A 60,948-nucleotide genomic window follows, 5' to 3' on the forward strand; every position below is an offset into this window, starting at 1 on the left:
GGCGAAACCCCATCTCCACTAAAAATACAAAAATTAGCCGGGCGAGGTGGTGGGAGCCTGTAGTCCCAGCTACTTGGGAGGCTGAGACATGAGAATCACTGGAACCCGGGAGGCGGAGGTTGCAGTAAGTCAAGGATACACCACTGCACTACAGCCTGAGTGACAGAGTGAGACTCCATCTCAAAGAAAAAAACAACAAACTAAAGATTGTAACGAGTGACAAGCTAGAAATCAACATATGCAATATACCATAATGAGTGTATGGAAGGTGGGTCTTTGCTTTCAAAAGTGGGTCAGGGAAGGCCTGGAGGATAACATGTTGAAGCTGAGAATTAGACAGTGAAGTATCCAGCCACGGGAACCGCAAGGGGAGTGACACCCAGGCAGAAGGCACAGCACATGCAAAGGCCCTGGGGCAGGAGGAGGCCCGGCACGGCTAGTTCTAAGAATGGACACAAACCAGCGTGGCAGGTGCAAAGTGAGCCGGCCAGAGCACAGGAGAAGGGAGGTGCTGAGGCCGGATCCTGCGGAACTTTGCAAGTCTCGATCGGAAGTTTGAATTTTTTTTTTTTTTTTTTTTTTTTGAGACGGAGTTTCGCTCTTGTTACCCAGGCTGGAGTGCAATGGCGCGATCTCGGCTCACCGCAACCTCTGCCTCCTGGGTTCAGGCACTTCTCCTGCCTCAGCCTCCTGAGTAGCTGGGACTACAGGTACGCGCCACCATGCCCAGCTAATGTTTTGTAATTTTAGTAGAGACGGGGTTTCACCATGTTGACCAGGATGGTCTCGATCTCCCGACCTCGTGATCCACCCGCCTCGGCCTCCCAAAGTGCTGGGATTACAGGCATGAGCCACCGCGCCCGGCTGATTTTTTTTTTTTTTTTTTTTGAGACAGAGTCTTACTCTGTTGCGCAGGCTGGAGTGAGGTAGGGTAACCTCGGCTCACTGCAACCTCCGCCTCCCGGGTTCAGGTGATTTTCCTGCCTCAGACTCCAGAGTAGCTGGGATCACAGGAGCGTGCCACCATGTCCAGCTAGTTTTTGTATTTTTAGTCAAGACGCGGGTTTCTCCGTGTTGCTCAGGCTGGTCTTGAACTCCTGAGCTCAGGTGATCCGCCCGCCTCGGCCTCACGTAGTGCTGGGATTACAAGCGTGAGCCACCGCGTCCAGCCTAGAAGTTTGCATTTTTATCCAAATGGAAAAGAAAGTGCAATGTGGAAAATGCCTTTCTAACACCGATAAGGGAGATAAGCAAATGAGGAAGCCCTCCCTATCTTGCGGCTTTGCACGCCTCACATTTCAGCGCTCTTGTGGTCCTTGAACCAAAAATGAGTAGGCCGTGAGTAATTGTTAGGCTGATATTGTGAGATTCTGTGCAGTTCCCATGCTCTGTGCACAGATCTCACGAGGATTGTGTCACGTCTGGGAAGGGCAGCGGGAGGGGCGGGGCCGGGAACGGGGTGGGTCCTCAGCCTCGCTGGCACCCTGTGGTGTGACTCAGGTTTCTCACCTAGATGATCACAACGGGGTGTCCTAAACCATCTCCCTGCTTCTACCTTCATGTACCGCCTTGACCATCTGCTTTCCACGTAGCAGACAGAGGGATTCTTCTAAAATAGAATTGCTAGACTTGGTAAATTAAAATACAGGATGCCCAGTTAAATTAAAATTTTAGATAAACAAAAAAACCTTGAATGTAAGTTCATCTCATGCCGTTTTGGGGCTGCACTTAGACTTTGTAGTCATTGCTTGTCTGAGATTTGAAACCAACTGGGCATCCTGCATGGAGTCTGGCAACCCTAGTTTAGCTTATTTACTTGTTTATTTATTGAGACAGAGTCTCACTTTGTCGCCCAGGCTGGAGTGCAGTGGCACGGTCTCGGCTCACCGCAACCTCCGCCTCCTGGGTTCAAGCGATTCTCCTGCCTCAGCCTCCTGAGTAGCTGGGACTATGGGTGCCCGCCACCACGCCCAGCTGATTTTTGTATTTTTAGTAGAGACGGGGTTTCACCATGTTGGCCAGGCTGCTCTTGAACTTCAGACCTTGTATCCGCCCGCCTCTGCCTCCCAAAGTGCTGGGATCACAGATGTGATTTTTATTTTATTTTTTGGGGGCAGGGTCTGTTGCCCAGCCTGTAATTCGGGGGCATGATCATGGCTCACTGCAGCCTCCAGGCTCAAGTCATCCTCCCACCTCAGCCTCACGAGTAGCTGGGACTACAGGTGTGCGCCACAATCCCTGTCTAAACTACAATGAGATATCTCTCCTCTCACCCAGTTAAAATGGCTTATAACCAAAAGACAGGCCAGGCACTGTGGCTTGCATCTGTAATCCCAGCACTTTGGGAGGCTAAGGTGGGCAGATCACCTGAGGTCAGGAGTCCAAGACCAGCCTGGCAAACATGGCGAAACCCAGTCTCTACTAAAAACACAAAAATTATTTTTAATTTTGTAATTAAAATTATTTTTAATTTTTTATTTTAACTGGACATGGTGGTGGGCGCCTGTAAAACTCCACTTTAAGGGTTCAAGTGATTCTCCTGCCTTAGACTCCGGAGTAGCTGGGACTACAGGCGCACACCATCGTGACCAGCTAGTTTTTTGTATTTTTAGTAGAGACGGGGTTTCACCATGTTGTCCAGGATGGTCTCGATCTCTTGACCTCGTGATCCACCCGCCTCGGCCTCCCAAAGTGCTGGGATTACAGGCGTGAGCCACCGCACCCGGCCAGACTCATCCTATTCTTTTTTTTTTTTTTTTTGAGACGGAGTTTCGCTCTTGTTACCCAGGCTGGAGTGCAATGGCACAATCTCGGCTCACCACAACCTCTGCCTCCTGGGTTCAGGCACTTCTCCTGCCTCAGCCTCCTGAGTAGCTGGGATTACAGGCACGCGCCACCGTGCCAGCTAATTTTTTGTATTTTTAGTAGAGACGGGGTTTCACCATGTTGTCCAGGATGCTCTCAATCTCTTGACCTCGTGATCCACCCGCCTCGGCCTCCCAAAGTGCTGGGATTACAGGCGTGAGCCACTGCGCCCGGCCAGACTCATCCTATTCTTAACCACTGTCGACCACTGGTCTGTCTTCTGCGTCTGCAATTTTGTAACTTTAAGAATAAGAAACTGTCAACCCCTCGACCTGATGCCAGCATGTCTGCTCAGCAACCTCCCATGGCTCCTCAGTACCCTCAGGATAAAGGCCGAGCTACTCTTTGAGCATTTAAGTCTCCCCACCTCCTTCACAAGACAGCTCACCACAACCCCTCTCACTATTCCCGTATCTCACTCCGAACATCGGCGTTTCCATCTTCATAACGCTTTTCATCTTGTTTCCCTCCAAGCCCTCCCGCCCACCTGGAACGCCCTTGACTTCCTCTGCTTTCTCTGTTATTCATCTCCAAGACTGAAGTTCGGTATCTCCTTCTTCAGAAGGCTCCTGAACCAATCCCACTGCCCCACCCCTTTTTTCTGAGACGGAGTCTCGCTCTGCCTCCCAGGCTGGGGTGCAGTGGCGCGATCTCGGCTCACTGCAACCTCCGCTTCCTGGGCTCAGGTAATTTTCCTGCCTCAGCCTTCCTAGTAGCTGGGATTACAGGCACCCACCATCATGCCCAACTAATTTTTTTATTTTTAGTAGAGATAGGGTTTCACCATGTTGGCCAGGCTGGTCTCGAACTCCTGACCTCAGGTGCTCTGCCCGCCTCGGACCCCCCAAAGTGCTGGGGTACAAGTGTCAGCCACCAGGCCCACCCAGAAAACACAATTTAGAATCTACACATTGTTAAAGGTTGAACGTTCCCCCCCACAAAAAAAAAAAAGATATATGGTGGATCCTAACCCTGAAGTACCTCAGAATGTGGCCTCATTTGGAGATAGGGCCTTTACAGAGGTAATCACGTTAAAATGAGGTCATTGGGGTCAATCTTAATCCAGCATGTTGGGGGTCAAGTATAAAGGGGAAATCTGGGCCGGGTGCGGTGGCTCACGCCTGTAATCCCAGCACTTTGGAAGGAGGAGGCAGGTGGATCACTTGAGGTCAGGAATTTGAGAGCAGACTGGTTAACATGGTGAAACCCATCTCTTCTAGACAAAAAAACACACAAAAATTAGCTGTGTGTGGTGGCAGGCACCTGTAATCCCAGCTACTTGGGAGGCTGAAGCAGGAGAATTGCTTAAACCCAGGAGGCGGAGGTCTCGGTGAGCCAAGATCATTTTGCTGCACTGTAGCCAGGGCGACAGAGCAAAACTCTGTCTCAAAAAAAAAAAAAAGTATATATACACACACACACACACACACACACACACACACACACACATAGTATTTTCCACACTCTCAGCCACTGTATATGGTCTCGTTTTCACATGACTTCTGGGCTCGTACCTGGTATGTTTCTGGAGCGTAGCTGGAGTTCCTTTTCTTTACCCCGGAATGTGTGATCACGTCACAAATAGACTCCAAACCAAAGTTGTTAAATCTCCAGACCTTTAATCCCAAATCAGACACAGCCGGGTCAGACCCTGGCATCCTTCCCTGTCTCCCGCAGCCCCACCCTGAGCTGCAGATGAGTTGTAAAAAGTCTCTCCCGGCAAGCAAATAGATCCAGACCTGGGAAATGAAAGGGCCTCCAACTCCCACCCAAGACCCCCGACCTCACCCCGCCAACCCCACACCCGTTACCCCATCAGGTCCCCGCCAGTCTTCCCGGGGGACCCTCGTTTGCAAAGAGCCTCTTCCCATCCCACCCCCAAGCAACCCACATACAGCCACCGAGAAAAACGTATTTACAGAGGGAGAGAGGATGAGGGGACAGGAGGTGGGTGTGTCAAAGAACACAGGCCCCAAGTGAGGAGAACACAGTTTCTCTAGGAGATGGGGCAGAAAGATCTTGAGGGCACGATGGAGAAGATCAAAAAGCTTGGTGGTTGCTTAGAGAAGTCTCACGTGTGGCTCTAGGTGGCCCGGTGCCCCCGCTTGGGACAGAGGGATGCCCAGGGCCAGGAAGGCAGTGTGAGCAGCAGAAAGCAGCCAGCCCCCAGCAGCAGGATGAGGCCGGCCCCCATGCCACAGCCCAGGGACCAGGAGTACTCGTAGGTGAGGCGTGGGGCCGGGGGAGGCTCGGGGCTGACTCTCTGCAGCAGGACCCTCACGGAATGCCGGAACACCTCCAGGCTCACCAACAGCAGCAGGCCTGCGGGAGAGAGGACCGGCGGATCAGGCCCGGGGCCCCAGCTGCGTCTGAGCATCTCCGCCTTCCTCTCCCGGCCCTCCCGCCCTCCCTGGCGCCTTCCCACGCGTGCACTCAACAAATACTTACTAAACACCTACTATATAGCAGGCAGCATTTGGGAAGCTGGAGATAAAGGAAAAAAAAAAAAAGACACAAAGTCATAGAGACAGAACGTAGAAGGCTGGTTGCCGAGGGCCGGAGGGAAGGGGAGGAAGGGGAGTTGGTGTTAAATGCGTCTAGAGTTTCAGTGGGGAGGATGAAAATAGTTCTGAAGGTGGATGGGGGTGATGGCAATGTGAAGGGAATCGATGCCACAGAAATGATGAAAAGGCAGATACCGAGTCACAGCTAGGGGGGAAAAATGCGTTCTGGTGTTCGCAGCACTGCGGGGTGAATATGGTTCATTAGATTTTCAAAATTTTTGTTTATTTTTTGAGACAGAGTCTTGCTCTGTCGCCCAGGTTGGAGTGCAATGGTGCAATCTCAGCTCATGGCAACCTCCACCTCCTGATTCTCCCGCCTCACCTCCCCAGTAGCTGGGATTCAAGTGATTCCCCTGCCTCAGTCTGCTGAGTAGCTGAGATTACAGACGTGTACCACCATGTCTGGCTAATTCTTTTTTTTTTTTTTTAGTAGAGACGGGGTTTTACCATGTTGGCCGGGCTGGTCTTGAGCTCCTGACCTCTAGTGATCCACCCACCTCGGCCGCCTGTAGTGCTGGGATTACAGGCGTGAGCCACCGCGCCCAGCCCATAATTGCTTACATGATTATTATTTTTATGGGACTTCTCCCAACCTTTAAATGTCAACTCTTTATACACTGCCCGGCAAACAAAGCACCTCCCCTGGCCGCCAAGGGCCTGCAGGCTGCCAGGTTGCAATGTCCAAAATAAACAAATGAGATAAGATCATCTCAGAGGGTGAGGCAGGAGAAGGAAATAGAAACAGAGAAAGTGGCACCCAGGGGTGGAGCAGGGACTTTGGATGGTGTCGAGAAAAGCTGTTTGAGCTGGGACCCGAAGCATGAAAAGAACCCACTCATGAACAAAACGAAGCCACAGCTGTTCTGAGCAGAAGCAGTGGGTGACGTGAAGGCCCTGTGGAGGACGCAACACAGGGGGTTTGAAGCAAAGAAGAAAGCTCAGTGGGGTTGGGGCTAGGAGAGAGTAGGGGTTGGGGAGAGAAGCCGTGATGGAATTGCAGAGCTGGGCAGGGGCCGGGTCCTGCAGGGCCGTCTGAGTCGTGGATGAGTCGTGCATCCAGCCACCGCCCCTCCAGACCCTGGAGTCCTGCCCCAACCCCCATTCCTGACCCTCCTTCCTCCCTGCACCCTGGCCCCACTGTGGCGTTTTTTTCTGTTTGGTTGTTCATTGTTTTGGGTGTTTTCTTGAAACAGTCTCCCTCTGTCACCCAGGCAACGGCACAGTCTCGGCTCACTGCAGTCTCTGCCTCCTGGGTTCAAGAGGTTCTCCTGCCTCTGCCTCCTGAGTAGCTGGGATTACAGGCTGACGCCACCACGCCCAGCTAAGTTTTGTATTTTTAGTAGAGACAGTGTTTCACTATGTTGAGCAGACTGGTCTCGAACTCCTCACCTCAGGTGATCTGTCCACCTCCCAAAGTGCTGGGATTACAGGGCTGAGCCACTGCACCTGGCCATTCACTGTGGTTGTGATCGAGGGCTGGTGAATGCAAGATTCAAAAGCCCTTTCTTTGCTCCACGCAGTCAACACGATAGCACTGGAGATAGAAAAGCATGCAGACAAGGACCCCCCCCTCATTCCTTTCCTAATTCATTCTTTTTTTCTTTTCTTTTCTCTTCTTTTAGTGACAGGGTCTCAGTCACCCAGGCTGGAGTGCAATGGCGCGATCGTAGCTTACTGCAACCTTGACCTCCCAGGCTCAAGCCCTCCTCCTGCCTCAGCCTCCTGAGTAGCTAGTTATTTCATTTTATTTTCTAGAGACAGGATCTTGCTATATTGCCTGGGCTGGTCTCAAACTCCTGGCCTCAAACCATCCTCCCACCTCAGCCTCCCAAAATGTCGGTATTACAGGTGTGAGCTACCACAGCAGACCTAATTCATGCATTCTTTGATTCATTTGACAGATCTTCACTGAGCTCAGCTACAAAATACATATAATATAACACATAAATGACACTGTCACAAAGTCCCTGCCCTTCTGGAGTTTCATCCAAGATGGAGAGATGGGCGATAATCAGTTAAATGCACTGTTGGGGGCTGAACTGTGTCCTCCACAAAAAGTTCATGTTTTGGGGTCCTGACCCCAAGTACCCCTGAACGTGGCTGTATTCGGACATAGAGTCTGTAAAGAGATAATTAAGTTAAGGACAGGCGTGGTGGCTCACGCCTGTAATCCCAGCACTTTGGGAGGTCAAGGTAAGTGGATCTCAGGAGTTAGAGAAAAGCATGGTCAACATGGTGAAACCCCATCTCTACTAAAAATACAAAAATTAGCTGGGCATGGTGGCGCGTGCCTGTAGTCCCAGCCACCAGGAGGCTGAGGCAGAAGAATCTCTTGAACCCAGGAGGTGGAGGTTGCAGTGAGCCAGGATCACACCACTGCACTCCAACTTGGGCGACAGAGCAAGACTCCATCTCAACAACAACAACAACAACAACAACAAAAAGAGAAGGAAATGTGGACACCGACAGGTACAGAGGGAAGACCATGTGAAGATACACGGAGAACACTGCCATCTACAAGACAAGAAGAGAAGCCTCAGAAAAAACGGACCCTGATGACGCCTTGGTGTCAGACTTGCAGCCTCCAGAACGGTGAGAAAATCAATTTCTGCTGTTTAAGCCACCCAGGCTTAAACTTTCTTATGGTGGCCCTGGCAAATGAATACAGGCAGAAATAAATAGAGAATTTCGTGTAGTGATCAATTCTGTGAAGAAAATTAAGGCAGGGTAAGGTCCCAGCTGGTAATAACTCTTCTTTCTTTTTTATTTTATTTTATTATTATTTTTTGAGACAGAGTCTTGCTCTGTTGCCCAGGCTGGAGTGCAGTGGCACGATCTCAGCTCACTTCAACCTCCGCCTCCCAGGTTCAAACAATCCTCCCACCTCAGCCTCCCGAGAAGCTGGGATTACAGGTGCCATCCACCATGCCTGGCTAATTTTTGTATTTTTAGTAGAGATTTTTAGTTTCACCATGTTGGTCAGGCTGGTCTCGAACTCCTGGCCTTAAGTGATCTGCCAGCCTCGGGCTCCCAAAATTCTGGGATTACAGGCGTGAGCCACCATGTCTGGTTTATTTTGTTTTATTTTTTTCTGGAGACAGTCTCACTCTGTCACCAGGCTGGAGTGCAGTGGCGCAATCTCGGCTGACTGCAACGCCCGCCTCCTGGGTTCAAGTGATTCCCCTGCCTCAGCCTCCTATGTAGCTGGGATTACAGGCACCTGCCACCATGCCCAGCTAATTTTTTGTATTTTAGTAGACATGGGGTTTCTCTAAGTTGGCCAGAATAGTCTCGATCTCCTGACCTTGTGATCTGCCTCCCAAAGTGCTGAGATTGCAGGTGTGAGCCACCGTGCCTGGTGGTTTATTTTATTTTTATTATTTATTTATTTATTTATTTTTTTGAGGCGGAGTTTCGTTGTTGTTACCCAGACTGGAGTGCAATGGCACAATCTCGGCTCACCGCAACCTCTGCCTCCTGGGTTCAAGCAATTCTCCTGCCTCAGCCTCCTGAGTAGCTGGGATTACCGGCGCGCGCCACCATGCCCAGCTAATTTTTGTATTTTTAGTAGAGACGGGGTTTCACCTTGTTGACCAGGATGGTCTCCATCTCTTGACCTCATGATCCACCCGCCTCGGCTTCCCAAAGTGCTGGGATTATAGGCGTGAGCCACCGCGCCCGGTCCTTATTTTATTTTTAATTAATTATTTATTTTTTTGAGGTCAGGTTATGAGACTAGCTAGCTTTTATATTTTTGGTAGAAATGGGGTTTCACTATGTTGGCCAGGCTGGTCTAGAACGTCTGACCTCAGGCGATCCACCTGCATCAGCCTCCCAAAATGCTGGGATTACAGGTGTGAGCCACCATGCCCAGTTGTGCACGCACACACACACACACTCTCTCTCTCTCTCTCGTTATTTTTTTTAACATTTTCTTGGATACCAAATGAGTCCCCTTTAGACATGATGGTCAGTGACGGTCTCTCTGAGGTGGTGATATTTGACCAGGGACTTAAATAATGTGAGGTAATATGAGGAAATGAGACATTTGAAGTGCCAGTGGGAGAACATTCCAGGCTGAGGAGACAGCAGTGCAAAACACACTGAGGGAGGAATGAGCTTAGCGGGTCTGGGGAACAGCAACGAGGCCGCCGTGCTGGAGCAGGGAGAGCAGATGGCAGGAGATGGACTCACAGGGAGCCAGGAGTAGGCCATGGGAGGCCCTGCAACCATGTTATTCTACAGTAGGAATTTACGTGGCTTTTATTCTGCGGGGGATCCATGATCTGATTTATGATAGTGAAGTATCACTTGGCCGGGCACGGTGGCTCACACCTGTAATCCCCACACTTTGGGAGGCTGAAGCGAGAAGATTCAAGATCAGCCCAGGAATTCAATATCAGCCTGGGCAACATAGTGAGACCTTATCTCTACAAATAATTTAAAAAATTACCTCAGTGTGGTGGCGTGTGCCTGTGGTCCCAGCTACACGGGAGGCTGAGGTGGGAGGATTGCTTGAGCCCAGGAAGTTGAGGCTGCAGTGAACTGTGATTGTGCCACTACCCTTCAGCCTGGGCGACGGAGCCAGATCCTGTCCAGAAACATTTAAAATTTAAAAGACAGAAGTATCACCCTAGCTGCTCTGTGGAGAATGGGCTTGAGGAAGTTGGAAGGAGAAGCATAGAGAACAATTAGGAGGCCATAGAAATTACCTCGGGGAAATACGGCGGTGGCTTGGATTAGTGTCATGCTGAAATAGAGGAAAGTCTTTGCATTCGAATTATGTTTTGGAGGTAGTACCCGTAGAATCTGCTGGTGGACGGCCAGGCGCGGTGGCTCACGCCTGTAATCCCAGCACTTTGGGAGGCCGAGGTAGGTGGATCACCTGTGATCAGGAGTTCGAGACCAGCCTGACCAACACGGAGAAACCCCATCTTTATTAAAAATACAAAATTAGCCGGGTGTGGTGGTGCATGCCTGTAATCCCAGCTACTCAGGAGGCTGTGGCAGGAGAATCACTTGAAACAGGGAGGCAGAGGTCGCAGTGAGCTGAGATTGTGCCACTGCACTCCAGCCTGGGCAACAACAGTGAAACTCCATCTCAAAAAAAAAAAAAAAAAGAATTTGCTGGTGGAATGGATGTGAGATACATGTGAAGACAACAGAAGAACCAAGGGTAATGTCTGGCTTTTTGGTCTAAGCCGCGGGTCGGCGAGCCTGTGGGCCAGGTAGTAGGAATCTATCTAAGGCTTTATGGGCAGTGCGGTCTCTGTCACCACGCTGGACTCTGCGGTGCAAAAGCAGCTGTAGGTAATACATTGTGAATGGAGTGACTGTAGTCCAACAGAATTTTTCTTTTTGGAACACTGAATTTTGAATTCCATGTAGTTTCCACATGTCCTGAAATAGTATTCCTTTGATTTTTTTTCCCACCAACTATTTAGCTCATGGGTCAAACAAAAATAAACAGAAGCCAGGTGCGGTGGCTCATGCCTGTAATCCCGACACCTTGGGAGGCCCAAGAGGGAGGACTGCTCGAGGCCAGTCTGCACAACATAGTGAGACCCCCTATCTACAAAAAGATTTAAAATTAGCCAGGCACGGTGGTGCACAGAGTCCCAGCTACATGGGAGGCTGACGTGGGAGGATGGCTTGAGCCCAGGAGACTGAAGTTGCAGGAAGCTATGATTGTGTCACTGCGCTACAGCCTGGGCAACAGAGGGAAACCCTGTCTCAGAAAAAAAAAAAAAAAAAGTGGCAGGTGGGATTTGGCCCATGGGACATAGTTTGCTGACACACTGTGGGCCTGACACACTGGCCCTGAGGCAAGAGTCTAACCAAATGCCTTCTTCAGATCTCATCTCTTCTACTCAGCCTTACGAAGTAAGTATCATTATGCTCCCTCCTTTACAGTTGGGGAAACTGAGGCCCAGGGCGGTGGGGCATGGGTCTGAGCCCGGCCAGGGCCACACCATGGACTATTCTCTCAGCCATGCCAAGATATCCCCTCCCAGGCCAGCCTGACATCCTTGGTATGATCTAAAAAGGCACATGGGGCCAGGCACGGTGGCTCACGCCTGTAATCCCAGCACTTTGGGAGGCTGAGGCGGATGGATCTCCTGAGGTCAGGAGTTCGAGACTAGCCTGGGCAACATAAAGAAACTCTGTCTCTACTAAAAATACAAAAATTAGCCAGCATGGTGGTGGGCGCCTGTAGTTCCAGCTACTCAGGAGGCTGAGGCAAAAGAATCACTTGAACCCGGGAGGGCAGAGGTTGCAGTGAGCCGAGTTTGCACCACTGCACTCCAGCCTGGGTGACAGAGCAAGACTCTCATCTCAATAAATAAATAAATAATTTAAAATAAAATAGGCCAGGCGCGGTGGCTCACGCCTGTAATCCCAGCACTTTGGCGGGGCCGAGGCGGGCGGATCACCTGAGGTCAGGAGTTCGAGACCAGCCTGGCCAACACGGGGAAACCCCGTCTCTACTAAAAATACAAAAATTAGCCAGGCATGGTAGCGGGCACCTGTAATCCCAGCTACTTGAGAGGGTGAGGCAGAAGAATCGCTGGAACCTGGGAGGTGGAGGTTGTACTGAGCCGAGATTGCACCACTGCATTCCAGCCTGGGTGACAGAGCAAGACTTCATCTCAAAAATAAATAAAATAAATGAAAAGGCACATGGGTCTGGCTCCTGTGGCTTCTCCAGCCTCCTCTCAAGCTGCTCCTCCCACACACTCACAACGCGAAGCAGGGCTTTCAATGCACCAGATTCGTTCAAGCTTGGAGACCTTTATGCCGCTTGGAACAATATTCCACTTCCCCCTCCCTGAGCCTGCCTTAGACATCCTCTTCTTCACGTCCCTGTATGAATTACATGTTCTGAAGGGAAGCCTTCACTAATCACTGCCACCTAAATCTACAGTGGGTCTCTTTGTAACACATTTTTCTCCGACTCTTTGCTTTTTATCTATAGCATTCATCACAGTTGGTAGTAACGAATATATATTGATTTATATGACTATTGTCTCTTTATCTCATTTCTGTCTCCCACTGCACTATAAATCCACAATGGCTTCTCTGTCTCATACCTCTAAAATATAGAACAGCTGATAGATATTTTACAAAGAGGGAAACAATACAACCTGACCATGTCCCTTTATCTAGGGAGACCTCAGAAGCCCAACCCACCCCAATGCCTGATATCCAATATAACCACAGTACTGACAACATCGAATCCTCCTTCACTTTCATTTGGTTGTACAATTTGCAGAAAATTTTTGTGCCCAATACTTTCATAAAACACTTTTTTTTTTTTTGAGAAAAAGTCTAGCTCTGTCACCCAGGCTGGACTGCAGTGGCACGACCTTGGCTCACTGCAACCTCCACCTCCCAGGTTAAAGTGATTCTCCTGCCTCAGCCTCCTGAGTAGCTGGGCCTACAGGCACCCACCACCACGTCCGACTAATTTTTGTATTTTTAGTAGAGACGGGCTTTCACTGTGTTCACCAGGCTGGTCTCAAACTCCTGACCTCAAGTGATCTGCCTGCCTCGGCCTCCCAAAGTGCTCGGATCATAGGCGTGAGCCACGGTGCCCGGCCCATAAAACACTTATATAAACATCTTCCTGTGCACCCCAAGGAGTAATGCAGGTGTGAGTTCGATAATAACGCCAGCACCAAATTCCTACCGAGCTAAAAATGCCATGAGAACAAGAATCACCTTTATCTTATTCATCATTCCGTCCTCAGCGGCTCCAGGCACAGCATCTAGGACTCACTGGATATTAAAGAAATACTTGTTAAATGAACGGACAAATTAAAAAAATGGAGAAACAGAGGACCGGAGGGAGAGAGGAAGGGAAAGAGGGTGGAAAAGAAAGAAAAGAGAGAGGGGCTGGGCACAGTGGCTCACACCTGTAATCCCAGCACTTCGGGAGGCCAAGGCGGGCAGATCACCTGAGGTCAGGAGTTTGAGATTAGCCTGGCCAAAATGGTGAAAACCTGTCTCTACTAAAGACACAAAAATTAGCTGGGCGTGGTGGCACGGGCCTGTAATCCTAGCTACTTGGGAGGCTGAGGCAGGAGAATCACTTGAACCTGGGAGGCAAAGGTTACAGTGAGCCAAGATCACGCAATTGCACTCCAGCCTGGGCAACAAGAGCAAAACTTGTTCTGCGTCCCCCTCCCAGAGCCTGCCTTAGACATCTTATTCTTCACATCTGTGTATGAATTACATGTTTTGAAGCAAAAATCTGTCTCAAAAAAAAAAAAAGAAAGAAAACATTTGATCCAATAATAAAACCAAGACCCGGAAAATAAAAGGAACCTCTCCAAAGTCACATAGTGATTCTGGGCACAGATTAGGCTGGAACCTAGACCACCTGACTCCCGGGTAGGCCTTCATTCCATCTGAACCTACAGAGATCCCACAGAAATATAGTTCCCAAAATGCAATATGAAGGTACAGTGAGAAGACACACTCTGGTATAAGAAAACCAAGTTTAAGGCCGAGTGGGAGGCCGAGGCTGAGGCAGATGGATCAACTGATGTCGTGAGTTCAAGACCAGCCTCGCCAAATGGCGAAACCCCGTCAATAGTAAAAGTACAAAAATGAGCTGGGTGTGGTTGTGCACACCTGCAATCCACTCTGGAAGCTAAGGTGGAAGAATTGCTTAAACCTGGGAGGCAGAGGTTGCAGTGAGCTGAGATCATGCCACTATACTGCGGCCTGGGTGACAGAGTGAGGCTCCATCTCAAGAGATAAAAAAAGAAAGAAAAGAAAAAGAAGAAAAGGAAACCGAGTTTAAAAACCCACCTCTGCCATCATTGATTGTGTGGCCATGAGTAATTCATCTGACTTCTCTGAGCCTCAATTTTCTCCTCTATAAAATGGGGGAGGCTGGGTGTGGTGGCTCAGACAGTAATCCCAGCATTATGGGAGGCAGAGGCAGGCAGATAACTTGAGGTCATGAGGTTGAGACCAGCCTGGCCAACATGGTGAAGTCCCGTCTCTACCAAAAAATACAAAAAAATAGCTGGGGGTGGTGGTGCATGCCTGTAATCTCAGCTACTCAGGAGGCTGAGGCAGAAGAATCACTTGAACCCAGCAGGCGGAGGTTGCAGTGAACCGAGACCACACCATTGCGCTCCAGCCTGGGTGACAGAGGGAGACTCAGTCTCAAAAATAAATAAATACATGAAATGGGGGACAGTAAGCCCTACCTAGTAGAGCTGTTGTAAGGATTTGAAGTGGAAGTGCAATACACTGAAATGTTGTTCATTACCGAGGTCTACATTTCATAAGACGCAGCATTTTATTTAGACTTTCAGCTCCGGAGAATGCAACGGTCCTTGCAGACCTCAAGTCCCAAAACTAAACGTGCATTTAGAGACCATCAAATTCTGAGCCAGCAATAGGGCTTGGAACTCTTCCACCTTTGAGCCTACTATAGCCCCTGGGCTTCCCTGACCTCCCAACACGCTATAATGTTCAAAACATCTCAGCATGCAACAGTGTTTGAGACTCCAGGTCCAAACCTAAAAAAGTATTTGGACAGCTTCCAATTCCCAGCCAACAACAGGGCTTAGAACTCTCCAGTGTTTTAGATGTCTACAGTCCCTGAGCTTTCTCAGCTCCTAGCATGCAACAAACAGTGCCTGGAAATCCCATCTCCCAGCATGCAGCAATTCTTGGAGATCCCAGATCCAAATCTAAAACGGTGTTTGGATACCCTCCAATTCTTACCCCTGTTGTTGGGGTTCTCCCATCTTTGAACCTACTATAGACCTTGAGCTTCCCCTCAACTCCAAGCATGCAACAGGGCTTGGAGATCCCACCTCCCAGCATGCAACAGTGTGTGGAGACCCTACTCCCAGCATGCAACAGTGCAGAGAGCCCCCATCTCCCTGTATGCAACAGTGCACGGAGAGCCCATCTCCCAGCATGCAACAGCACCTGGAGATCCTCCCAGCATGCAACCTCCTCAGCCTCCAGGCTCTGAACCCTCACCTGAGAGGCCAAAGCAGACGGCTCCAACTCGGAGCAGGAACTCTGCACCTTTACTGAGCACCATGATGATACAGAGGCACCCCAAGGCCATGACTGCCAGGCCCAGCACTGCTATCACCGCAGCTGCCAGATTCACCTCTGCCAGGAAGGGAGAGGAAAGAAGAGAGAACATGGGATGTAGGGAATGAGGAGGATTCACCGATAGGAACCCAGAACCAGGAAGATGTAAGATTTAGGATAAGAGAAGAATTTTCAAGTAGAAGATCATCCAATCCAACATTTTACTTACACGGTTGAAGGAATTAAGACTCAGAAAGGGTCAGTTATTTATCTAAAGTCACTGAGCAAAGGGAGGAGAGGGCCAGGATGAGAAAGAGTTGAAAATTGCCAATATTTATTTAGGATCTGGTTACCACTGGTTTACAGGTGAGGAAACTGAGGCAGTAGGGTGTGTGGGAGACAATGGCAAAGTCAGTGTGCTACAGTGGAATGGAATTATCCAGGTTGGAATTCTCCCCAACCACTTCCTACATGGAAGATTCTTGTAGGATTTTCCAGATTCCAGTAGGTATTTAGGCTGAACCCTTCTCAGTCTAAATTCCCTCCTGTGGACCAGACACCTAAAATCCCAGCACTTTGGGAGGCTGAGGTGGGAGGATCACTTGAGGTCAGGAGTTTGAGACCAACCTGGCTAACATGGCGAAACCCCATCTCTATTGAAAATACAAAAATTAGCCGGTTGTGATGGCGCACACCTGTAATCCCAGCTACTCGGGAGGCTGAGGCAGGAGAATTGCTTGAACCTGGGAGGTGGAGGTTGCAGTGAGCCAAGATAGCGCCACCGCACTCCAGCCTGGGCAAAAGAGTGAGACTCCATCTCAAAAATAAAATAAATAAATAAATAAATAAATAAAAAATACAAATACAAGATGAATTTTTTAAAAAGTGCCAAGTGTTTAGAGCAGCATTTTCCAGTATATCCACCACTTGCCACATGTGGCCTCCACGTGAAATAAATTTAAATTAAACACAATTAGAAACTCAGTTCCGTGTCACACCTGCAACATTCAAGGTGTGCCGGAGCCACGTGGGGCCATGGCTACCACATGGGTCAGCACGGAAACAGGGTCTTCTCATAATCTTCTCAGAAGATCTTCTCAGAAGATTCTTTTTTTTTTTCTTTGTGAGATGGAGTCTTGCTCTGTGGCCCAGGCTGGGGTGCAGTGGCACAATCTCAGCTCAGTGTAACCTCCGCCTCCCCAGGCTCAAGTGATTCTCCTGCCTCAGCCTCCCGAGTAGTGAGGTTATAGGTGTGTGCCACCATGCCCGGCTAATTTTTGTATTTTTAGTAGAGACGAGGTTTCGCCATGTTGGCCACACTGGAATTCCTGGCCTTAAGTGATCTGCCCGCCTCCAAAGCACTGGGATTACAGGCGTGAGCACCGCACCTGGCCTCAGAAAATTCTTTAGTAGAGTGCTCCTTGAGAGTCAGAATTATTTGGGTCTCAATCCTGCTTCCACCTCTGCCACTTCCTGAGAAAAATAATTGTAATCATTCTTGGGCTTCTGGAAGATGGAAGATAAAGTCCCTGCCCTGCAGAGCTACTGCGAGGACTGGAGTTCTTACAAATGGAGTGTCCGGCGCTGTGGTTAGCATGTGATATGTGCGCATGTGTGAGATGTCCAGGTGCTATCCACAGAGAGGGGCTGCGACTTGCCCATGGTTACCCAGAACGTGGCACAGGCAGAGATGGGTTAAGAGTTCTAGGCATGGCTGGGTGTGGTGGCTCATGCCTATAATCCCAGCAGTTTGGAAGGCCAAGGCAGGCGGATCACCTGAGGTCAGGAAGGAGTTAGAGACCAGCCTGGTCAACATGGTGAAACCCCCATCTCTAGTAAAAATACAACAATGAGCTGGGTATGGTTGCAGATGCCCATAGTCCCAGCTACTCGGGAGGCTGAGGCAGGAGAATCGCTTGAACCCGGGAAGCAGAGTTGCAGTGAGCTGATATCGAGCCACTGCACTCCAGCCTGGGCAACAGAGCGAGACTCCATCTCAAAACAAAAAGAGTTCCAGGCACAGGGCTCTGGGGCACCATGTCCCCATCGTTAACTCTCCCGCCAGCACTCCCCCGGGGACATCCACAGATTCTCAACGTGAGGCCCGCCCTGGGGTAAAGCAGAGGAGGGGATAATTCTCTCTAGAACTCCTCTAGCAAGTTCAGCATTTCCCCCACCTGTCGCCCACCATGGGGTGAAAAGTTCTCACCTTTCTTTGTGGTTCTCTGAAAGATACGTGCATTCTCCCCCGTGGTGAAGAATTTAAAATAGGTGCAGTTTGCTTCTGTGGAAGCAGGAGAGAAAAAAAAGAGACATGAGGATATGAGGTCCCTTGTGTAAGCTCAGGGCTGGACGCTTCACACAGCTCACAGGAGCCTAAAACATGGACAGTACCCTCCCCGATACACAAAGGAAAAAATGATGCCCAGAGATGTGAAAGCCACCGCCATCCAGGAGCTGGGGCTCCTACCCAGGGCTCTGCGCTCCAGACCTGCAGCCCTGAGTGCACCCTTAGCCTCTCCGGGCCTCTAGCTCTTCCTTTTTAAAATGAGATAATAATCTCTTTCCTGACCGCTTCGTATGGGTTTGTTGAGGGTTCAAGGGGGATTACAAATGGATAACCACATGACTCAACAAAGGACACCAAGACACAAGTAGCAGAAGAGTGACAGACTCAGAAAGCATTCCTGTCTCGGGAAGGATTCCTACATAGAAGACACAAAGGGCTCCCACGGATTAGCAAGAAGAGAGAGAGAACCCAGTTGACAAGTGGGCGAAGGGTATGAATAGTAATTCACAGAAGAGGAAGCCTGGGTAACTGACAAGTCCGTGAGGAGATGCCCCACTTCACCAGGGATCAGAGAGACGCAGCTTGAATCGGCAGGGAGGCACCGCTTCCATCAATTAGACCGGCCAGCACGAAAAGGGGAATATCAAGCGTTTGAATAGATAAGAGGAAACTCCGTGTATAAACGGGTACTACTAGTCTTTTGGGAAGGCGCTCTGAGGGACTTTATGAAATGAAGAATGTTCATACCCCGTGGCTCCACAGTTTCATTGCCGGGTACGCCTCTAGGAAAAAAAAAAAATAACAGGAACATATATGCGGACGTTTACAGCAGCTCTGTTCATAAGTAACATGGAGTCAGAATCAAGCCAGAGATTTTCACAGGGAGTGTCTGTGTCATTTACTTGCCCATCTAATAAGGGGACGAAATCTATGCGGTGCACATAGCCATGAACTAGAATAACCCAAAGCAAGATGGAGAGACGGGAGAAACACAGTGCTGACCAAAACAATAATCATAAGTAATAACAATAATTTAATTTAAAAATCCAAACACCGAGGCCAGGCATGGTGGCTCACACCGGTAATCCCTGCACTTCGGGAGGCCAAGGCAGGAGAATCACTTGAGCTCAGGAGTTCAAGACCGGCCTGGCCAACATGGTAAAACCATATCTCTACCAAAATCAGCTGGGTGTGGTGGCACACACCTGTAATCCCAGCTACTCGGGAGGCTAAGGTAGGAGGATCGCTTCAGCCCGGGAGACAGAGGTTGCAGTGAGCCAAGATCATGCCACTGCACTCCAGCCTGGAGGACAGAGTGAGACCCCATCTCAAAAAAAAGAAAAATCCAAAGATTAGACAAAATCGATAGCATGATCTCATTTATATAAAACACACATATAAACTAACACTATATATTTTCCAAGTCAAAATACATATCCGTGAGTGTTTATCAAACATATTTAAGAGATGAGCTGGGAAAGAATGAGGAAAAAATAATATAAAATAAAGCACAGGGCTGGGCATGGTGGCTCACGCCTGTAATCCCAACACATTAGGAGGCCGAGGCAGGCAGATCACTTGAGGTCAGGAGTTCGAGATCAGCCTGGCCAACATGGTGAAATCCCATCTGTACTGAAAGTACAAAAATTAGCCAGGCATAGTGGTGCACTCCTGTAATCCCAGCTACTCAGGAGGCTGAGGCAGGAGAATCGCTTGAGCTCAGAAAGCAGAAGCTGCATTGGGCTGAGATGGCACCACTGCACTCCAGCCTGAGTGACAGAGCAAGACAACATCTCAAAAAAAAAAAAAAAAGAAAGAAAGAAAGAAAGAGAAAAAAGAAAAAAGAGAGAGAGATTTTGAGACAACATCTCAAAAAAAAAAAAAAAAAGAGGGGCCAGAGATAGCCCATGTGCAGAAAAGAAAGAAAGAAAAAGGAAGAAAGGGAGAGAGGGAAGGAGGAATAAAGGAAAGAAGGGAGGGGAGCACTTTCTGAAGTGCATTTTAGAGCCAGAAATTCCCTCAGAATTCACCTAGAGTAACCTACTCTCGTATTCTACAGATGGGGAAACTGAGGCACAGAAAGGGAGAAGAGAGGTCGAGAATAACAGGAGTAAAGGACGTAGAAGAGGGACCAGGCAATCCTCGGACGTGAAAATGAACTTCTCAATTTGAACAAGTATATGAAAGGACAATAAATCAATCCCTGCATCAGGTGAGGGGGTGTGGGCCACTCCTCAAGTACCCTGAGGGGAGGAGAGGGGTGAGACATCGGGCCAGAGGCGTGGGATGTGTGAGTTCTTACGCAGCAGCAAGAGGTGAAGCGTGCCGGGCCGGGCGCGGTGGCTCACGCCTTTAATCCCAGCACTTTGGGAGGCCGAGGCAGGTAGATCACTTGAGGTCAGGAGTTCGAGAGCAGCCTGACCAACATGGTGAAACCCTCATCTCTACTAAAAATATAAAAATTAACTGGACGTCGTGGCGCATGCCTGCAATCCTAGCTACCTGAGAGACTGAGACAGGAGTATCACTTGAGCCCAGGAGGTGGAGGTTATGATGAGCTGAGATCGTGTGTGCCACTGCACTCCAGCCGGGGCAACGGGAGCAAAACTCCGTCTCAAAAAACAAACAAACATAAAGGAGTAAAGGATGCTTCATGTCACCGAGGGAAGGGTGTGGGTTCTCTTCGAAGCAGTCATTGTGGGAAGCACGGTCTATATCCACAGGGAGGTGTGATGGCCCTTCTGGGACAATGTAGGGTGTCTGGCATCCCCTTTTGGCTACTAATAGTTTAGGACATCCCAACTCTTGACCACCCCAAGATATGACGTGACATATCCCATCTGGAAAAGCACAGAGTAAGGGCCACCCCCAAATTCCCCACTTGTAGCCAAGGGAGATAGGGATGTCTTTTGATGGGCAGTGGTGAGTGTGAGTTATTTCTCCGAGACAATGAAGATTGTGACGTGTCCTCTGAGGGGGCGGCTTTGTGAGATGATGGTGATGACCCTGTTGAAGACTGAAGTCCTTTCTGATCAATGGAGGGAACAGCAAGGGATGTGAGGGACCCCACACGATGTGGTGAGGTGGGATGGGACATCCCCTCCATCGCCCCGAGAACTTTGAGTTCTCTTTCTGGACCAGTGAGATGTGATATAATGCAATTGTCAGGAATGGAGGCAACCAAGCTTCGAATTCCATATAACTGCCAGGCATGGTGGCTCACACCTGTCATCCCAGCACTTTGGGAGGCCGAGGCGGGGGAATCACCTGAGGTCCGGGGTTTGAGACCAGCCTGACCAACATGGTCTCTACTAAAATTACAAAAAATTAGCTAGGCGTGGTGGCATGTGCCTGTGAGCTACTTGGGAGTCTGAGGTAGGAGAACCGCTGGAACCTGAGAGGCGGGAGTTACAGTGAGCCGAGAACATGCCATTGTACTCCAGCCTGGGGAGCTGAGCGAAACTCTGTCTCAAACAAACAAGTAACAACAACAGCAACAAAACAAATTCCATATAACTATCCTGGGTGCACAGACCGAGCCACCGAGATTTCTTGCTCCTCATTTTTCTCTTCTCTGGAATGGGAATGATTATAACAACTCACAGTGTAGAAATGATGGTTAATGAGTTAATGTACATAGAACACTTAGATCAGAACCAGGCATTACATAAGCATCTAATATTCTTATTACTGGGTCTCCCATTTTGCAAAAGTTTGGGATCATCCTGTTTGAGAGCCCGAGGGGCCAGAGATAGCCCATCTGCAGAAATAAAATGATTAAGGGTAGCCTATCTGGACACCAAATGGGCATCTGACAGCCGGGATGTCTAGCATCCTCCTGTCCTATGGCGGGCTTGGGACATCCTATTTTGCACTCTACACATATAAGATGTCACATCTGGAGAAGTGAAGGACGAGGGAACTCTCATATGGAGCCCAGGAAAATAGGCCATATTCTTTGAGGGGCACTGAGATTATAGGGCCTTCTTTGGGGAGCACAGAGTGCTGGAGATCTCATATGGTTGATCAAATACATGACGGCCCAAATGGGCTCTGGGGAGTCAGTGGAGGAGAACGAGATTTCATCCAGGTCCCAAGAAGTATAGAATATCCCCCTGGTGTAAGCACAAGCCGTGGCATGTCCTGTCAGGGAGGTATGGGACAGCTTTCCGGCACCCCCGGGGTAAAACAGCCGCGTCTGGGAAAGTGAGGAGTATGGGAGTGTATCTCAGAGAAAATGAGAAAGGCTGAAATATCCAGTCTGGGCATGTGGAGGAAAGAGGGCAAGAAGTGAAGAACATTGCAGATTAGGCACGAGGTCTGGCCTGGGCGGTTGGGCGGTGTCTGGTGAGAGCTCGGTTTGGTGGAAGCAGTCGGTGGGGAACAGGCATAGGTTCTGCTTTGGGGTGGGCGTCTGTCTCCCCGGGGCACACAGGATGGGAGTGCAAGCTGTCTCCAGGCTGGGAAGAGGAAGCTGACACCAGGAGCCCAGGCTGCCTCTCCAAGGGCACAGGCTGTGTGTGGGCACATGCAGAGTGGGCACGGGCTGTCTCCAGGGTACAGGCATTTCCAGAGGGCACAGGCTGCCTGGGGTGGGCACTGGCTCTCTGAGGACACCAGCTGTGTCTGGAATCACAGGCTGGGTCTGGGGACACAGGCAAGGTTTTTCTGGGGACATAGGCTGTCTCTAGAGCCATAGACTGGCCTGGGGGGTACCCAGTGATGACTAGGAACATTGGCGGTGTGGGTGCAGGGTCTTTGGGGTGTCACAGAACTGTCTGGAACCATAGCCTCGTCTGGAGGTGCAGGCTGATCTGAGGGCACAGGCTGGTGGAAGCATGCAGGCTGGTGTGGGGGTATAGACTGTTCTGGGGGGCATGGAGACTGTAGCTGGAGACAGGCTGATTTGGGGGTACAGGATAGTTGGGGTACAGGATGGTCTTGGGACACAGACTGGCAACACAGAATGGTCTTGGGGCACAGGCTCTCTTTAGAGGCACAGAATAGGGGTACAGCCTCGTTTGGGAGGGTCTCAGGTCACAGCGTGGTCTAGGGGTACGGGATGGCCTGGGGCATAGACTCCCTGCAGGCACATTCTGGTCTTGGGGTACGGTCTGTAGCAGGAAAGCAAGCTCTAAGGCACAGGTTCTCTGGGGGTAAGCCAGTTAGGGGCCTAGGCCGTGTCTGGGAGCTCTCTCTCTCGCTCTCTCTCAGCAGTTTCTGAGAGCAGAGGTCAATGTGGGCGCCGGCTCTTACTGGGATGCAAGCTCTCTCCTCCTCGGCTCAGGCTTTCGTCGCTGGGGCGGGCTTTCTCCTGGGACACGGGCCCCTCTCCCTCCCTGTCTCCCTGGGCTCAGTGGGGCGACCGCTTACCTCCGGGCAGCTCCGCGGGGCCGCAGGTCTCCCTGCCCGCGGGCACGTCCGCCTGCCACAGCCGCTTGGTGCACACCTTCCAGAGCCCCAGGTGGGCCGCCTCGCACACGGCGCTGCCGTTGGCCTTGTAGGTGTTGAGCTCCACCCAGAACTCGGTGCCCACGGACAGCACCGCCAGCGTGGCGCCCACGGCGGCCAGCAGCAGCGCCAGCTTCACCTTCCCCTCGCGCTCGGGTGTCAGCCCCGACCCGAGCTGCCCTTGCGCCCGCCGCCGGCCTGCGGCCCCCCGCCGCCGGTTCTCCTCTTGCAGGAAGAAGTTGGACCACATCATCATCTTCTGGCCGGTGGGGTCGAGAAGCGGGAGGAGGCAGAGCCGAGGAGGGGCCTCCAGGGGCGGGAGCGGGGAGCGGCCTGGGGTCTTGAAGGGGGTGAGGGACTCAGTTTCCCCTGGGTATGAAAGAGGAAGACCCGAGTCCTCTCTGGAACCTCAGATGGGCAAGTCAAGATTGCCTCTGGGGTTCAGAACAGAAAAACGATCTCCGGGGCTGGGGAAACCTCTGGGGTTCAGAGGAGGGTCTAGGCTGCCCTGAAGAACTTGGCCAAGAAGATGGGGACCAGAGGAAAAGCAAGCCCCCCGCCCCAGGCTTACAGATGGAGCCTGGGTTCCCAGGAGGGGTGCTCCCAAGAGTTCCAGAGGAAGAACTGGTGCCAGCTGAAGCTCCCTGCAGCTCCCGGGGGCTGCTTTGGGGTCCCTGCTGGGGGGTTCACAAAAGGGAAACTGGTTTTCCTGAGAGATCTGAGCACCCCACTACGGCTAAGAGTTTGGGGGACCCAGAAAGGGGACCTGAGGTCCTCTGTGTGTTTGCAGATGTGGCCTGGGTTCCCTTGGGTTTAGAGTTTGAGAAGAGAGGACTTGGGGACACTCTGGGATTCGGAAAAGGAAGACCTGGGGTCCCGGGAAGCTCCCAAGGGAAGGTGGGAATTCTCTCCGGGTCTCGGAGAAGCAGTGGGACCCCGGCATCCACATGGAGCCCTAGCTGCGGCTCAGAGGAGGACCAGGCCCCGCTGGAATTCAGGAAAAGGGAATGGGGGTCTCCCCGGCCATTCAGAAAAGACCCGCGGTCTCTGAGGCTGGGAAAGGGCCTGGTGGCTGGAAGACAGAGTGGAGTCCAGAGACGGAGGCTGAGGGGCCTCCCCGAGGCTCAGGGTGGGGGCTGGGTCCCCGCTGGGGCTCACACCAAGGGGCTGTGGTCTGCACTGCGGCTCAGAAAACCCGGACGGAGGCCCCCCGCGGTCCAGAGGCCAACTGCGACCAGAAAGAGACGCTGCGCCCCTTCGGGATCAGTCCGCCTCCCTCCCCCGGGCTCCCAGGGCCTTCCCGGCCAGGTCCGCGCCAGGCTCAGCTCCAGGCCAGGGCCCCCCCTCGGGGCTCCCACCCTCGACTCCCGGGCCGGGGCCCCCCTCGCTCTCCTGCCTCGGCGCCGCGCCGACCCCAGCTCCGCGCTGCCTCCGAAGCGTCCGGCCCTGCCCGCCACCGCCACCGGCCTGGCCTCCGCCCGCCCCCCACCCCCACCCTCCACCCTTGGGGCTATTTCGGGCTTGACCCGTAAATAACACCCGCACCTGTCGCCGGGCGCCTGTTGCCATAGGGATCCCGGGTATTTTAAGGGGATGAGGCGGGAGGAGGGAGGCAGCCCTGGGAGGAGGGGCTCGGGTCCGGGTCCGAAAGGGCCGAGTCTGATGGGACTTTCATTTCCCAAAGGGACAAGAGCGGCGCCGAGAGTCCCAGCTCCCCAGTCTCCTGGGCAGCAGCAGACCGGTGGGGCAGTCTCACTGGGGTTACCAGGGAGTGGGGGCGGGAGGCAGGACCCGGGGACTCAGGGAGGAGGGGCTGATACAGGGAGTCTTGGGGCCCTGAGGGAGAAGCCTCGGTACCCCAAATTCTGAGTGGTAGAGGAAGGGGCCTTAGTACCCAGAATCTGATCTGAGGCAAGAGGAACCTGGACTCCTGGGTCTGAGGGAGGAGGGGCTGGGGGCCTGGACTCCTGGGTCTGAGGGAGGAGGGGCTGGGGGCCTGGACCCCTGGGTCTGAGGGAGGAGAGGCTGGGGGCCTGGACCCCTGGGTCTGAGGGAGGAGGGGCTGGGGGCCTGGACCCCTGGGTCTGAGGGAGGAGGGGCTGGGGGCCTGGACCCCTGGGTCTGAGGGAGGAGGGGCTGGGGGCCTGGACCCCTGGGTCTGAGGGAGGAGGGGCTGGGGGCCTGGACCCCTGGGTCTGAGGGAGGAGGGGCTGGGGGCCTGGACCCCTGGGTCTGAGGGAGGAGGGGCTGGGGGCCTGGACCCCTGGGTCTGAGGGAGGAGGGGCTGGGGGCCTGGACCCCTGGGTCTGAGGGAGGAGGGGCTGGGGGCCTGGACCCCTGGGTCTGAGGGAGGAGGGGCTGGGGGCCTGGACCCCTGGGTCTGAGGGAGGAGGGGCTGGGGGCCTGGACCCCTGGGTCTGAGGGAGGAGGGGCTGGGGGCCTGGACCCCTGGGTCTGAGGGAGGAGGGGCTGAGGGCCTGGACTCCTGGGTCTGAGGGTGGAGGGGCTGGGGGCCTGGACTCCTGGGTCTGATGGTAGTGGGGCAAGGGGCCTGGACTCCTGGGTCTGAGGGAGGAGGAGGGCCAGGAAGCCTGGACTCCTGGTCATGGGGTTGGCAGACCCAGACTCCAGGGCCTGGGGGAGGAAGAGACTGGGGCCATAACCCTGGGTCTGGAAGGATGGAAGGACTGATTCCCATGTTGGAGAAAGTGCAGGCCTCAGGGAGGGGCAGCTGTCAGGGCACAGAATGAGAGCAGCACTCCTCTTCATCGAGTTTATTAGACAGGGCACCCCTGGGGGACCTTCCATGCAGTTTCAGCTCCCCCAGGGGCAGGGACAGAGGACAGCCATGTGGCATGGCAGCAGGGCCTGATCTTCAACCCCTCACCCCCTACCCCTCAGCCCTTCTGCGGATGGTCCAGGTAGGACCCACCTTTCACCAACTCCTTCTTCTCCCACAGTTGGCTGCTCCAGGCCAGGCCTGGTTCCTGGCCCGAGCTAGGCTCTGGTGCACGCTGGCCCTCTCTGTCCACCCCCTGCTCTGGACTTTCCTGATGGAGCACGTGTTTCCCTGCAATGTGATTGTCGGTGTCTAGTTCTCCCGGCAGACTGGGGCAGGGGCCGGGCACAGGAGGAATTCACCTTGGCATCCTCAGCTCCACCCGGCACAGGGCCAGGTCACAGGCAGTCTTGGAAAATGTGCATGGGGTGACTTGAATGAATGGATGGATGAATGAGCAAAGGAATGACCAGAGGAAATGACAGGGCGGCACACAGAGATCCCCACCCCAGCTAGGGAAGGGGCCTGCTGCGTTTCTTCAATGCCTCCCTGGCCCGTCCCCCCTCCAAGGGCAGAGATGGAATAGAGGTGGCTCTGAGATTGCAGAGCCTGGTACTTGGAAGTCCTCAGGAAATATTATTTTTATTTCCTTTTCTTTTTTTTTTTTTTTTTTGCCTTCTGAGACAGGGTCTTGCTCTGTGGCCCAGCCTGAACTGCACTGGTGCAATCATAGCTCACTACAACCTCAAACTCCTGGGCTCAAGCGATCTTGCTGCCTCAGCCGCCTGAGTACTTAGGACTGCAGGTGTCAGCCACCACACTGCGACTAATTTTTTATTTTCGTAGAGACGAGGTCTCACTATGTTGCCCAGGCTGGTCTCAAACACCAAGCCTCAAGCAGTCCTCCTGTCTTAGCCTCCCAAAGTGCTAGGATTACAGGCATGAGCCACTGCCTGGCCAGGATGTATTTCTAAGAACTGAATGAATGCTTATTTCTGAAAATGAATGACGAAAACCTGTTCTTCCCCTTCACCTCACGAGGTCTTGACAGGGTCTACAGGGGGAATCCCAGAGCGTGCCTGGCGCTGACAGCAGCAAGAGGCAGGAGCCAGGCAGAGTGGATCTGCCAGAGCCTCGCTGACAGCAACCCCTCTTCCCTGTCCCGGATTCATCTTCCCCTCCTGGCCCTGGGCCTCCCCATCTCTCTGGCTGCTGCCTGCTGTGACAGCTAATTGCAGGGTGCATTTTTCTGCCATCTCCCTATCTGCATTTCTCCCTGTTTCCTTTCAGGGTCATTTTTTTTTTTTTTAACTTTTCTTCTTTTTTGAGACAGAGTCTTGCTGTCACCCAGGCTGGAGTGCAATAGTGTGATGTCAGCTCACTGCAGCCTCTGCCTCCCGGACCCAAGTGATTCTCCTGCCTCAGCCTCTCAAGTAGCTGGGCCTATAGGCACCCACCACCATGCCTGGCTAATTTTTGTATTTTTAGTAGAGATGGGGTTTCACCATGTTGGCCAGGCTGGTCTCGAACTCCTGACGTCAAGTGGTCCACCCACTTTGGCCTCCCCAAGTGGTGGGATTACAGTCCGTGAGCCACTGTGCCCAGCCTCTGTGTCAGTTACACACACACACTTGCCTGAATTCCCTTTCCCTCTGCCTTCCCCGCAAATTCTCTCTCCCCTCCGCTCCAGCAGGGCTTCTGTTCCCACCACTGCACTGAACTGGCCTCTTATCAAGATCACCAACCCCATCCACGTCATCAAACCTAATGGTCACTCTGCTCTCTGGATCCTTCTCCGATTCTCAGCGGCACTTGGCTCAGTCAGATGTCTGCTCCCCTTCTTGAAACACCAGTGTGCATTTGTCCTCCGTGACCCTCCTGGTTTCAGCCTACCTCGCTGTCCCTCCTAAGCTCATTTGCTACACCCCCTTCCTCCCCAGAGGCAGATGTCCGCAAGGCCCTGGCCAGGGTCATTCTCTGTCCCCACTCACCTGCTGGGTCATGTCACCCAGTCCTGTGACGTTAAATGTCCCCTACATGCTGACGTTTCTAAAACTTACAATTTTGAGCCATGACCTCTCTTTCCCCAAAACTCCAGTCTCACATATCCAGCCGGCTATTTGATACTCCGACTCGGATTTCTCGAAGGCGTCTCTGACTCGACACATCCAAAAGAGAAGCTGTGGTTTGACCCTCCCAAAGCGTCTTTCCCGATCCAGTCTTCCCTCTGCTGTTAACAGTACTCATCAGCACCCATCAGAGATGTGCGTGTCCAATTTCAAACAGTTCTCTTCCTGGTTCCTTTTCCTTCCCTCCCCTGTGACATCCAGTTCACCGCCACTGCACGCTCTGCCTCCAAAATCCACGCCCTTCGTCCACTTCTTTCTCCACCCTACTAACTCCACCGTGGTCCAGGCCTCTAGCAGTCTCAACCAGAGGAAGGCAACAGCCGGCTACCCCCTCCTTCCACTTCGACTCCTGAGGTCTACGTATGCTCAGCACAGCGATGTGATTCTGCTGTTCATGTTTAAATAAAAACGTGAAGCTGGGCACAGTGGCTCACGCCTGCAATCCCAGCACTTTGGGAGTTCAAGGCAGACAGATCCATTTGAAGCCAGGAATTCAAGATCGGCCTGGCCAACATGGTGAAATCCCGTGTCTACTAAAAATACAAAAACATTAGCCGAGTGTGATGGCACATGCCTGTAATCCCAGCTCCTCAGGAGACTGAGGCAAGAGAATCGCCTGAACTCGGGAGGTGGAGGTTGGCAGTGAGCCGAGATCGGCCACTGGACTCCAGCCTGAGACAGAGAAAGACTCCTTCTCAAAATAAATATAAATAAATAAATAAATAAATAAATAAAAATATGATCATGACATGCCTGTGCTCAAAACCGTCTGAGGGCTTCCCATCAGATCTAGAATAAAATTCACAGTTCTTCCCGGGGTCCACGGCCCTAACTGATCAGCCTCTACCCTGTGCTTCTGACCCAACCTCAATCCACTCACCACGTCGGCCCCCTGGAAGACCTGCTGCTCCTCAGGGCTTTGGGGCTGCCTCTGGTGGGCAAATGCCTGGCCCCAGACTTTCTCACCTCTTTCCTTCTCACAATCCATGTCTCTGCCACGAGGTCTTCTCGAAGCACCTCATCTAAAGTCGCCCTTGCTCTGTCATTCTGTTACTATGCCTTGCTCTTAATTTCGGGGGTTTGTTTTGAGACGGAGTCTCACTGTTGCCCAGGCTGGAGTGCAGTGGTGCGATCTCAGCTCACTGCAACCTTTGCCTCCTGAGTTTAAGTGATTCTCCATCCTCAGCCTCCCAAGTAGCTGTGACTACAGGCGCACCATCACACCCAGCTAATTTTTTATTTTTTGGTAGAGATGGGGTTTCACCAGGTTGACCAGGTTGGTCTCGAACTCCTGACCTCAAGTCATCCACCAGCCTTGGCCTCGAAAAGTGCTGGGATTACTGGCGTGAGCCACTGCACCTGACCTCCTAGCTTAATTTTTAGAGCACTTTTCAGTTACTGAAATATTATTTATTGTTTATCTCTCCGGTGAGTTTCAGGAGAGCAGGCCCTTGTCCATCTGTTTGCCACATCTGCTGGGCCTAGACTGGGTCTGGAACAGACTCAATAAATATTCTTGAATACTGGGGAAAAAAACACAAGAAATGGATCATTCCTTGACGCTATGCTTGCTTCTGAGTCTCCATGTTGCTTTTTGTGTGAATCTCTGGGGTTTTTTTTTTTTGAGATGGAGTTTTGCTCTTGTTGCCCAGGCTGGAGTGCAGTGGTGCGATCTTGGCTCACTGCAACCTCCGCCTGCTGAGTTCAAGTGATTCTTCTGCCTCAGCCTCCCAAGTAGCTAGGATTACAGGAATGTGCTACTACACCTGGCTAGTTTTGTATTTTTAGTAGAGATGGGGTTTCACTATGTTGGTCAGGCTGGTCTTGAACTCCCAACCTCACGTGAGCCACCTGCCTTGGCCTCCCAAAGTGCTGGGATTACAGGTGTGAGCCACCGCACCGGGCCTTCTCTGAGTCTTTCTCCAGCTTCCCTCTCCCGCTCTGTCTCTATCTCTGGGCCTTCTCTGAGTCTTTCTCCAGCTTCCCTCTCCCACTCTGTCTCTATCTCTGTGGTTGTGTTTTTGTCATCTCTGGGGCTTCTCTGATTTGCGCGCCTGTCAGTCTCTCTCCTCCTTTTCTCTCTTTTCTGTGTCACCTTCCTGTCTTTTACTTTTTCTCTGGGACTCAACTAGTTTTGGTCTCTGCTGCCCTCCCCTTCCTCCCCTGCGCTCCCTCCTCCCCATCTCGCTCTTCCTCCTGCCCACCTTCCACCTCTCTCTCTCTCTCATTCTGTTTGGCCTTCAGACTCTAGAATCCACTCTCCCCTAACCAGTCCTCTTCCAGCAAATATTTGCTGTCTCTCTCTCTCTCTCTCTCTCTCTTTTGAGACAAGAGTCTCGCTCTTTTGCCCAGGCTACAGTGCAGTGATGCCATCACGGGTCACTGCAGACTCACCCTCCCAGGCCCAAGTGATCCTTTCATCTCAGCCTCCTGAGTAGCTGGGAATACAGGCATGCACCACCACACCCGGCTAATTTTTGTCTTTTTGGTAGAGACAAGATTTCAATGTGTTGGCTGGTCTGGAACTCCTGGGCTCAAGCAATCCACCTGCCTCAGCCTCCCAAAGTGCTGGGATTAGGAGCCACTGTGCCCGGCAATTCGTCTCTTTCAACGCCACCTCCCGCATCCCTCACCTCTCCACGTATCCTCTCTTAGCGCTTCTCGATCTCAATGATTTGTATTCCTTTTCCTGCGTTTCCCAGCATCTCTTCCTCAAACTGCCTTGGCAGAATTCTTCCTAGAGACCTTGACCTTCAGTCTCTCTCTTCCTGGTCCTTCCACACAGGCCTTGGAGAGAAATTCTGAACACTCAGCTCTGACCTGAACCCACTATAGCCCCATATGCTCAAGATAACGGCCGGCACAGCCCCTGGCAGCCTGGCACCATTGCTGCCACCGCCCTCCTCATGCTTTGTCTGTGGCTGTTTTCCCACCAGACTGGGAACCCCTTGAGAGCAGGGCAAGATCAAAATCACCTCTACACTCCCAGCACCGCCCAGCGCAAGGCCTGGCACAGGGGAGGCCTCAGGAAACACGTGCTGAGCAAACATGGAAGGGAAATCCACTGAGCACTGTCGCCTCTGCTTTCTCAGTGACCTTCAAACCCGTCCCTTCCTCTCCACCCCAGCTCGACTGTCATCCTCTCTCACCATCCTTAGAATCAAGCCTCAATCCCTCCACCTGGAACTCAGGCACCTTTTTCTCCTTTCTTTCTGAAACAGGGTCTCATTCTGTTGCTCAGGCTGGAGTGCAGTGCCGCAATCCTAGCTCACTGCAGCCTTGAACTCTTGGGTTCAAGTGATCCTCCTGCCTCAGGCTCCTGAGTAGCAGTGACCATGGGTGTGCTCCACTACACCTGGCTAATTTTTTGATGTTTTGTGGAGACAGAGTTTTGCCATGATATCCAGGCTGGTCTCAAACTCCTGGGCTCAAGCGATCCTCCAGCCTTAGCCTCCCAAAGTGCTGGGATTACAGGCATGAGCCACTGTGCCTGGCCACACTGGCACCTTTAGACTCTGGCTTGTGGCTACTTTCCCGGTCTCATCTTCCAGCCCCACATTGTACATGAGCATCCCAGAACTATTAGCACTGACCCCAGGACGTCATGTTCATTCACTGTCCCAGGTTTTCACCCATGTTGTTCTTTGGCCCCACAAGTCTTTCTTATGCCCTTCATCACCCAGGAGACACCCACTCATCTCTTTAAGACCCAGGACGGCCATCCTATTCTCCAGGAAGCCTCCCCCGAGTGCCACCCACTCCTGGCAGTTGGTCACTCTGTCCACCATGTGCCATGGTACCCATTGTGGTCCCTGTTCAGCACTGATTGCCCTGACTGGATGGCAGCGTTTGGTGACAATAAACTGCTTAAGAGCAGGGCTAGGGTCTGTTTCACCCCTGATCTGGACCCCTGATCTGGGGATCTGGATCCTCACACACTTCCTGGTACCTTAGCAGATACTCAAAAATGGCAATGGGCAAGTGGCTGAATGAATGAATGACACGAGTCTCTATGCCCCAGAGTTTCTTCTGCACACCAGACACCATCCCTATGCTTCAGTATGTGTGTAATTGTGTGCTTCCTCCCATGAAAGCGTGAGCTCCAAGGGCCAGTGCCTGGGTTTGAGGCTGTATTTCAGCTCATCTCTGCCTCTTACTCTTGTATCCAAGTTCCTGTCTTCCCTTTGTACACCATTCACATTAGGCTCCTGCTTAAACCCATTCCACGGCCCTCACTGCCCCTAGAATAAAATCTAGACTCCTGACCTATGAGCCCCTGTATAATCTGGCCCTGTCTGCGTCCCCAGCCTCATCTTGTTCCACAATCACCTGGTTCATAGGCTTCAGCCCTGGCTGCAAGCTCCTTCCTGCCTCAGGGCCTTTGGACCTGCTGCTCTGCCCTGCCAGCTTCTTCTCATCCTTTCAGTGTCCACTGAAATTTCTCCCTCTCAACGGGGTTAGGCTGCCCTGATGGAGCATTTCGTAGCATCTCGTTGCTCCTATGGCCTAACTGTAATTTGTTGTGTATGTACATGACCGATTAATGCGTCTCATGCACAAGATGTTATTCTATGAGGATGTCGGGGCCCCTGGCTGCTTTCCTGCCTCCTGCACGCTGAGCAGGGAGCACAATGCCTAGCTCTTTAAAGCGCACAAACTCATCGCCGGTAATGAATCAATGAAGAGGCCCTTTCTGTGCATCATTCGTGTCCCCTGCTCCAAGGTCGCCTTATGTACCAGTGCCTAGTACGCAGTAGGCGCTTAATAAGCCCTTGTGGAATAATGAATGAACAAAATGAATGAATGCCCGCGTCCAACACTTCTCTCTGCTTTTCCGCGTCCCTTCGTTGTGTCTCTTTATATAGGGCATATATATAGTTTGCGGATGTAACTATGTATTCGTGTGTTATGGGCCCCTCTCCAGGAGTTGGGCTGGGCTGGGCTGGGAGTCCCTCCCTCCCCTCCCCCCGCCCCGCCCCCCATGCACACAGCAAAACATGAAAAAGAAAACATCTCGAAACTGCAAAAAACACCATGGCCCTCCCCCCCTCCCCATAAATCCCACAAAAAAATAAAACACGACGCTCCCTCACGGCGGCCCCCTCCCTCCCCTGCCCCCTCCCTCGGGGTTCCTGCTTCGGAGGAGGAGGGGGGCGGGAAGGGGGGACGGGGGCGGGCCCAGCAGTCTCCAGCGCGCTCACGGGGGACAGCGGGGGCGCCCCCGACCCCGGCAGCCTCGATGCACGCGCGCCCGCGCACGCGCCCCGGACACGCCCCTCGGCTCCCCTGCCGCGCGCCTACACCGGCGTGGTTTTCCTGTTGAGCGTGTTGGTGTTGGAGGCGGCGGCCTCCTTGGCCAGGGTCCCGGGGGCGGGCGCGGCGGGCGCGGGGGGCGCGGGGGGCGCGGGCGCGGCGGGCGGCCCGGTGACAGTGACCGTGACGCCGCCGCCCGCCTCCTTGGGGAAGGCGTTGTGCAGCGTGAGGAAGCCGGACGCCCCCCCGCGGTCCCGCTCGGCGCCCGCCCCGCCGCCGCCGCCGCCGCCACCCCCGCCGCCCCCCGCCGCGCCGCCGCCGCCGCCGAACGCCCCCACGGCGCCGCCGCCGCCGGCCCCCGCCAGCCCCGCGGCCACGCTGCCCTTGGAGGGGTCGCGGCTGAGCGTGTACATGGAGATGTCCGTGGAGGCGAAGCCCGGGCCCCCGGGGCCGCCGGGAGACGCGTCCCGCGACGGCGACGGCTCGCTGGAGCGGGAGCTAGAGCGGGAGCGGCGGCGGTAGCGGAAGCGGTAACTGGGCAGACGGAGGATGGCCGAGGGGCCGCTCCCGCCACTGCCGCCCGCGCCCCCGCCGGCCTTGAGCAGGTCCGAGCGAGACTGGCAGTGCGCCTCGCGGCTGCGCTCGATGTAGATGTTGACGGCCAGCACGCCGATCACCTCGGCCAGGATGAACGACAGCCCGCCGAAGTAGAAGGACCAGCCGTACGAGTAGTGGTTCTTCTTCTCCTCGTCCCGCTTCGGGCCCGGCTCGCCCGCGTTGGCCGAGATGTACACGATCACGCCGATGATGTTGCTCAGGCCTGGGCGGGGACGGTCAGACGGGAGCCTCGAGGCCACCCCCGGCCCCGGCCCCGCCCCCGCCCCGGCCCCGGTCCGCCAGCGCCAGCGGGCCCAGGCACCTCCCCCCGGCGCGTCTAGGCCCCACCCAGGAGTGGGCTAGACCCTGTCCCGGATCTGGCTGGCCAAGTCCTGCCGAAAGTGAACGGAACTCCCCGCCCGGTGCTCCAGGCGCTGCCCTGCCGGTTAAGGTCCAACTCAGAGGGCTCCGGCCCAGTCCCAGCTAGCCCAGCCCCGGCTGATCTAAACCCCCTCCCCCAGGTGGTGGAGAGCCGCCTATGGTCCAGACCGCATCATGCGTGGTCCTGGCCCCGATAGGCTTGAGCACCCCCACAGATGGTCTCAACCCCAGGTGGTCCAGAACCTGCCCTGGATGGTCCAGGTCCTGCCCCCATAGCCTAGCGGCTCCGCCCCACCTCCCCCCCCCCACCCCCGTGCTGGTCTAACCCAGCCCTGGCTGGTCTAAACTAAGCCCCAGCTGGTCTGGGACCCCACCCCCCACCCCCAAGTGGTCTAGGACCCCAAATGGTCCAGACAACATCCTACATGGTCCTGGCCCTGGCTGGTTCAAGTCCCATCTCAGAGTCTAAACTCCACCCCAAGGTGGCCCAGGCCTTGCTCTGAATGGTTCCGACATGGCCCTGGATGGTCCAGGTCCTGCCCCGGGAGAGCCCAGGCCCCACCTCTGCTGGCCTAACCCAGCCCAGGCTGGTCTAAACTCAGCCCTATGTGGTCTAAGACCCACCCCTAGACGGTCTGGGCTGCCCCCACTTGGCATAAAACCCACTCCTCTAGCTGAGGTCCCACCTTTGCTGGTCTAAACCCTACCTGGCTGATGGTAATCCACCGCAGCTAGTCCAGGCCCTGCTCTGACTGGTCTAAAACCCACATTTGATGAGTTTCCAGGCCCTGCCCTAGTTATTCTAACGCCACCCTTAACGTTATAAACCTGGGTTTTCCCCAAGCCCCGCCTCTCTGCTCCTTTGAACTCTGTTAATGATACCATCCTGCTGTGACCAGGCCCTGCCTATCACTTACCTAAACTCTCTCTTCATCATATAATTCCTGCGGGAGTATCCATTCTAGGCCCTCCCCTGCTGGTCAAAAATTTGCCCTTGATAAAGCAGGCCCCGACTTCTACTCTAGGCCCACCTCCAGTTTACCAAACCCCGCCCCATGCAGCTCTTGGCCAGGGCCCTCCCTGGTCCCAGGTGCCGCTACTCTGGACTTTCAGGTCCTCCAAGCCCCAAACTTTGCAGATCTAGACCCATCCCCAAAGCATAACCTGCTCTTCTTCTTCTTTTTTAAGATGGAGTTTCGCTCTTGTTGCCCAGGCTGGAGTGCAATGGCGCGATCTCAACTCACTGCAACCTCCGCCTCCCGGGTTCAAGCAATTCTGCCTCAGCTTCCAGAGCAGCTGGAATTACAGGCGCGCGGCACCACGCCCGGCTAATTTTTTATAGTTTTAGTAGAGACGGGGTTTCACCATGTTGGCCAGGCTGGTCTCCAACTCCTGACCTCAGGTGATCCGCCCGCATCGGCCTCCCAAAGTGCTGGGATTACAGGCTTGCGCCACAGCGCCCGGCCATCCTGCTCTTTAAATATGCAAAGCCCTCCTTCTTCTCTGTATTCTACTTCTCCAAAAAAGCTCTGCCCCCTGGAATTTCCCAGTGCTACTCATGCAGGGTAGAAAGGGGGTCTTACCCCTTCATGTCGTGCCGCTTGAGTGTTCCAGTCCTAGCTCTCTGCTCGTCTAGGCCCTAACTCTTGAGACGGCCAATCCCAGATACTGCCTGGCTTTGGTCAGCATCTGGCTTGAATCAGCCAGATTGACTCTCTGTGCCCTTAAGGACATAACCCCTCCCCTTCTGGCTTTTCCAGGCAGCGCCCCGTCTTTTCTAGCCTCTCCTTCTCCAAATGGCAACGGGCATGGGCCCGATTCAGTCTCCCTAGTCCAACCCCTTTAGTTTTCACTTCCCGGGACGGTTTCCCAGGACCAGCCCCAACTCTTGGATCCACCAAGGTTTCCTAAGGGGCGCGCCCAGATAACTTTCTCCCTCTCCTGGGCCCGCCCTCCAAGGCCCAGCCCCGCCTCTCTAGCCTCTAGAGCCCAATTCTGTCTCGCGGTCCCACCCCCTCCCCCAGCTCCTCCCCTTCCGTCTCCAGGACGGCTGGTTTAGGATCTTAAGCGCTCGGCGTCTTACGTGCCAGGCACCTGTCTGTGCTGGTTCCCTCCTGGGAAGACGTCGCGAAGACTACACCCACCTTACCCAGCGGGTGGCGATGGAGCTTGGGGACCGCCTAGGAAGGCTCCGGGCCCCCGGGGGTGCTCGGGGCAGGGTGGCTTTGTACACACACACACACGTGCGCGCGCAGGTAGGCCACCCCCGCCGCCCCCTCCCTCTGCCTCTCACCTGCTGCCACGAACAGGATCCCTGCGCCCAGAATGATGTTCCTCTTGGACTTGTAGACGCGAGAGGCCGCCACGCACACACCCCCGAGCAGCAGCAGGATGGCGCTAAGGATGGGGAAGATGCTGGAGGCCCGGACGACCCCTGCGGGAGAGGAAAGAAAGGAAAAGGAGCGAGAGCCAGGGCGGTCAGAGGCGGCCGCCTGCACCCCCTTCCCGGCCCCCCATCTTGCGGTGCCTCCTGCCAGTTCTGTCCTCCTCCCTCTCCGGCTCTCTTCTGTGTGTTTCATTTTACTGTTGCCTGATTCTCTCTCCTGTTTTTAAAATTTCTCTATTTCTCGGTCTGATTTCCTTTCCCTTTTTTTCTTTGTCCTTTTCTTTCTACTTCGGACTGTTTTTTCTCTCTCCAGGAATATTTTTCTCCCTCTTTTAACCACTTTGCCGGGTTTTCTCTCAACTTCTCCATGAATCCTCTCCCTTGCTTTCTTTCTCGTCCCTCCCTTCCTCTCGTCTGCCAATTTCTTTCTCCATATCCCGCAAATCACTTACCACCTCTCTCCACACCCCCCTCCCATTTTCTGCCTCGCTTCATCGGTCTGGTTTTTTCTCTCTCTCTACCTTCCTTCTTCCCTCCCCCTCCCTTTTCTACCAGGCTGAATCTATTTCTGAGTTTCTCTTCCCTTCTCTCCCTGCTCCCTCCCTCGTTTTATTGCTTGGCTTCATCTTTCTGGGTCTGTCTCCCCTCTCTCTTCCTATCTTCCTGGCCTCATCTGTCTTCCTACCCACCCCCCACCCCTTTCTGCCTGGCCTCATCTGTCTTCCTAAGTCCCCCCTCTTTTTTTCTGCCTGGCCTCACCTATCTTCCTAGCTCTCTCCACCCTCTTTTTCTGCCTGGCCTTATCTAAGTCCCCCCTCTTTTTTTCTGCCTGGCCTTACCTATCTTCCTAGGTCTCCCCCGTTTTTCTGCCTGGCCTCATCTGTGTTCCTAAGTACCCCCTCTTTTTTTCTGCCTGGCCTCACCTATCTTCCTAGGTCTCCCCCGTTTTTCTGCCTGGCCTCATCTGTCTTCCTAAGTCCCCCCTCTTTTTTTCTGCTTGGCCTCACCTATCTTCCTAGCTCTCTCCCCCCTCTTTTTCTGCCTGGCCTCATCTGTCTTCCTAGGTCTCTCCCCCTGTCCCTTTTTCTGCCTGGTCTCTTCTATCTTCCTGGGTCTCTCTCCCCTCCTTTTCTGCCAGGCTGCTTCTATCTTCCGGGTTTCTCTTCTCTCCACTCCCTTCCTCTTTCCCTCCCTCCCCACTCCCCTTAGGCCTGGCTTTCTCTAGCTGAGTCTCTCTCCCCCCCGCCCCCCCCCCCCCGCCCCGCTTCTCTCTTTCTCTGCAGTCCTTCCTTTCCACCCACCCCTAAAACCCCAGGCAACCAGATTTTGCAATTTCGGAACCTGGCTGAGGCCGCAGCCAATCATCACTTAGGATTTGCCGCGTTCTCGGGGTAGCTACCAATGGCAACACAGGCTTTCCCAGCCGGCTCCCGGGAGTGGCCCGTCCCCGCCGCAGATTGCCCCACAGCCTGGGGCGCGGCGGCCAATCCTAGCCCGGGAATCCACAACCAGTCACGGCGGAGAGTCGCCGCGAGGGCCCGAGAGAGCAAGGCAGCCAATCGGCGTCCAGGATCCTCCCTCAGCCCGCCCCAAGGTGAGAGGAGGGGGCGGGAGCAAGAGCACGCAGCCAATCGGGAACCAGAGGATCTCACCATCTGGACTCGGATTGGCTGGGAAGCTAAACCTCGGCGTGTCGATCCAAGTGCCGGGGTCCTAGTCCCTTCTCCGGGCTCCCTCCCCGACGCCCTCCAGGCCCCGCGATTTCCCCTCTCCCCACGTCTGTCCCGGACCCCCACGTACGGAGTAGATACTCCGCGCTGTCGTGGTCGTAGTCCGTATCCTCCGGGAAATGATTGATCTTCACGCAGACGCCTCTTTTCAACCCTGGAGGAGCGGGGAGGGCAGTGGTGGGGGCAGGTACTTCAGGGTTGGGGGCTGGGCAACCCCACTGACAACCGACCCTGCCCTTCCCCCAAATTCCTTCTCTCTGGGCTGCTTGGGAGACCGCAAGTCCTGGCTCCTGAGCCCGACTCGTGATATGGGACAAACTTTCAACTTCCCTGGTGTCAGTTTCCCCGCCTGTTAAAGAAAAGAAGAAAAGCAAGAAAAAAACCCCAAAGTCTAACAACTTTCCAGAACTCACGGCAAGGCCACGGGACCTTGGCCCTCTAAGCTGGGCTCAGTTGCTCCAGCACTCTGGAGTTCGACTCCCACCTCTGTAAGAAAGAGGGTATTGTTGGCTTCAACAATACCAAGGCGCCTTTCCACCTCTAAATTGGTTGAAAAGTCTAGAAATGCGTGGGAAAAAAAAGGGATGCAGAAGACGATGAGGACTACATTTCCCATGAGGCCCTGTGAAGTCTGGAGTCCAGTTGTGGGAAGAGCAGCCGCAGTGGATCATGGGAGTTGTAGTCTCCAGTCCTGCGTGGAGAGAGCCGGCGGGAGGCAGGAGGTAGAGAGAGAGAGGGAGAAGTTCGTCTGTTTCTGCAGGGAACCTGTAACCTTCTGGAGAGAGATGGAGTGGTTGAAGGAAGCAGAGGTGTGTGGAGGGGATGGAGTATACCTCTAGGGGTCACGCAGCCTCATCTCCATCCCCTCCTAAGATGCCTATCCTCATCTATCTGCTCATTCTTGGGAACAGTTAAAGTTTTACTACCTCTAGCACATAGCTGGAGAAAAAATTAAAACTATAAAAAAATGTGGTTTCCTCAACTGCCCAGCTCTGTCCAGTTTTGCAGTCCTCTACCCACGCTGTGGAACATTCTGCTCACATTCCTTGCTGATGTAGTGCTTACCTGCAGCAGGCAGTTCAGGAGGCACCTTCTTTAGGAAGCTTTCCCTAGACACACACAGACAAACACACACACACACACACACACACACACACACACAAACACACTCATTCCTCCCACCAAACTTGGGTCCGTTTCCTGCTCTTAGGTGCCCCGTGGGACATGCATTAGTTGATAGATGATCATCTTTGTCCTTGGCAAGCTGGGAGTTCCTGGAGGGGGTAGGGCATGGGAGTCCGATTCCTCTGTGTGCCAGCATTTCTTGGCACTAGGCCTGGCACATAGGAGACCTCAAGAAATGAAGGTTGAGGCCAGGCACGGTGGCTCATGCCTGTAATCCCTGCACTTTGGGAGGCCAAGGAGGATGGATCACTTGAGGTCAGGAGTTCGAGACCAGCCTGGCCAATATGGTGAAACCCCATCTCTACTAAAAATACAAAAATTAGCTGGGTGTGGTGGCGGGCGCCTGTAATCCCAGCTACTCGGGAGGCTGAGGCAGGAGGATCTCTTGAACCAAGGAGGCGGAGGTTGCAGTGAGCCGAGATTGCACCACTGCACTCCAGCCAGGGGACAGAGGGAGACTCCATCTCAAAAAGGAAAAAGAAAGAAATGAGGGTTGAATGAAGAATGAATGAATGAATATAAGCATAGCAGAAGGAGAGAACAGAGGCAGACCATGGCCAGCAAAGGAAAGTAGGGGAAAGAATAGGGATAAAGGAGGAACTAGGAGGAATCAATACAAAGGGAGTAATACTGCCATGGGCTAACATGCGTTGGGTGCTTCCCAGGTGGGCCGACTCATCTGATGCTCCCAAGAGTCCTATGAAACATCATGTGGTCTGTGTCTTATGGTGGCCAAATGTTAGACATTGGAGCGTCTCCTTTTTTTTTTTTGAGACAGGGTCTCCCTCTGTTGCCCCAGTTTGGAGTGCAGTGGTGCAATCTCGGCTCACTGCAACCTTCCCCTCCTGGACTCAAGTGATCCTCCTGCATCAGCCTCTCGAGTAGCCGGGACTACAGGCTCATGCCACCATACCCAGATAATTTTTGCATTTGTTGTAAAGACAGGGTTTCTCCATGTTGCCCAGTTTGCCCAGGCTGGTCTCAAACTCCTGAGTTCAGGTGATCTGCCTGCCTGGACCTCCTAAAGTGCTGGCATTACAGGTGTGAGCCACCGTGCTGGCCTCCACCACTTCCTTATTCTGCGTCCTTGCTGGTGTTACATAGGCCGACTTGCTTCAGTATCCCCACCTATAAAATGCAGAGAACAGCCGAGCGTGGTGGCTCATGCCTGTAATCCCAGCACTTTAGGAGGCCAAGGCAGGCAGATCATGAGGTCAAGAGATTGAGACCATCCTGGCTAACAGGGTGAAACTCCATTTCTACTAAAAATGCAAAAATTAGCTGGGCGTGGTGGTGCGCGCCTATAGTCCCAACTACTCAGGAGGCTGAGGCAGGAGAATCGCTTAAACCCAGGAGACAGAGACTGCAGTGAGTCAAGATCAAGCCACTGCACTCCAGCCTGGCGACAGAGCAAGACTCTGTCTCAAAGCAAAACAAAACAAAACAAAAAAAAATACACAAAGAACAGGACCTACCTCATGGGACTGATATGATGGACTGGGTCCAGGTGGAGATTTGGCACTTTGCCTGGAACACAATTAAGTGCTCAGTTGATAGCAGTTGATATATGGCACCCATTACCCAGATGTGGAAACCGAGGCACAGAAAGGGGTCATTTCACAGCTGATGAATGGTGGCAGCAAAACTCAAACACATGTCATGAATGTGAGCATCTGGGCTGTTCAACACTGTATTACCAGCACCTAGAACAGTGCCCAGTACATACTGAATGCTTAGTAAGTATTTCTAATGAAAGAATGAATTAATGGGCCAGGTGTAGTAGCTCATGCCTGTAATCCCAGCACTTTGGGAGGCCAAGTTGGGTGGATCACCTGAGGTCAGGAGTTTGAGACCAGCCTGACCAACATGGTAAAACCCCATTGCTACTAAATATATGAAAGTTAACTGGGTGTGGTGGTGCACACCTGTAGTCCCAGGTACTTGGGAGGCTGAGGCAGGTGAAGTGTTTGAACCTGGGAAGCAGAGGTTGCAGCAAGCTGAGATCATGCCATTGCACTCCAGCCTGGGTGACAGAGCAAGACTGGGTCTCAAAAAAAAAAAAAAAAAAATGATTGAATGGGCCACAAGCACATGAAAAGATGTTCAATTTCACTAATTGCTAGCGAAATGCAATGAAAACCACAATGAAATACCATCTCATATCCTTTAGCATGGCTACTACTAAAAATTAATATCCTGGACACGGTGGCTCATGCCTGTAATCCCAGCACTTTGGGAGGCTGAGGCAGGTGGATCACTTGAGGTCAAGGAGTTCAAGACCATCCTGGCCAACATGGTGAAACCCTGTATCTACTAAAAATACAAAAATTAGCCAGGAGTGGTGGCGCACGCCTGTAGACCCAGCTACTTGGGAGGCTGAGGCAGGAGAATCGTTTGAACCATGGAGGCAGATATTGCTGTGAGCCAAGATCACACCACTGCACTCCAGCCTGGCGACAGAGTGAGTCTCCGTCTCAAAAATAAATAAATAACAAGTGTTGTGAAGGATGTGGAGAAGTTGGAATCCTTGTGCACTGATGGTAGAAATGTGAAATGGTGCAGTGGCTATGGAAACAGTACAGAGCTTCCTCAAAAAACTAAACATAGGGCCGGGCGCGGTGACTCACGCCTGTAATCCCAGCACTTTGGGAGGCCAAGGCGGGTGGATCATGAGGTCAAGAGATCGAGACCATCCTGGTCAACATGGTGAAACCCCATCTCTACTAGAAATACAAAAAATTAGCTGGGCATGGTGGCACGTGCCTGTAATCCCAGCTACTGAGGAGGCTGAGGCAGGAGAATTGCCTGAACCCAGGAGGCGGAGGTTGCGGTGAGCCGAGATCACGCCATTGCACTCCAGCCTGGGTAACAAGAGCGAAACTCCGTCTCAAAAAAAAAAAAACAAAAAAACACTAAACATAGGCTCATCATATGATCCAGCAATGCCACTACTGGGGATAGACCCAAAAGAATTAAAAGCAGGGACTCAAACAGATATTCATACACTCATCTTCATAGTAGCACTGTTCACAATAGCCAAAAAGTGGGAATACCCAAATGGCCGTGGACAGATGAACGGATAAACAACATGTGCTATATACATGGAATATTATTCAGCCTTAAAAAGGGAATTATGATACATGCTATAAACATAGAAAAACCTTGAGGACATTATACAAAGCTAAATAAGTCAGTAACAAAAAGACAAATACTGTATGATTCCACTTATATGAAATACCTGGAATAATCAAATTCATAGACACAGAAAGTAGCACGGTAGTTGCCAGGCTGGAGGGTGTGGGGATGTGGAGTGATTTAACGGGTACAGAGTTCCTGTTTTGCAAGATGAAAGAGTTCTGGAGATTGGTTGCAAAGCAACATGAGTGTACTTACCACTACTGAAATGCATACTCCAAAATGATGAAGATGGTAAATTTATGTGATGTATAATTTACCACAATTTTCAAAATGAATGAATGAATGAATGAATGAGCAAATGAGTGAGTGAAAATACTACTCCCATGTGCAAACTCTTACCCATCAGCACATCCACCATAGTGTGGTAGGTATGATTATGAACTCGAGGTCCCTCCTTTTTTTTTCATTTTTTTTTTTTTTTGAGACGGAGTCTCACCGTCACCCAGGCTAGAGTGCGGTGGCATGATCCCGGCTCACTGCAACCTCTATTTCCTGGGTTCAAGCAATTCCCCTGCCTCAGCCTCCCGAGTAGCTGGGACTACAGGCACCCACCACCACACCCGGCTAATTTTTCTATGTTTAGTAGAGATGGTGTTTCACCATGTTGGCCAGGCTGGTCTCAAACTCCTGACCCTGTAATCTGCCCGGCTCAGCCTCCCAAAGTGCCGGGATTACAGGCATGAGCCATCGTGCCCAGCCTGGTCCCTCCTTTCTTGAATGGGATCATAGTAGTTCCCTCAAAACATTAGTGATAATTAAATGAGACTGAGCATGTAAACCACATGCCACATTGAATCGCTGACCAGGTTAGCGGTGACGGTCATTATAACTAGCCCTGACTGATCGCTAACCATGCACCACGTACTGCTCCAAGCATTGGACAGGTGGTTAATAACTCGCTCAGGCCCTAGGACAATCCCTGGGAGGTAGGCAGCAACAGCATCCTTGCTTTACAAATCAGGAGACTGAGGCAGAGAGCTGAAGAAGTTGCCCAATGCCCCGTAGGGGGTGAGTGAAGGGGAGGAGTTTCCTTCCAGCACAGCTCGGTTTGGGAGGTCAGCATATTTAAGACAGTAGAGCCTGGTGGCTATGGGGGTTACTGACCATAGGCTCTGAATCCAGCTCTCTGGACACACATCCCAAAGCACCACTTCCCAGCTGTGTGGGTTTGGAACTGGATTTCCCTGAGCCTCTGCTGTCTCCTTGGGAAAATGAGGACAGTAGTGTGACTTTACAGGCTTCAGTGAGATTTCAATGAAAGTTAGGCACAGAAGACCGGGCGCAGTGGCTCACGCCTGTAATCCCAGCACTTTGGGAGGCCAAGGCAGGTAGATCACCTGAGGACAGGAGTTCAAGACCAGCTTGGCCAACATGCTGCAACCCCGTTTCTAGTAAAACTACAAAAATTAGCCAGGTATGGTGGTGCATGCCTGTAATCCCAACTGCTCCAGAGGCTGAGGCAGGAGAATCACTTGAACCTGGGAAACGGAGGTTGCAGTCAGCCAAGATCATGCCATTGCACTCCAGCCTGGGTGACAAGAGCGAAACTCCCTCTCAAAAAAAAGAAAGTAAGTAAGTTAGGCACAGAAGACCGGGCGTAGTGGCTCACGCCTGTAATCCCAGCCTTTGGGAGGCTGAGGTGTGTGGATCACCTGAGGTCAGGAGTTCAAGACCAGCCTGGCCGACATGGTAAAACCCCACCTCTACTAAAAAATACAAGTTAGCCTGGCGTGGTGATGGGCGCCTGTAATCCCAGCTCCTCAGGAGGCTGAGGCAGGAGAATCGCTTAAACCCGGGCAGCAGAAATTGCAGTGAGCAGAGATTGCGCCAGTGCACTCCAGCCTGGGTGACAGAGCAAGACTGTCCCAAAAAAAAAAAAAAAAAAAGAAAGTTAGGCACAGAATACACAGTAGCGAAGCCTGGTGCCACCGATCATGCTAGGAGCTTTTCCTGTGCATGGACGGTGATGTCGTGACCCTGAATCTCCCCCAGGGCCTTCTTAGTGCAGACCTGGGCATGCGAGGGTTAAGACCCATGGAGAACTGGGATCCAATGTGCTGGGCCCCTCACATGCTGGGAGGTCCAGACTGAGTCACTTCCCCTTGCTGGCCACCAGATTCCTGCCAATAATACGTTCCCCCGGCAAAATGGCACGCACTTCATGAGATAATAAGTCAGGCAAAGTGCTAGTGGAGAAGTTTTCTGTAGTCGGCGCTAATAAATAGGCTGTGGGTCCAGATGCTCGAGCCCTGAGAGAGGACCCCGGGTGCGGCCGAAATCCCTGAGGAGGGGCACAAGCTGGGCTCTCCCATGCAGACGCCCCCAGCTCCCAAAGCTGGAAATGTGGCAATGGAGAGGTTCTGTGAGGGTAAAAGATGCACTGAGTTTCAGACTCAGGATGGGGAAGAAAAGAGAGAGGGAGAGAATGTGTAAGATTTCATTAATAATTTTTATATGGATTATTACATCTTCAAGTGAGAATATCTTGGCTATTGTGGGGTTAAATAAAATATTAAGTTAGGGCCGGGCGTGGTGGCTCATGCCTGTAATCCAAGCACTTTGGAGGCCAAGGCGGGTGGATCACCTGAGGTCGGGAGTTCAAGACCAGCCTGACCAACATGGTGAAACTCCATCTTTAAAATAAATAAAATTTAAAAAATATTAAGTTCACCTGTTCCTTTTTATTTATTTTAATATAGCTACTAGAACATTTTAAATTTTTGTTTCATTTTGTTTTGAGGCAGGGCCTCCTCTGTCACCCAGGCTGGAGGGCAGTCGCACAATTATAGCTCACTGCAGCCTCGACATCCTGGGCTCAGAGAGTCCTTCTGCCTCAGCCTCCCAGTAGCAGGGACTACAGGGATGTACCACCATGCCCAACAAATTTTTAATTTTTTTATGTTGCCCAGGCTGGTCTTGAACTTCTGGACTCAAGCAGTCCTCTCACCTTACCTCCCAAAATGCTGGAATTACCAGCGTAAGCCACTGGCCCAGCCTTGTGTTATATTTCTTCTTTCTTTTCTTTTCCCTCCCTCCATCCCTCCCTCCCTCCCTCCCTCCCTCCCTTCCTTCCTTCCTTCCCTCCCTCCCTCTTTCTTTTCTTTCTTTCTCTTTCTTTTGAGATGGAGTCCTACTCTGTCACCCAGGCCTGAGTGCAATGGCACTATCTCAGCTCTCTGCAACCTCCACCTCCCGGGTTCAAGCGATTCTCCTCGCTCAGCCTCCTGAGTAGCTGGGACTCCGGGTGAGCTCCACTACGCCTGGCTAATTTTTGTATTTTTAGTAGAGATGGGATTTCACCACATCAGCCAGGCTGGCCTCGAACTCCTGACTTCAAGTGATCCACCCACCTTGGCTTCCCAAAGTGCTGGGATTACAAGGCGTGAACCACTGGCCCACTCTTCTGTTATATTTCTATTGTGAAGTGCTGGGACTCCTGGGTTAATCAGAGTAGAGGGGATCAGGGCTTGGTCACATTAGAATTCCTAACAATGATAAGGAGAAGAACAGCAGAGTGACAACACAAATGCATCTCTATCATCTAGTTCTTCCTCTGTGCCTGCTAGTCTTTGAAATGCTTTACTTATATTAGCTCATTGATCCCTCCTCGCCCTGTGTTAGGGTCTATTAGGGTTCTCATTTCCCTGATGATGGAATGGAGACACAGCAAGATTAAATATAAGGCCAGGGTCACGATGCTGGATGCAGCAGACGAGAGGCAAACCCAGTCAGTCTTATTTCTCAGAATTTGTTTCTTTTTCTTTCTCTTTTAAGAGTAATATGGGGCCAGGCATGGTGGCTCATGCCTGTAATCCCAGCACTTTGGGAGGCTGAGGCAGGCAGATCACTTGAGGTCAGGAGTTCAAGACCAGCCTGGCCAACATGGCAAAACCCCGTCTCTACTAAAATCATAAAAAATTAGCCGGATGTGGTGGCAGGCGCCTGTAGTACCAGCTACTCAGGAGGCTGAGGCAGGAGAATTGCTTTAGTCTGGGAGACAGAGGTTGTGGTGAGCCGAGATGGTGCCACTGCACTACAGCCTGGGCGACAAAGCAAGACTCCATCTCAAAAAGAAAAAAAAAAAAGAGTAAAGTGGGCCAAGGCAGGCAGCTTACTTGAGGTCAGGAGTTTGAGACCAGCCTGGCCAACATGGTGAAACCCCATCTCTACTAAAAATACAAAAATTAGCCAGGTGTGGTGGCGGGTGTCTGTAATCCCAGCTACTCAGGAGGCTCAGGCAGGAGAGTTGTTTGAACTCTGGGAGGCAGAAGTTGCAGTGAGCCAAGATTGTGTCACTACACTCCAGGCTGGGCAACAAAGTGAGACTCCGTCTCAGAAAAAAAAAAAAAAAAAAAGAGGCCGGGCGCAGTGGCTCATGCCTATAATCCCAGCACTTTGGGAGGCCGAGGCGGGTGGATCACGAGGTCGAGATCGAGACCATCCTGGTCAACAAGGTGAAACCCCGTCTCTACTAAAAAACACAAAAAATTAGCTGGGCATGGTGGCACGCGCCTGTAGTCCCAGCTACTCGGGAGGCTGAGGCAGGAGAATTGCTTGAACCCAGGAGGTGGAGGTTGTGGTGAGCCGAGATCGCACCATTGCAATCCAGCCTGGGTAACAAGAGTGAAACTCCGTCTCAAAAAAAAAAAGAAAAAAGAGAGAGACAATAAAGTGAAAGCAAGTGTTTGTGTTTTTGTTTTTATATTTGTTTTTTTCAACTGAAATGGAGTCTTGCTCTGTCGCCCAGGCTGGAGCATAGTGGTCCGATCTCGGCTCACTACAACCTCTGCCTCCCGGGTTCAAGCGATTCTCCTGCCTCCGCCTTCCGAGTACCTGGGGTTACAGGCGCCCGCCACCATTCCCGGCTAATTTTTTTGTACATTTAGTAGAGACAGGGTTTCACCATGTTGGCCAGGCTGATCTGGAACTCCTGGCCTCAGGGGATCCTCCCACCTCGGTCTTCCACAGTGCTGGGATTACAGACATGAGCCACCACTCTCGGCCGAAAGCAAGTTTATCAAAGAAAGTAGGGGAGTAAAGAATGGTTGCTCCTTAGGCAGAGCAGCCTCGGAGCTTGTTTCAATCATTACACGCTACTGCATCTTTCAGACAGACCCCAGAGGGAGATGGGGATTGAGCCCAAGAGTTCCCAGGGACACAGTGACGGCAGGAGGCAATGACTTAGGGAGGTCCAGTTTCTACACCCCTGCAGCCACGATGGGCTGAAAGAAAGTGGATTTGTTGCTTTGCTCTCCTAGAAAAGCAGACAGACCTGGATTCAAATCCAGATGCTGGGCTGGGCGTGACGCTTCATGCCTGTAATCCCAGCACTTTGAGAGGCTGGGGCGAGAGGATTGCTTGAGCTCAGGCATTCTAGACCAGGTTGTGGTGAGGGCAATGTGGTAAGACCCCATCTCTAAAAAAACAAAAACAAATCAGAAACAAAAACAAATTCAGACCCTACTGCATATTAGCTGTGTGACCTTGGGAAACTCACTTCACCTCTCTGAGCCTTCACTTCTTCTTCTAGAAGATGGGAATAATAAAAGTACCAGCCAGGCATGATAGCTCATGCCTGTAATCCCAGCACTTTGGGAGGCCGAGGTGGGTAGATCACCTGAGGCCAGGAGCTCGAGACCAGCCTGGTCAACATGGTGAAACCCCTTCTCTACTAAAAGTACAAAAATCAGCCGGGGGTGGTGGGTGCATGCCTGTAGTCCTAGCTACTCAGGAGGCTGAGGCAGGAGAATCGCTTGAACCTGGGAGGTGGAGGTTGCAGTGGTCAAGATTGTGCCACTGCACTCCAACCTGGGCGACAAAGTGAGACTCTGTCTCCCAAAAAATAAAATAAATAAATAAATAAAGTACCTACTTCGCAGGGTTATTGTGAGCCTCTTGCAATGAACGACAGTTACAAGAACAACAGAGTCACCGGGCCCAGCGGCTCACGCCTGTAATCCCAGCTCTTAGGGAGGCAGAGGCGGGAGGCTAGCCTGAGCCCAGGAGTTTGAGACCTGCCTGGGCAATATAGCGAGACCTCGTTGTCACCAAAAAGGGAGAAAAAAGACAAAAAATAATAAGTGTAAGAACAACGAAGTGAGCCTTCATTCCTCCCCTCTTTGAAACACGAACTTCCTTTGGCTTCTAGGACATCCAGTGACCTGTTTTTCCCCAAACCTGTGGCCAGTCCTTTCTCAACCCCTTCTGGTGACTTTTCACGGCCCTCACCTTTTAACAGTGGACTGGCCCAAGGCTTAAGCATTCAACGAGATTTTATTATTTCTGTTTTTTGTGTTTGTTTTTGAGATGGGGTCTTGCCCTGTTGCCCGGGCACTGGAGTGCAGTGGCATAATCACGGCTCACTGCAGCCTCAACTTCCTGGGTCTAAGCAATCCTCCCACCTCAGCCTCCTGAGCAGCTGGGATCACAGGCACACACTAGCACTCCTAGCTAATTTTTAAATTAGACCTTATAGAGACGAGGTCTCTCTATTTTGCCCTGGCTGGTCTCGAACTCCTGGGCTCAAGCAGTCTTCCCGCCTTGGGGTCCCAAAGTGCTGGGCTTAGAGATGTGAGCCACTGCACCCAGCCGTCTCTTCTCTAAGTGACTCCATCATCTAATCCATCTGTGTGGTGATGCTCCTCAAACTGATATCTCCAGCCGGGCCTCTGGCCTCACATATCATATCTCTAACAACCTACATCAATGGTCAACAAACTACAGCTCACGAGCCAAATCCAGCTAAGAGTGGGTTTTATGTGTTTTTAATGATTGAGAAAGTAGCCAAGAGGAAGATGATTTCGTGGCACATGAAAATGACATGGAATGCAATTTTTTTTTTCTTAGACGGAGTCTCTCTCTGTCACCCAGGCTAGGGTACAGTGACATGATCTTGGCTCACTGCACCCTCCGCCTCCTGGGTTCAAGCGATTCTCCTGCCTCAGCCTCCCAAGTAGCTGGAACTACAGGCACGCGCCACCATGCCTGGCTAATTTTTGTATTTTTAGTAGAGGTGGGGTTTCACCATGTTGGCCATGCTGGTCTCGAACTCCTGACCTCAAGTGATCCACCTGCCTCTGCCTCCCAAAGTGCTGGGATTACAGGCATGAGCCACCGCGCTAGGTGAAATTCAAAAAACTTTTTTCTTTTGAAAATGGCCCCAAATGTTAAAACGCACGCTTCGAATGAAGAGATCCCCTCAAACAGGCTTTGTGTGAGCAACATGGCTGTTTATTCACCTGGGTGCAGGTGGGCTGAGGCTGAAAAGGGCGTCAGCCGAAATTCAGATTTTAGTGTCCGTAAATGAGGTCTCACTGGAACACAGCCACGCTCAGTTCCTTACGTACTGTCTCGGTTGTTTCCATGAGTAGTTGTGATAGAGACTGTCTGCTCCACAGAGCCTAAAATCTTTCCTATACGGCACTTTGCAGGCCCTTCACTGCGCTGACCTCTCTCCTAGATGTTATCTGTTAACGGGTATCATACATTTAACATGTCCAGAACAGAGCCCATGATCCCTCTTCTTCATAACAAACTTGATAAGAGAAAATAAAAGAAATAAAATAGCTGCTGTTTCATCTTATGAATGGCTTGCCTGTTCTCAGGAGTTCAGGCCAAAGCCTTAAAGTGGTAATTCTCAACTTGGGGTAATTTTTTTCTCCCAGGGCACAGTCAACAGTGTTTAGAGACAATTTACAATTTTGGTTGTCACGACTGGGAAGGGTGCTGCTGGCATCTAGTGGGCAGAGATCAAGGCTGCTGCCCAGCGTCCTACAATGGATCGGATGGCCCCCTCCACATGGAATTATCCACCCCAAAATATTAACCATGCTGCAGTGGAAAATCCCTGCTTTGGAGACACCCCTGGCTCTTCTCTCTCACATCCTACCACTGCTCCATCAGCAATTCCTGCCCACAGTAGCTCCAGAATATACTAAGAGTTCAAACAACTTCCCAAACGCTCCTGCCCCCACCTCGATGAGCCTCTTGTTCCCTCATTTGCCTTCCCCTTGGTCATCTGTCAACACAGCAGCAAGAGCCATGCTGCAAAAACGTAAGTCTTCTTTTTCGTAAGAAGGTTGTAAGGTTCTTGTGACTTCTCTGCTCAAGAACCTTCAGTGGCTCCCATCTCTGAATATAAAGCAAAGTGCTTTCTGGGATGTATAAGAAGCTGTGAGTCCGGGCACAGGGGCTCACACCTATAATCTCAACACATCGGGAGGCTGAGACAGGAGGATTGCTTGAGGCCAGGAGTTTGAGACCAGCGTGGGCAATACAGTGAGACCCTGTGTCTACAAAATACAGTGGCATGTGCTTGTAGTTCCAGCTATTTGGGAGGCTGAACCCAAGGGGATGGCTTGGGTTCAGGAGTTTAAGGCTGCAGTGAGCTATGGTCTTACCACTGCACTCCAGCCTGGGTGACAGAACAAAGCCCTAACTAAAACAAACAAACAAAAAACAGAACCTGGCCAAGCGCCTGTAATCCCAGCAGTTTGGGAGGCCTAGGCGGGCCAATCACTTGAGGTCAGAAATTCGAGACCATCCTGGCCAACATGGTGAAACCCTGTCTCTAATAAAAATACAAAAATTAACTGGGCATGGTGGAGCACACCTGTGATTCCAACTACTTGGGAGGCTGAGGTATGAGAATCGCTTGAACCCGGGAGGCCGAGGTTGCAGTGAGCCGAGATCATGCCATTGAACTCCAGCTTGGGTGACAAAGCAAGACTCTGTCTCTAAATAAATAAAGAAAGAAAATAATTTTTAAAAGGCCGGGCATGGTGGCTCACACCTGTAATCCCAGCACTTTGGGAGGCTGAGGCGGGCAGATCACCTGAGCTCAGGAGTTCCAGACCACCCTGGGCAACAGAGTGGAAGGTAAAACCTTGTCTCTACTAAAATTGAAAAAATTATCTGGGTGTGGTGGCACATACCTGTAGTCCCAGCTACTCGGGAGGCCGAGGCATGAGAATCGCTTGAGCCCCAAGGCGGAGGTTGCAGTGAGCCAAGATCGCGCCACTGCACTACAGCTTGGTCTACAGAGTGAGACTCTGTCTCAAATAATGATAAAAATAAGAAGAATACAGAACCTGTGGGATGGGGGTCCTGTTCCCCCTAGGCCTGTTGGACCTCCTGCTACTACAATCCCCACCACCCACTCTGCCCCGGTCACACTGACCTCCCACTGGCTTGGTCAACACACAGGCACACTCCCTCCCACCTCAGGGACTCTGCACCTGCTATTCCTACAGCCTGAAGCATTTCCTCCAGATAGCCACAGCCTCCATCTCTCACTTCCTTCAGACCTGCATTCAAATGTCACCTGCTCAGGGGAGTTTTCCCTAGATTCCTTATCTACTTCCCACGGGGAATCCTGACACCCCCCATCCCCCCACCCCTTTTCCTCCTTAGCACTCAGTTCTACCTAACATCCTAAATGTTGACTTGATTTACCTCCATTATTGTCTGTCTCTCCCTCTAGAATATAAGATATATAAGGAGAGGGGTTTCTGTCTGTTTTCGACTGCTGTAGCCCCAGAATCCAGAACAACACTTGGCACATAGTATAAACTCAATACAAATGGGATATTGAATGAATGAATGAATGAATGAATGGCATCCTCACTAGATGCCACGAGTTATCCTAGGGGTTTCATGATGTGAGCCCTCACACTTGGCTCTGTGCCTGGTGCTTGGTCAGGCCAGTGAATGGACATGAACTCAGACTTCCACAGGAGAGGAAAACAGCATCACGAGAACCATGGGAGGAATGGGAGGCAATGGAGTGGATGGAGGTGACTGTGGGGGAAATGGAGGCCCCCAGCTGCTGCTCAGATCCGGCCCATCGTGGTCAGGGTAGAACGCAGGCTTGCATTAGATCTTCCGATCGCTCAGAAGAAGCCGGAAATTGGAACTACAATGGGAAGCCTCCCTATTTTTAACTGTTGGCAATGGATTCAGATTTCGCTTTCAGTTTTAAACACTTTGTACACTAGGCAGAGCACATCTGCGGATCCCATCCATGGGATTGGAGTTCTGCTCTTGGCTCTGCCCTTTTCTCAGCTGGGTGACCTTGGGCAAGTGGCTTCACCTCTCGGAGCCTCAGTTTACCCATCCCCAACAGGGAGGTGGTCCCCACCTCATAGGATTAAATAACATTCCTGGCTTGTCATGAGCGCACAGCAAAATAGAGGAAGAAGGGACAGAAGAAACAGAGGGGGGTGAAAAAGAGAAGCAAGAGATTTCAATCTTTTGGTCGAAGGGGGCATCAGGATGGCTGGTTCCACTCCATGTGGCAGACAAGGGCTGTGAGGCTGGGGTGCAGGGGGAAGATAGTGGTCACATGGTGGGGGCAGATAGGCAGCAGGACTGGCACCCAGGACTCCTGCTTCCCAGCCCCGCAACTCCATGACACTCAGGAAAGAAATACTGATGCTAAGAGTGGGAGAGAGAAGGGGTTGGTGCAGGAGAGGGCAAGGGTCTTGGAGAAGAGGGCGAGTCAAGAGCCAGGGAGCCGAGCTAGGAGAGAAGCTGTGAGAGGGAGAACTGGACAAAGAGGAAAAGAATCAAGGCAGAGATGCGAGGAGGTAGCAGGGTCAGGAGCCAGGAGCCTTAAAGTGACTAAGAGGCATGGAGTCAGGAAGACGTCAAAGAAGGCGCGAGCAGAGGAAAAGGAAGTGGAGCCCACTACAGGAAAAGGAGGAAGGGATCAGGGTAGGAGGCTGGAGGGCATCCTGGTGGGAGAGACAGGGGAAGGGCACTGATGGGCAGGGGAAGATCTACGGGAGGAGAATCACAGGCAGAAAGGAGAGCAGCTCATAAGCGATAGTGAAATAAGGCAGGAAGTTTTAGGAGAGCAGCGGCCAAATAGAAGGGGAAAGAGATGGAGACCTGGAGACTGGGCCATGGATGGGGCGGGAGAGGCAGGGGAATTCAGAGGACTGGGGTAAGACGCCATGGGGCACCAGGCAGAGGAAATGAAGGGGCAGGTGGAATGAAGAGCAGGTCAAGATGAACTGAGGGGAGAGGGAAAAAGAGGCTGCCGGGTGCATCCCAGCACCTTGGAGGCTGAGGCAGGAGGCTCTCTTGAGCCAAGGAGCTGGAGACCAGCCTGGGCAACACAGGGAGACCTCATCTCTACAAATAATGAAAAAAATTAGCTGGGCACAGTGTCTCATGCCTGTGGTCCCAGCTACTCAGGAGGCAGAAGTGGGAGGATGGCTTGAGTCCAGGGGGTGGAGGCCGCAGTGAGCTGTGATTGTGCCACTGTACTCCAGCCTGGGCGACAGAATGAGACCTTGTCTTGAAAAAAAGGGGGCGGGGAGGAGAAAAGGCACAGGGCAGCTGGAGGAAATGAAACAGGAGGAGCCCCAGGTGCTGGAGAGAGGGAAGAAGGGAGGGGTGTGATGGGCACGGCAGGAGACAGGGACCAGGGAAAGACAGAAGAATAAGGGGTTCAGCGGAGAGGCAGGGCAACTAGGGGTTCAGCCTGGAGGCAGGGTGACCGGGCAGAGGAATTCCGCAGGAGGCCCAGACGCAGGGAGGAGTGGGGAGGAAAGGAGAGAAGGTCGGGGCGCTAATGGGAAGGCGCAGAAGCCCCTCAGACAGAGGACGAAGGGTGCCCATGGGGGCCCCAGGATCAGGGAGAGGCAGCCCCGGGAGGCCCAGGGTCTCCGGGAGGGGAGCGGCGGGGGCTGCGGGCAGGGCCGCCCGCACCCTACCTTCCAAGCAGCAGATCCTCCAGAGCCCCGAGTGCGTGAGGCCGCCGGGGTCCTTCTTCTCCGAGGCGCCCCCGCCCCCGCGGTGGGGGGTCCCGTCGTCGCCGGCCGTGAGGTTGGTGGTGTTGCAGATGAGCGCGCGCGTGTAGAGCCAGTAGTCGGTGCTGATGGCGATGGTCATGAGGCCGAAGGCGGCGAAGGCGCCCACCGTCGTCAGCAGCACCTGCACCCCCTTCTCGCACCAGAGGCCCCGCTCTTCGTTCCAGCGCTTCAGCGACTCCAGTTTGACCACGGGCAGCCGGGGGGCCGTGGGCCACCACCGGGGCAGCGGGGGCGGGGCCGTGCCGGCGGCTGGGGGGGGTCACAGCGCAGGCAGAAGCGTGGGGGCCGGGGGCCGGCGGGGCGGGGGAGGGGGCGGCGAGGAGGCTGCGGCCGGGGACGGGGTCAGAGCACGGCCATGGTCGGCGGCTGGTGGAGGGCAAGGAGCAAGATCTCGGATTAGAGGAGAAGAAGGCACAGGTACCTCCCCCAGTCCCCGCCCCCCTTCCCCAAAATCCCTGCCTCAGCTCCAGAAACTCCTTCCACTCGGGTCTCTTCTGCTTTCCTTTCTCAAAAATATAATAAATAAATAAATAAATAAATAAATAAATCTCTCCACTTTTGTCTTCTGTCCAACAAAGTCATCCCACTAACCCCACTCGGAGAAATCCCCACCACCGCTCACACCCACAGCCCTCGCCCCCAGCCCCCGCTGGCTCCTCCTGGGTGAGCTCCACGGTCCTGATCGCCTGGGAAGCCACCCCACGGTGCCAAGCTCCAGGCCTCCTCCTCCCCAGGAGCCCCTGTCGCGTTCTTCCTTCCTTAGAGACCCCCAACCCATCACCATTCGGCCCCCACCAGTTCTCCCCACTCTTCCCCTGCAAGCCCCACCTCTCCACCTGCTAGAACCCCTTCCTGTCTCCCCAACTTCTTCCCCCTGAGCGTCTCCACAACTTAAGAATCCCCAGGAGCACCAGCTCCAAGAGAATAACCTCCGCGGGCCCCCTCCGCTCTGGGTTCTGTCATTCAGTCACCCCTAATGATCCCGTACAATTTCCTCTCCTTAGGAAAAAGAAAGTCTTCAACTAAAAAGGAAAACTTAAAAGGAGAAGGAGAAAAAAAAAATCCCAGTTGCCCCTCACGGTTTGTGCAACTCAGAGTAAGCAGACACCCTCAGTCAGCCTCCTCTGCCTGGAAGCCCTTTCCCGCCTCGGCAGCCTCCGACACACCTTGAAATCGCCCGAGGACCTTTACAGATTCGGATGTTTGCGCCCCACCTGAGAAAGTCCGACCTCACTGGGCTGCAGTGTGGCCTGAGCGTCTAAGTTTTTAAAAGCTCCCTGGGGAATTCTCATGCACCCAACGCCAGACCCACTGGTTTGCAAGATGCCCCCCATCTCCAGCCCATTCCCTCTCACAGCCCCCAGTGTCTCCCCACAATCTATTCACCCCCCCATCCATACTATGTCCTTACTCCAGGAAAAACTCCACTCTCTCTCTTGCTTAGAAGAGTCTTCTGAATCTTCCCCCCCCCTACAACTTAAACAAACTCATATCATAACCATCGTTTTCTCCTCCATTAAGAAAAATTTCCTCCATGAGTCCCACGGCATTTTCTACTCGAAGGAATGGCTTCCTCCAGACCCCAGATTTCTCTCCATTCAGGGGCGTTCCAATCTCTGCCCTGGACTCCCATAGCAGGGAGCACGCTGTACCTCACTCTGCCCGGCTTCCACCCACGGGTCCCTCTGCACTCACAGCATCTCCCACTGCCTCCAAATCCCCTCCTCGTCACCCTTCATCATTACATGGCAACTTCAGCACACAGGTTACCCCAACTCCAGACCCCTCCAACTCACTTCGAAACCCACTCTCTCCTCAACGTACAAGGAGGCATCCTCCCCAACTTCTCTTCCATCATGTAGAATTCCCTTGACTCACTTCCTCCTGCTCCACCGCTACGGATCCCAGCCTCTCCTCTGCCCAGGAAAATCTCCTCTGCAGGCCCCCACTGGCTTCCCTCCTTGGGAACACCCCCCAGTACTCCTCTCTGCGATGTCACCTGTACAGGAACACACACTGTAGCCCCTCACCTTCCTCCACATGCAGAAAGAGACTGTGTCCCTCCGAAAAATGTGATCCACAAGACTCCAACTCTCTTTTAAATGAGGAATACTTTCCCACTCTGCACCCGCTGCCCCGTGGTTCTTTCATTTCTGTCCTCCACATTCTCCCAGACCACCATGCCCCAGCCCCGTCCGTCCCCCTCACCCCAGCTGGCCTCGGGGCGTGTATTCCTTACTTGTTTCCACCACCGCTTCCTCAACTTCTTCCCTCAAACCCACTATAGTTAAGAGCCTGGAAACCTCAGAGGAAGGGGCAATTAAAAAAAAAAAAAAGAAGCTAGGTCCCAGTACGGGGTGACCTTGGCCTCCTGGCGGCTTCCCCGTCTCCACTGCCCCTCATCAGCTGGCCTCAGACTGGGGCTGCTCCCAGGAGGGGCTGTGGAAAGAGGTTGTCTATGGGGGGTGTCTCCATGGCAACTGGGCCCAGTGCCCCACACGCTGTGTTCCCTCCCCCACCTCAACTCGTCTGCCCACACACAGCCCTTCCTCAGGCCACAGTTCAGCAGCCGCTGGACCCGGCGTCCCCAGCCTCCCGGCCTCGGCGCGGCCCCTTCCTCTCCTCTCTGTCCACATGCTGAGTTTCCTCTCTTCTCGACCTCTTGGCCTGTTCTCCCGAATTGGTGCCCCTCACCACCAGCACAGCCACCTGCCCTGTCCTAATAGATCTCTGCTTTCAGTGGGGCTGAGTCTGTGACCCAGGCCCCTAACAACCTGGGATAAGAGGGGAAGAGGAGGGAAAGGAGGGAAATTCTCCCTCCGTCCAAAAAAAAAAAAAAGATTTGAAGATCTTTCCATTTTGTCAATTTGGGGGGCAATCTGGTTTTAGGGACTCTTTCTTTAGTCCACTGCTCAGCAGCTGCAAGGGAGAAGAGAACAGGGGACCCCCAATTCTAAAGCTTCCGGATCTGAGGGGTCACTATCCTTTCTCCTTCTGAAGGGGACCAGCTCTTTTCTCCAGAATTGGGGGGGGGCACAGAACATTAATTCTACTTCCACCCACCTCCGATTAATAAAAAGATCTGTCTCACCTCTGTTAACGATAGGTCAACTCTCCGATGCTCGGGGGAGGGGACTTCAAGCCCCCCCCGTTGGCACCCCCCCCAGAAAAGCCCTTTTGGCTCCCAATTCTTGCTGCTTCCCCCTCCCCCAGCAGTGAGGGACCCAGGCGTCCGACCTGGTTGGGGGGGGTGGAGATGAGGAGGCGTATGGGGAATGGGGGTGCTGAGGCCAGGCGGGGGCTGAGGGGCAGCTCTGAGCCTGGGCCCCAAGGGAGTGAGGGTCGGGATATATATATATATATATATATTTAAAAAAAAGGTGAGGAGACAATTTGGTTCTCGTGTCGCTGGGTAAAGTGCGGAGCTGGAGGACGAGAGGGAGGGAGTAGGGAGGGAGGGGGAGGGGAGCTGCTGAGGGATGGGGGAGCCTGGGAGAGGAGATGGATGGGGGAAGGGAAAGGGGGGGGCAGGGTCGAGTGGCAAAAGGAAGCCAGAGAAGAAGAGAGAGAGAGATCCAGAGCGGGAGGGAGAGAGACAGAGAGAGACGAGGAGAAACGGAAAGAGAGAGACCCAGAGACCGCGAAACAGGAATGGGGGAGGGAGAAATTTGGGGGAGGTAGCGGCTGGGAGCAGAAGGAAGTTGGAGAGACACACACAGAGAAATATCCAGAGAGAGAAGGGGACAAGGACTGAGACCCAAAGAGAGAAACCCAGGGGCTGGGGGAGGGGGTGAGGGAGGGCTGGGGTAAGGGGGGGGGTCAGGATCTGGGAAACAGAAGGAAAGAAGGGAGAGAGAGAGAGTCATCCAGAGAGGGGGGAGGAGGGACAGATGGGGAGAGACAGACAGAAAGAGGGAGACTGAGAGGATGGTGGGGGGAGAGGGGAGGAAATGGAGAGCCGGGAGGGAGAGAAATTGGGGATGGGGGCAAGGTCTTGGTGGAGAGAAGGAAGCTTTAAAGAGAGAAAAAGGTGCAGAGAGCGAGCGGGGGAGCAAGATAGTAAATGAAAGAAATTGAGGGTGGAAGGGTCTGGATGGCAGAAGGTACCTGGGGAAAGAAAGGCAGGTGCAGGAAGAGAAGAGGGAGACCCAGAGAGAGACAGACGGAGAGGGACTGACACAGGAAGAGACAGAGACCCAGAGAAACAGAGGCAGACACAGAGACTGGGGAGGCACCCGAAGGAAGCCCGGAGAAAATAGCGGGAGAGGGGTCGGGCCGAGATGCCCGGCGGAGGTCAGAGATGAAGGATCCCCCCGCCCCCTCCCGCGTCCCCGGCCCCATCCCTTCCCCCTCCCCCATTCCAATGCCACCACCCCCACCCCCACTAGCCTCCATCTCTCTTCAGCATCGCTTGCCGCCGCCACCGCCTCTTCCTGTCGTCATAGCAACAGGATCCAGGCGCCCAGCCAAGGCTGGCAGCGGCGGCCGGAAATGAGGGGAGGGCCTTTTCAAAAGGACCCCAGGAATGCTCCCTTTCCCAAAATCCAAGGGAAGGCGCAACTGCTCGGGGTCTTCCCACCGCTCCTCCTCCAAATGGCAAGGGCAAACATTCCTCACCCCCCCACCCCAAATAAAGCAATATTAAACTTACAACGTTAGCAAGCCTTTGACTTTCACCAACATTTTTTTCTCTTCTCATCCCCCTTCCCTCCCCTAGTTCAAACCTGTTGGGGAAGAAGGGGTGGAGTTAGATGACCCCCCCCATGGGGCTGGGGCCGGAACGAGAGTAGAATGCAAAAAGCTTGGGTGCAAATGTGTCTTAAAGAAACCCGTCTGGAATTGGGTAGGGTCTACGCAACAGTTTTGAGAAGCACGGATCTGTCCTTCTGGAACTAGCTAGTAGGTTGTGGGGGTGAAAGAGGAGTCTGAGATGAGGATCTGGAAGTTTGGTCTCGGGTCCGCATTTCACAGATGCCCCCTAGGCATCGTGTGACCTTGGACACAACACTTCTCCTCTAAACTCAGTTGCTCTTGGTTATGAAGGGGACAGAAGCCACCTCCCACTGAGTGAGAACATGGATGGGAAGGGGCCTTGCACATGGCTCCAGGCAAGCAGTTTTCCCAAGACTGGATTCTCATACGAATGTTATCAAAAGCTAAGGACTAGCCATGGCTGATGGGAGGCAGTTTGCATGCTTCACTTTGACTCTCTCACGGACTTCCTACGGAATCTTTGCAGTGTGGGCATCCATGTTCCCATGTTACTGATGAGTAACCTGAGGCTCTTGAGACATTACGGGTTATCGAGGTGGAGGGTGGCCAACAATAGGTGAAATTCATAGTCATTTAAGCCAACACACCTTTACTGCTCCCTCCAGGGGGCTGGCAGAAACCGCAATCACCTGTGTTCCCTCCAGCTATTTACCTAGTGTTTGCTCCCGCTGGTCTCTTCTCTTGGAGGGGCGGTATCTTTCAGTGCCCGGCATCTCACATTTCTACTGAAATTTAATTCTTGCCCTGCCCCATGGGGGAAAGTTTAGAGATGCATTCCAACACTCCTGGTTTAGAAGCAAAGAAACACAGCCCCCAAGGGAAGGGGCCTGGAATTCATTCGTTTCAGGAATAGTTGTTTATTTTCTGCTCTTTTGCTGGGTTTGTGGGGGGTGGGGGGGAGTACATCAGCAAACAGCGATGAGAACCGATATAAACTGGACATTTAATATTACAGACTCCAAGGAGCCTGAGGGTGCTGGCTCCACCTTCGGAAGACGTGGGTTCTGTTAGCAGCCCCCACTTTAAAGATGTGAAGACTGAGACTGAGAGGTAAGTTGCATTGGAGGAAATCGGTCAGGACGTCAGACTCCAGAGCCTGTGCTGGTGTAATTACACTGATGAAACTACGAAGATGATTTTTAAAAGTCAGAGTTTCCCAGCCTCAACACTGCCGACATTTAGGCTGGATAATTTTTTGTTGTGGAGGCTGTCCTGTGCATTGTGGAATGCTGAGCAGTACTCCTCGCCTCTATCCACTAGATGCCAACAGCACCTCCAAATAGCACCCTAAAAATAGCATTTGGGGACAACCAAAAATGTCTTCAAACATTGCTCAATGTCCCTGGGGGAACAAAATCACCCCTAGTTGAGAACTGTGAAATTATACGAATTAGCAACTGAGGGGACCTTCTTTATTTTAAATGAAAATATATTTCCCAGTCTAATCAATATAGGCTCATGGTTTAAAAAAAAAAAA

At 52.7% G+C, this 60,948-nt stretch overlaps 2 protein-coding genes and 1 pseudogene across 4 annotated transcripts; all 3 read right to left on the reverse strand.

The window, feature by feature from the left end:
- Nucleotides 1-4,467: 4,467 nt before the first annotated feature.
- On the reverse strand, nucleotides 4,468-24,710 carry CACNG6 (calcium voltage-gated channel auxiliary subunit gamma 6). 3 transcript variants are annotated; one of them, XM_012474677.2, is made up of 4 exons: nucleotides 23,164-24,710; nucleotides 17,710-17,784; nucleotides 15,441-15,578; nucleotides 4,468-5,187 (listed from the first exon to the last, which is right to left on the reverse strand). In XM_012474677.2, exons 1-4 carry the CDS (start codon nucleotides 23,495-23,497, stop codon nucleotides 4,949-4,951), a joined length of 786 nt encoding a protein of 261 aa, XP_012330100.1. In that variant the 5' UTR covers nucleotides 23,498-24,710; the 3' UTR covers nucleotides 4,468-4,948. The 3 variants fall into 3 exon arrangements, with proteins under 3 accessions (XP_012330100.1, XP_012330101.1, XP_012330102.1); XM_012474678.2 differs by lacking the exon at nucleotides 15,441-15,578 and having other exon boundaries at nucleotides 4,471-5,187; nucleotides 23,164-24,508; XM_012474679.2 differs by lacking the exons at nucleotides 15,441-15,578; nucleotides 17,710-17,784 and having other exon boundaries at nucleotides 4,471-5,187; nucleotides 23,164-24,508.
- Nucleotides 24,711-26,000: 1,290 nt separating this feature from the next.
- LOC110567306 (uncharacterized) lies at nucleotides 26,001-29,137 on the reverse strand (annotated as a pseudogene).
- A 4,309-nt stretch (nucleotides 29,138-33,446) lies between these two features.
- On the reverse strand, nucleotides 33,447-54,939 carry CACNG8 (calcium voltage-gated channel auxiliary subunit gamma 8; the record flags this gene model as incomplete). The annotated part of the gene is made up of 4 exons (XM_021666493.2): nucleotides 33,447-34,222; nucleotides 36,674-36,814; nucleotides 38,567-38,650; nucleotides 54,600-54,939. Coding segments are annotated over 4 exons (1,341 nt in total), but the record flags the coding sequence as incomplete, so codon positions are not given.
- Nucleotides 54,940-60,948: the final 6,009 nt, after the last annotated feature.

The sequence above is a fragment of the Aotus nancymaae genome, unplaced genomic scaffold, assembly GCF_030222135.1.
Source record: "Aotus nancymaae isolate 86718 unplaced genomic scaffold, 86718_ANA_hifiasm-v0.15.2.pri h1tg000028l, whole genome shotgun sequence".
Lineage (NCBI taxonomy): Eukaryota > Metazoa > Chordata > Mammalia > Primates > Aotidae > Aotus > Aotus nancymaae.

Coding starts and splice junctions, on each gene's coding strand:
- CACNG6 (XM_012474677.2), bottom strand. CDS start 23,497: ATGATGATGTGGTCCAACTTCTTCCTGCAAGAGGAGAACCGGCGGCGG. Junction 17,785..23,163: donor CCCCGCGGAGCTGCCCGGAG/GTAAGCGGTCGC, acceptor CTGCTTCCACAG/AAGCAAACTGCACCTATTTT. Junction 15,579..17,709: donor TCAGAGAACCACAAAGAAAG/GTGAGAACTTTT, acceptor CCTTCCTGGCAG/AGGTGAATCTGGCAGCTGCG.